General features: G+C 36.6%; 1 protein-coding gene and 1 non-coding gene across 2 annotated transcripts; one reads left to right on the plus strand and one right to left on the minus strand.

The window, feature by feature from the left end:
* Positions 1-24,778: 24,778 nt before the first annotated feature.
* LOC143538225 (scarecrow-like protein 18) lies at positions 24,779-26,125 on the minus strand. Its single transcript, XM_077031830.1, has one exon. The coding sequence runs from the start codon at positions 26,003-26,005 to the stop codon at positions 24,779-24,781; it is 1,227 nt and encodes a 408-aa protein (XP_076887945.1). The 5' UTR covers positions 26,006-26,125.
* A 3,018-nt stretch (positions 26,126-29,143) lies between these two features.
* Positions 29,144-29,214, plus strand: TRNAG-GCC (transfer RNA glycine (anticodon GCC)). The gene has a single exon. It is a non-coding gene; the product is annotated as a tRNA-Gly (tRNA).
* The last annotated feature ends 42,875 nt before the right edge of the window (positions 29,215-72,089 follow it).

The raw sequence follows: 72,089 nt of genomic DNA on the forward strand, positions 1-72,089 counted from the left end.
TACGAAAACCCTAAAAATAAGCTGTTTTCATATTATTTATTAAATCGAGTAAAAACGAACCATCCGAAAATAATTCGGATGATTTGGGTAATTTTTATAAGGATTAATAGTTTCCGGTACGTTAAAAACGGATACGGATCCCGTAGCTAATCGGGACATCGAAACTCTGTTCTGTTTTCATAACCTTAATCAGTTTATCAGTCAACAACTATTTTCGAGTCGTGTGTGACCATACTCATTTTCGAAACGTAAAAACGGACAACTGTGCTAGGCACGCAAAAGGGGAAAACGGGCCGATAGTGATTTTGACTATCGGACATTATATGACATCACAATCTGAGTCCAGAAACCTATTTTTGGGTTAACACTGCTCCCAGAATGGTTATATTACTGGGGTAACGGTGTTCCCCGAGTGACCGAATGATACGGTTAAAGATTATATAAACAATAATTGTATAATAACGATCGTAGGGATCATATTACAGATTGGACGTGTTAACTGATAATGACTGTTGTTACCTGCTTGCATGTGCTAAGGTGAGTTTCACGAGCCCCTTTTTCTGAATTGTTTTTAAATATTTTCTCGGGGCGGAAAGCATGTTACTATTAAAATGTTTAAGTACATACTGAACGCATGGATTTGCGTGTATTTATATATATTTTATTGTACGGGAATCGTACGGAAATGTACTAAGATGGTGATTGTCTGAGTTGCTAACATTGTAAGGCCCCGCAACACGAGTGATTAGCTAAAAGCCGGTAGAGTGTGAATAGTACTATTGGTCTGACAAACCCAACTGGTCCGGCGTGGATTTGCTGATGTTTCCCAGCCAGTTGCACATGTCTATTTTGTTGTTATTTAATTTGCTATGTAATGTTAGGCATAGCGGTTTGGGGCAGGTTCGTGGGCGGAGTATGCCACGGGGTCGTATGTGGATAGTCAGAGGTTTCACTTGTGGGCTCAGGATAATTACATCGATAATATTATATTATGATATTGATTTATCATGGTTTACTCGAATTGTGAAACTCACCAACTATTCGTAGTTGACCCGTTTTCTCACATGCTTTTCAGGTACGATTAAGATGAAGTGATTGCTTACGTTCTAAGTGCTTGATGTGTGTAAGATTTGCGTGCGGGATGTTACGATACATTATATTAAATAGAATTATGTATCGTATTGTATGATGTGTGTATCACCTAGACGATAATGAAATATGAGATAATGTAATTTGAAGTATATTAATGTATTCAGTTTTCTTTATAAACAATGTGGTTGATATCAGAGGTGTCTGTGGCGCCCCGGTTAGGTTTCCGCTGCGGTTGCGGGGTGTTACACTAATTCAACTGAATTTGCTCCTGGTTTTCAGCTTTCAACTTCTCAATCTCAGACTTCTACTGGTGGATCTCGATCCTTAGACATGATTCAATGTTGTTTGAGGATCCAAGATCATTCTACAAAGAGGAAACCCTGAACTCGAGTCTTTTAAACTCTGCAATTCATTCAGCAATAGACAAAGCATGGTTATTTAAAAAGATTTGTTGGTTTTCCAATCTTTGCTGCTGGGTTGCAATTAAGGCCTCATGTCTTGCTATTTTGGCTTCACCATCAACCTTCTCTTTCTCCAATCTTTCCATCCTTTTTCTATCAACTACCCTCTCCTTCTCAAACTCCTCCACCTTTTCTTTATGTTTCTTACTAAACTCCATCATCACCTTCTCCTACTCCGCCCATTTCTTGTTGGATTTTTCCAATGCCACGATCCTCTCGAGGACAGGATGAGGACATGATCGGTGAACACCGGAGACTTTCTGTAGTTGCCTCTGGACTGAGGGGTCGGGGTTAGGATATTTGGTCGGGTAGTTGAAGGAGAGGTGTAGGATGGGGTAGTTTGGGTGGTTTATTGGATAGGCATTGTTATGGTTTGGGTTAGATGGGAAGTGGTTTGGGCTAAAGGAAAGGTTTAGGTTTGGGTAGTTCTAAGGATAGGAATGGTAAATGGTAGGGATATGGGTGATGAAGTGAATGCGGATGTCATTGGGGAGGTTTTGGGTTGGTTGGGTAAGAATGAGAAATGGAAAGGTGAGGTTTCTATGTGTCAGGATTTGTGTTGTGGGGAAGATGGTGAGCTAGGTGTCGGGGAGTTGTGAAACTTAAGCTTGGATGGTTTTGATTTGGGTTTTGGTCGGGGAGCATGAACTTGTTTTCCTTTTAGCTTGGCTAATTCTCGTTTTACGGCAGTGCGAGAGGTAGTGTGTGGGTCCTTTCGGGTAGTAGTGGGTGGTGGTGTAGATACCTCTAACCCCGGGACATTGGACAACCTTATTACTAATGAAGGGGCTTTCTTGGATTCTCCAACCTTCTTCAATATATTCAACGGTCGATCGTGCGACTCTTCTTTTTTGTACTCTTGTTAGGAAGACTTACGAGAAGCCTTCCACTTCTTCTTTTCAGCTTTAACACCTCTCGTCACAGGCTTTCTAACTTCATCCTCTGACTCTGTTTCCACATCATCTTACTCCTCAGAACTTTGCTCTTCATCACTTGACCCTCATTAACTGGTTCAGTCTCCTTAAACAATCCAAACGTCTCCCATGGTACCCTCCCCAAGTATTGGTAAGTCCTCGAGGAGCCTTTTCTTAACATGGAGCCAAAAACAGTCTCCTTCACCATACCTGCATGGTGAGGCTCAAAGGGTGATATCGGTTCACCTCCATCATCATACTCTACCTCATACTCTGGCCTAAGAACTTTAGGAATCTTGTCATGTAATAGCAATTGTATAAATCTTGGATACAACATCCATGAGTTCTCTGTGGTGGCATTGGCATGCGTGCATAGAAAGATGAATCTTGAATAGCTGAACTGCACTTTGTTGATCAAGCATGTCATAAAACCAACCCAGGCAGTCCTCAGACTACAAAAGCCTCCTCTTAGATCTGACAGGCAATGGACAATTATGTTGAACATGTACTTCCAATAAGTTGGAATATACCTTTTGTAAAAAATTTTCCACTTTGTATCATATCTAATCTTCTCAACATTATCCATCAATTCCTCCTTCTTGAATTTCTTGTAAAAGTGATCAGGAGCATCCTTAATATTCAGTACCCTTCATATGTCATCTTCATCAATCATCATTTTCCTTTCAGCCACTTTGCTTGTAATACCTAACTTTCTGTTCTTGTCCTTTACCCCTTTGGCACTCCCCTAAATTCCTCTACCTACCAAGTGTGTTTCTCAGGATCAACAGCTATGGGATGTAAAAGGGTAGATTCCCTTAGACCCTTGATCATTGAGGTAAACACCTTATGTTTCTTGTCGGTGGGAAGGTCCAATGGAGCAAACATGTTATAAAATTAAAAGAAAACAAAAGAAATTTAAACAGAAATAAAAATAAAAATTCTAAAATTTGAAAATTTCTAAGTGTTAGGAATCGCATTTGCATAAGGATGGAATCGCATTCGCATAATAATGTGAATCACATTCGCATAATAATTGTGAATCACATTCGCATAATAAATGTGAATCGCATTCTCATAATCAATGCGATTACGATTTGGTCAATATGCGATTCTGAAAGACATGCGATGTGATTCAACTGAATGCGATTCAGATGTTCATGCGATTGTGATTTGAAAAGTTTAAGTTTTGTTAAAACTCAATTCCTTCCAAATCTAAAATCGTAATCCCATGAAATCACTTCTGAACTTGTTTTATCCACAAACGCAACCATCAAGAGCTCTAATCACACAGAATAGGTTCCGATAGGCCTTAGAAACCTAAAAACCTAACAAATCTATACAAAATCTAAACTAAATCAGTATAAAGGTTAGATATGATATCAATAAAGAGGATTTATGGTTGATTATAACAACCAACATGAGATTGTCTTATTGATCCTTTTAATTTTTGGCTATGAACTAACATGCAAGAACCCATCGATTCAATATAAATCGACGCTATACCTTTGGGGAGGAGTCCATGGTGATGATAAACAAATGGAATCAAGTGTGAAAAGCGGATGCGGATCTTTGGTTTTGAGTTTGGAATCGGTTGAAGAGAGAGAGAGAGAGATAGATAGTTGAGCTTTGGAAGTTTGAAAGTGATAAAAGTGAAAGAGAAAATGGGTTCCCCTTTATATAGGGTTATCCTAACTCGCGACAGGGTCAAATCCTCTTGAGTTTTTGAAATATTTTACACTCCCAACCCACGAACTTTGAAAATATTTACCGATTTATACCCGAAAAATATTTAGACATCAAATCCAAATACTCAAAATATATAGAACATATATTTTTTTAGCCCACATGCTTGACAATATTTGCATGAGGGTTCTTGTCGTAAAGCAACAAATACCTAAAAGGTAAAAAGTAGAACAAATAAAATAGAAAACAAGATAAATTAAAAAAATAAAAATAAAAATAAAATTAAAATTAAAAATAAAAATAAAAATAAAATATCCTAAAAATAAGATTTTAAATAAAATTAAAACAAAATAAAACAAACAAACAAAACAATTTTGAAATTTAAAAGAAATTAGAAACATATATTTGGCATGTAACAAATAGTAAATACTTATAACTTTTTGAGAAAGATCACAACATGGAATTACATTGACCGTTAATGTCCTAGATCACATTTCTATTTCAATATTATTATGCCAAAACCCAAAGTCGATTGTAGATATATTTTGTCCACTTTAAACTTAACACGTATTTTGGTATCGTAGTGATATGTTAGGGTTTGGATTAAGCACAAACTTGTGTTATCCAATCCAACAAAATTACAGACTCCATTAGATCTTGCGCTTAATTTGCTTTCACATATTACCGCAACTTCACTTAAACATGTCTTATATGATCACAGTACGCTTATAGACACACTTTATGCACTTTCTGAAAATTTCTAAAAATATTAAAATAAAGCATTAAGTTCAGTGCCATAATAATCAGGTCGAATAATACCACATTTTCATGTAGAGAAAGTCCAAGGCTTGAACGAAAAGAAAGAAAGTCAAACAAAGCAGAAGATTCAGAGTTTTAACAATCAGATCTTGTATGACTATAAACATAGAAAGTCTAAGGCTTGAATCAAAGTAAAAGAAAAAATAAGTTGAAATTTAAAAACCTATGTTTTCCTTTTTCTTTTCCTTTTCATTTTATTTTTTTTTTCTTTTCTCACTCTTTTTCTTACAATATAGTGCAGACACATGACAATATAAGACAACGGTGATCAGATAAAAAGAGACTTGGGTATGACATGTTATTTACATTTATGCCTTCCTAGATTTGACTTTAAGTAGAGACATGAAACCGCTCCATGCATATGCAACAACTAGCATAGGTGGATAATTTAGTTTATATCACACTGGCACTTAGTCATTTATCAAGCTTGTCAACACATCAAGTAATGATCTTTTTGGCTTTTGATATACTATTTTCATGTGCTAGGAACGTTTGGTCAATTTGTTATCACTTTCCAATGGTCAGATCAATTTCTCAAAATTTTAAAATATTTAGCTCCCTCTTAATGGAGTCTCCCTCTAAACATGATAACTTTCTTTTTGAGACATTTTCTAATTTTCTTAAATGAAAGATACAAATTTTTTGTTGAGACAAAAACTCAATTTTTGTTTTTCTTAAAATTAAATATAAAATCTTTTTGGTGAGTTAAATTAACTCATTTCTCCCTCTAAATTAGAGAAATATTTGAAAAATATTTACAAATTTATATACAAAAAGATAGATAGAAAAGTTTAATCAAAGCAGATCATGCCAAGCGATTCTATAAGATATAGAAATCGGGCATGATCAAAGGCTTTAGTGGAAAGGTCCGAAAAGTTGTAATATGTGTGGACCTATTCAATATTGACAAGTTTATGATCATAACAATCACAAATGAAGTGCATTTGGATGTCAATATGTTTTGTCTTTGAGTGTTGTACTGGGTTTTTGACAATACAAACTGCTGCATCGTTATCACACTTGATTGGGGTGTTAAAGAAATTCAAACCGTAGTCCAACAGGTGATGCTGGATCCATACGTTTGTGAATAGCAATTTGAGGTGGCAATCAATTTTGCTTCAGGTTGTGGAGGTGGGTACTGTGACCTGCTTCTTGCATTGCCAAGAGATTAATCGTTCACCTAAGAATTAACATCCTCCTATAGTTGACTTTTGGTCTAAGTTGCATCCCCCCATAATCACTGTCGGTGTAGGCATGCAGAACCAAAGAAGAATCTGTTGGATCCCAAAGACCCAAATGAGACTTTCCCTCGAGATACCGGAAGATACGTTTAATGGCACTTAAATGAGACTCATTCAGATCAGATTGATATTTGGCACACTGAAAAACAGGGAACATGATGTCCTGCCTGCTTGCAGTGAGATACATCAGGAAGCTAATCATGGATCTGTAAAGGTGTTGATCGATTGACTTTTCCGGTGGATCTGGAGTTAACACCGATCTTGTAGCAATCGGAGTGGCGTAAGGAGTAGCATCATTGAACTCGAACTTCTAAACAATTTCATGGATGTATTGCTCTTGATGAATTAAAATCCCATCCGTCTTTGTTCAAATTGTAGGCGCAAGAAGAAAGTCATCTCCCCCAATGAACTCATTTCAAACCGACTCTATATTACCTCTGAAAACTCTCTACACAGATTATCATACATTGAGAAAAAAATAATGTCGTCAACATACACTTAGACCTTGGACCAGGATCAGAACGTTGCTAACCTTCTTGACAAAGAGTGTTTGATCAATTACACTTCTTCTATAGCCGTCCTGTAATAGATGTTATGCTAAAGTAGCATACCAAGCACGAGGTGCTTGATGGAGACCATGGAGAGCTTTGTCAATACGATAAACATAGTTTGGACGATCAGGATCCTCAAAACCTGGTGGTTGCTTAACATAAATCGCTTCTTTTACCATTCCATACATGAAGGCAGTCTTCATATCCATTTGATACACTTTGAAGTTCATGAATGATGCATAGGCTAAGAAGATACGAATAGCCTCATGCCTAGAAACAGGGGCATAGACTTCATCATAATCAAGACCTTCTCGTTTTGAAAACCCTTATACCACCAATCTAGCTTTGTTTATGATAATCACACCCTTATCATCCTTCTTGTTTCTAAACACCGATTTGGTACCAACCGGTCTCTTGTTTTTCGGCTTCTTTACCAGCTTCCACACATTAGCTTCTTGAACTACAGCCACTCTTCTTATAAATCTTCAACCCAGGAGTTCTCCTTGAGAGCGACACGATAATCTTTAGGTTCAACATGAGAAATAAAACAAGCAAAATGACATTTGTTAATAGTTCAAGACTTTCTCCTTGTCTGGATGCTGGCATATGAAGATCCAATGATGTTCTCAATCGGATGTGTCTTGTGTATAGCCATCTGAGGAATAGGATCGACTTGCAACTCAATAGTTAGATTTTTAATGGGATGAAAGATCTTGGTAGCATCGGCCAAAATGTCAGTGGCTGGTTGTATGTTTTTGGGTTGATAAACCACATTTTCAGAAGCAATGGGGTTGCCCCAAAGGTTTTCCAAGAATGGAACAACAATAGCTAGAATTGGAGTAGAATCGGTCGTATTTGAAGCATCAGGGGGAACTTCATTTGCAACTGTTTCTCCAGCAGTGTCAGGTGCCTCATTTTCAACAGGAAAAAGTGTGGCTACAGATTCAACCACACTAGGCTCTAACTTAGGGTCAACTACAAGCTCTGTTGGTGTTGGATCAATGCTGTTTTCAATGTTGTCACCATACGTGCAAGAGGAATCTGAGTTAGAATCTTCTTCATTTAGAACTACATAGGTTATATCTGTTGTTTGAGGAGCTGGATTAACTACAGCTGGTTGACGAGCTATATGCAATACATTTCTGACTTGAGTAGCACTAGACACATTACCATTATCCAAAATTTTATGAGAGCTTGAATTAATACAGATAGTAGCACTGTAGCTATTGCTAGAGCAGCTGCAACTCTAGGGCTAGACATAATACGAAACTGGTTGAAAAAGTAATCATAATCAAACATGCAGTTTAGACCTTTGCTAGCGTCTATTTGATTAAGCTCTTGCCAATCAACATTGAAAGATTCCATAATCACCCCAGCTTGCTTGTTGTAAACTCGATAAGCGGTTTTGTTGGAATCATACTCAACAAAATAACATTCATCTGTCTTTTTAGCAAACATGGGACCTAAATTGGTATTGGTATGAAGCAGAGTGAATGGGCATCCAAAAGTCTTGAAGTAGTTGACCGGAGGCTTGGTTTTGTAGTAGACTTCATATGGAATCTTCTTCAAATGCTTGTTGATCAGCACATGGTTTTGATAAAGCATGTAGTGTTAATTGCTGCACCCCAGAAAAACAAAGGTAGCTTTAAGTATGATAACATTATTCTTGCAGCTCCGATCAGTGTTCTGTTGCGTCTTTCAGCAACCCCATTCTGCTGTTGAGTGTAAGGGGCACTGAAATGATGGTCTATCCCTTTGGAGTGACAAAAATCATTCACTTATTTGTTGCATAATCTGTTACGTTGTCGCTTCGAATGCACTTGATTCTTTCGCTTCGAATGCACTTCGATGCACTTGAATCTAATCGAGAATAGGCCAGTTTCATCCTTAAAACCTAAAAGGAAAATCCAACTAAAACGAGAATAATAATCAGCAACAATAAGACAATAGGCTTTTCTGCCTATTACCAAAGGATGAATGGTCCCTACAAGCACGTGTGACAACTGAATAATGGAATCTATAGAATTAACAGTTTTGGGCATGTGAGAGACTTTGTTTTGTTTACATTTGGAACAAGAAATACATTTTTCAATATTGGAAAACGTTTTAATAGACAAACCCCTCACATGCTCACTTTCGACAAGTCTGTTCAAATTCTTAAAGTTGACATGACCAAGACGTTGACGCCAAAGTGATGAATCGTTCTCCGAAACCTTGGATATCAAACATGAGGCGCTACGATGTGAATACGAACTTCTCATATCCAATATATAAGAATCATTATGTCTCGGAGAATGCATCAGCATCCATTCCTCAGAGACTTTAAAACCTGGTTTCAAGATGAAGCATTCATTCTTAATAAACAGGGTTAAGTGTTTCTTATCACATATTTGTGAGATGCTGAGCAGATTATGATTGAGTTGTTCGACAAGATTTATAACCTCAAAAGTCAAAGTTCTGTGTGAGACTTTTCCTCTTTTAGTTATATTCCCGCCTATGTCATCAACGAAAGAAACGGATCCACCTTCGAACGGTTGAACGCCAAAAAGCAAGGATTAATCTCCCATCATATGTCGGGTACAGCCACTGTCAAAGTACCAAATACTATTGACAAGCTTTCTTGACTGACCTACATGCATAATCAATTAATTGGACATGGGTTCCTGAGACAAAGTTGTCTTAGAAAGGTTAACCAAAAAGTCTTAAATTTTATTTTATATCTTAAATACGTTTTGATATTCGGTGAATCATCAGATGAGAAATAGTCCTTAGGAACCCAAAACATGTTCTTTGTTTTTAAACGGTTAGGACTTCGTTTTCATTATTTTCAAAATAAAATCCTCAGATTTCTTAACCTTTCTTTTCTTTTGTTGTAAGCAAGCTTTTGGTGGATTCTTAGACTTTTTAGTCTTTGAATCCATTTTAGCTCTCCTCATTTTTGGTTATCCAAAAAGGCCTTTTATTTTTCTTGGTCTTATCGATCTTGGATCTCATGTCCATTTCACTGGTATCACTTTCAGTTTGATCAGTCCATGACCCAGAACTGCTAGCAGTTGAGGATCTGGACTGATTAAAATGCTTTTGCGTATCCTATTGCTGTCTATGCCAGCTCTTGCAATGCTTTCAAGTTGAGACGAATTTCTACATACAAAACAACATTTCCTACTATAAGCCCCATAAACTCATCAAAACTATAAGATTGGTGATAGATCAGATTAGGTGATTCCTGGAAGAATGTGTCATGATTGTGCTTGCTTTCTGATTTATGATCACGATCATCACATGTATTTGTGTAAAAAGACTCAACATTATTTTGTTTTGTATAACATAGTAGTTGTTATTAGTGAAGTTATAAGATTGAGGACTTCTTTTATGGTTAGTTGTTTAGGAAAAAGATCTTTTGCTGGGTGGAACATATTTACTTGATGTAGTAGCCTGATTATCATTCTCAAATACTTTGTTTTTAGTTGTTTTATCCTCATTCTCAGAACTTGAATGTGAACAACTTGGTATGTCTATGTCAATGTTATCATTCAAATTTTCACAATTTTCAACACATGAATCATTTGACACATATTAACATTTTCAACCAAAATATCATGAGCAATGCCAGCATCAACATCGTCACAATCAACATTAGCATCCACATAAGAGTTTAATGTATTTTGTATGGAAACAAAATTATTATCAGTACAGACAGAGTTGACACTAGATTTTGAATTCACATCACACTCAAAAAGTGAATTTAAAGCATCATTTATTTATCACAACTCATGTTATTTTTGAATGACTCATTTTCTTCTACCCCACCTGATGAACAAGATGAGCTACCATTAGAGCTAACTAGTTCAAAAATTCGATCAATAGTCTTAGAAACTTCAGGGACGAATATCTTAGGCTTTAGCACATGACCAATTCCACATATCATTTCATCCTCTGGGGGGGGGGGGTTGAAACTAAAGTGGGGTAGTGATGTATAGTTATTAAAAGGTGGTGGAACTGCAACAAAATCATATCCAATACTTGTATTTTATTTCACTTACATTTGTGAACCAATAAAACCATTTAACTTATCAGAAGCCATCCCGAACTTATCGACAGTTATTTTTCTCTTAGAAAGATTAGGCTCAAGTTCCTCAACTTTAGCTTTTAAAACAGTTATTCATTTTTTTATGATAATCAACTTTGCAAATTTGCTTCAAATAACTTTCGATGTAAGCTTGCCATGTTATCATGATGAGTCTTAATTCTAGTGGTAAATATCTTTTCAGCTTTCTTATACTCATCATTTAGGTATTTAATGCCAATGTTTTCTCTTAACAAACTAGCATTATGGGTTCTATAGTTTTCAACTTTATCAATACATAATTGGGAGCATAAGTGTGTGTACCTCGGGAATGATGTGGCTTTCTTGACTATTTCCACTTGCAGCACTTGTTGAAGCTTCATTCCCGTTCACAAATGCTATCCCAATAAAGTTCATCGGCAGCATCAGCTCGCCCATTTTATTTATCCAGTCGGGATCAGATGAATCCTCCGATTGAGTAAGCATAGCTTTACCATCTACTTTTGTGTTTCCTTGGCCAGTTATTGGAACACCCGACTTGATGAGCTGCTCTACCCGATCCCTTTTCCCTTGGCTCTAGAACCATTTCCCTTTCCTTCATTAGACACATCCACAACTTAACTTCTCCAACAAGTTTTCTTAGATTTTTCCATTCTCTTGCAAAATGCTCCATTTCGTTACAGTTGTAACAACCGAGTTGTTTTTGTCAAACCCAATGTTGTTGTCATTAGCATCTCGGAAGCTGTTCTTTCCTTATTTCTTCATGAAGTTTGTGGCCTTGTGAACAGTCACGACCATTTGATACTTGATACCCATCTTCTCAAGGTCTTGCTCATTGATTTCTGGAAGATCTCCTTGATTTAAGGATGGAGGAAGTAGCTTTCCTTTCAATAGTTCTTCATGACTGTCCATAAAGGTATGGAATATGAAACGTTAGAGTCATCAACATGCTTGTGGAGTGGCTTGAACTGCCTGAGTAGCTGCTTGAAGTTGGTTGATGCCATGAGACTTTAGAGCTTGACTAACAGCTTGGTTTACCAATTCCTGAACAGAGTTTGATGTTGAAAAATTTGATGCACTTACAGATGATATGAAAGCTTTGTTCTGATCAGCTTGGATTGTATATTGAGCCCCATTCACCCCATTAACTCATGAACCTGTAGAAACACCTACACGATTTAGGGAACTGGCGTGGTTGCTCATTTGGAGCTTATCATCCATCTCCAATGATCTGATGGTGGAGGTTAACTGCATAAGAGTTGTGTTTAGATTCGAGGTTCTTTTGATGGTAGTTACACTACTATTCCATGTGGAAGGTAATGAGTTCAACAACTTCTTATTGATTTCAGACATGTCCCAAAAGATACCAGCACTTCTCATTTTGGCGTTCAGGGCTTCAAATCTGTTAAGGAGTGATGAAACTATTTTCCCTTGAACATGATTGAACATATTGATTTATTCAAGTTTCTTTCAAATTTCTCCACCAAGGCATCCCAAAGTGCCGTTGCAGTAGCACATTTTTTCATATGTTTAGTAATTTTAGTGGAGAGTCACATACTGAGATAGCCATATGCCTTTTCATCTATAAGCATTAATTGCTTATCAACATCAGAGAGACTTTCAGGAGGAACATCAATTGGGCCATCAGCAGTCATTGTTACTGGTCTATGAGGTTCATTTTCTATCGATCTTATCATTGCAAAATCATTTGCTCTTATGAAGTTCTTGAACCTCCATTTCCAGTGCTCAAGTTGCTTTCAAAGTTAAGAAGTCTAGGAGGTTTGTTGGCAGTCCCGGCTTCATTTTCAAGTATAATGAAGCTCTTTAACAGTTCTGGATCATAAGACATCTTTGTGAACTGATCAATAAAACACCAAATCAAAACAGTCTTGAAAACAACAGAAATCCGTGAAAAATTCTAAGTGCAGGGAATCGCAATCGCACGATCTGATGCGAATGCGAGTGGGTTCTGGAATGTGATGCAATTGAGATCTCCAAATGCGATGCGATTGAGATAGCCAAATGCGATCCGATTGGGAATTCCAAATGCGATACGATTTAGATCTCTAAATGCTATGCGATTCAGATATCAAACGCGAATGCGATCGTCTATCTGACAGTACAAAATCATAAAACATGTTGTTTCATACGAATTTTCACAGGGACACTTCTTTAGCCAATTTTGAAGCCTTTGTCAGCCCGAATAACCCGTAGTACGCTTAAACACACTTGTCAAACACGAAAACAAGACCAAAATCCAAGTTTGTGACCCAAGAACCACAACTAGTAGAGCCAAAAGCTCTGATACCAATTGTAGGTCCCTAGAATGGATCTCACAACTTGTTCTTGAATCAATCTCGATTGTAACTAGCGGAAATCATTTACAACTTAAGCAAGATCTCAGATCTTGTCTGTGTTTGGTTATTTGCTAAAATATGGAAAGTGAGAGAGTTGGTGAGGAGATAAGGTAGAGATAGAGTTGATTTTTCCAAAAGGTTATTTGTGCATAAGAAGCTTGCACTATTTATAGTGCATGTCTCATGCACTTCATATTATTTACTTCGGCCCAAATGGGCTTGTTTATATGACCTTGGGCCCAAACATATAAAATAAAGACACAAAAGCATAAATTACAACCGACAATTATGCTAATAAATACAAAAGACTTAATACATCAAAATGGGCTCTACAAAAATGAATACGAATTGTCGTTTGTATTGTTAGGATTGAACCCATCGGTACACAACCCAAGACGAATATTGCATGTCTCTTGTGCAAAATCAGGATAAACATAGTCAAAATGATGCCAATTCGGACCTACACTATAATGACTCAACTCTCCTGTTGTCTATGATGATCTACATGCCAAGTCAAGTGTTGGGCCATCTTCTTTGAATAGAATAGTCTTTGAAGTCTTGGTTCGACAGGCATGTAGTGCATCACCAACTTAGGCACCTTTTCCCCTCTTTCCTAGTACCTGTCTTCATTGCATACTATACAATGATCCAAATAAATATATTATCCATTGAATAATGAAATGGTTTTGGCACACATGGATCTTTTGTGATGGCAACTCTATTTTCTTAGTCTCATAAAAGTTCCTAGGTAGTTTGTCACCATCAGGTAGAATGCCTTTGACGAACGGAAGTAGTTTATCAAATGCTGACCAGACCCATAAAGGCTCATTGGCTTGCCTTAACATGGTATAGAATGACTCAGCTGTTTATTTGTATCATGTTGTTCTTATTGAGAATAAGGATATTGCTTTTGGTACACGCTTTCCATAACCATTTCAACGTATCCAGTATATTCACCAATATAATCATCAACTTCATGATCCGCTTGTGGAGATGGAACAAGGTTTGAACATTGGCCCACGTTTTGTATAGGATATGATTCACCATGTGGATACCATATTTATAATCTTTCATGAATCCTTTGGTCATTAGATGCCGGTCTACCTTCTTTCTCGTCTTGTAATAAAGATTTGTGCAGTCCCTACACAGACATCTAATTAATTTTTCTTCGACCCCTTTTATAGCTTGTGTTTGAATGTTCTTTGCATTGTTATAGGCATAGACCAAAAAATAGGAGACTACTTGTTTAAATTGCGGATTGAAGGTGCCATTACTAGTGATTCTCATCGTGTATATCCATTCTCTATTCGGCAACATTTTTATCTATCGATTGAAAAAACGGTCAAGTATGCGTAAAGAAAGTGATACAACAAATCCGACAATAAAGTTTAATAAACTATAGTTTGATCAAATTTAATTATCTAAAATTCAAATTCACACGAACTTATCAAGTTAAACGGTCATGTCAATTTTGAACTTTGAACTAACATCTACCTTAAATCTTTTCAACTACAGTTTGAAAACTCTACAACGCATCAATAGCATACACAATTGCTGGTGGACCTAGGACAAAAATCCAGATTAATTTTTCATTTAACGAGTGCCCCAACAAACATTACAAAAATTAGGATAAAAACTTTCATAGGCATTTTATCAAACATGTGCATCCATTTAATCAGTAACCTAACACCATAAACACAACTCATTTTGAGAAAAAGCTACAAGCTTTTACAATTGAATTTACAATTTTGGTACTTCAACTTTCATCAACTTTTATTAATTTATATAATAGTTACAAAATTTACCCTTATTCAAAACTAACTACCCCATGACTCTTTAAAAGTCCATAACTTTTTCACACGTTAATATTTTTTTAAACACGTTACATCATAAAAAAGAGCATTTTATTCTCTTTAATTTGAGTATGATATTTGATATACTTCTTTACCGGTTATGATTGGTAACAAGTCGAGTCAGACGAGCTCGGGTCATGTGTAAGACCAAATTAGGGTCGGAACGAGTCGATAAAAAATGGTTAATTTACTTCGGTTCATGTCGGTACGATTTTGAGTCGAAAGGAGCCAGGTCAAAACATGTTTCAGATTAAAACGGTGTCGGTTCGGAAAGGATTTCAGATCAAAAGAGGTTGGTTTAAAAAATTATCTATATGAAATTACTGTATATTTTAGCTTTATTTCTTGATTTTCTCCACCGATTACACGCTTACTGTCTTTGCACGAAGTACACGTTTGCATTCGGGTTATGCGTGCACTAATATCAAGTGAATCACATACCGAGACTAATTATCCGGTTGATGTCAGGTTGCGCGCGCACTCCGCCGTACCGCGCTGGCACCCAATTAGTTTTATTAAAAGCTCCAGTTATTCTGTCAAATACCTAAATATACATCTAAAAGCTCCAGCTACTCTGCCAAACACCTAAATATATCTAAAAAGCTACAGCTAATAACTACCAGCTACCACCTAACAGCCACCAGCTAGTTATGCCAAACATACCCTAAAACAAAAGTTCAATGCATTTATAAGCAAAGCTTAAAGAATTAAGCATATTATCATATTGAAGAACATATTAATGCAATGTAAAATTAGGATAAAACTTTCATAGGATAACACATTGAATAACATATTAATGCAATGTAAAATTAGGATTAAAAACTTTCATAGCGCATAAGAATAACATATTAATGCAATGTAAAATTAGGATAAAAACTTTCATAGGCATTTTATCAAACATGTGCATCACATTTAATCAGTATTCAGTAACCTAACACCATAAACACAACTCATGTTACTTTAAAACAAAAGTTCAATGCATTTATAAGCAAATCTTAAAGAATTAAACACATTATCATATTGAATAACATATTAATGCAATGTACAATTAGGATAAAAACTTTCATAGGATAACACATTGAATAACATATTAATCAATGTAAAATTAGGATGAAAAACTTTCATAGGCGTATAAGCTTATTGAATAACACATTGAATAACATATTAATGCAATGTAAAATTAGGATAAAAACTTTCGTAGACATTTTATCAAACACGTGCATCATGTTTAATCAGTAATCAGTAACCTAACACCATAAACACAACTCATGTTACTTTAAAACAAAAGTTCAATGCATTTATAAGCAAAGCTTAAAGAATTAAGCACATAAGCATATTGACATATTAATGCAATGTAAAATAGTTTTTTCAACTATTATAAGGACAAATTAACAAAAATACAGAGTGCAAATAAAAGAACTTCAGTATGGCATGACATATAACGATTAAACTATTGAAACTAACAGTTTTCTGTTTTAGAAGAAACTATTATACAGAAATTCTCTAAATATCAACAATACAAGGTCATATTCTCTATATCAGACAAAAGAGCATAGTCCTTTATAACAACTCATAATCAGATCAAGTAAATACTAGACCTATATTCCAAACATTACACGCGCTTGTTCGGATCACTTTTAGGCAATACTGATAGTGTATACACAGTAGAAAACAGACTTAATACCATAAATAAGCTCTGTTAATGGCTCAAAGCATCTTCATCATAGTGATTTTAGTTGAGATCCAAAAGCACAAATGAACATATCTAAGTGCTTAGATGATGAAGGATAATACGGTTCATACAAGTGTAACACCCCGGCTAAAGCGGAATACGCCCGGGTGTAACGTACAGATCACTCATAAGCTCGTAACACTATTAAAGCGATAACAGTTATATTTATTTCATTTCATTAAATCACAAATACACAATTTGACATTAATCAAATAACAAGACAATAATTTTGAGTTTCATTATGATATGTTTCTAATAACCTAATGGTCCAACTATCTAGTCTTCAATCCTTACATTAAACTTCAACCTGCAGCACGTTTAAAATAATATATTTTCTCAACAATAATGTTGGTGAGAATTCATAAAGTTTTGCATATGTATATAATACGAAAAGTGTAAAATTCACAAGTCAAGATGTAATGCTTCAATCGTAAAGTGAAAGAAAAGTAAATACATGATATTCCCGTTCTCTTGACATAAGTTAAATCTACTAAGGAATCCCAGTTTGCCTAGCTACTTGGAGTATAGATAATGATAATGATACCGCCATTTTTAACAAAAGTTGAAAAAATGGGCAACGCAGATACGTCCCTTCGGACCCTTCCACTTTGCCTTTGAGTATGTGTATGAGTCTCTTCCACCAACAAAAACAATAAACAACTAGTACATAATCACATAATTTACAAGTAATATGATACGAAATAAATACATACAAGACACGCGTGTTAGTTTACAACATAAAACATGAAATAACAAATAAAAGTTTGGAACGTGCTACACCCCAAAACGTGTAAAAGTAAAAAGGGGTTATGAAAAATTCACCTTTGAAATAGATGATAAACGAGAAACGAAATCCCAAAGCAACTGAAAGTGCGTTTAAGGCACTCGGAGCGATTAAACTTCTCGAACTATAAAAATAAATACGAAAATTTAAAGACTGACTAACCGGATTATATGAGTTAATTATATAGTTTTAAAAGATGTTGCGTTATTTTATTATCTTAAGGCGTGAATTATTCTAATATTCTTCTAAGTCTTAATGGAATTATAACTTAATTTTAATCGTTTAACGAATTACAAGCTAACGAAACTAATTATTAAAGTTAATGAACTATTTCATTTAAATATTATTTCGATTAATAATTTGTTATTAATAAGAGAATTTTTATTATATCTACGAAGCATCAGTTTCAACGATATAATTATTATCCTGAAAATAATTATTTTAGTGTGTTATAAAGTTAAAAAAAGGTAAAAAAAAATATAATATTAATCGGTTTTGAGAAAACGAAAACATGGGTTGGTTTTTAGGTGAGAAATGCCAATATGATTTATAATTAATTTTACTTAACTTAAAAATAATTTTATTCTGGTTATATTGATTTTTAATATTTTATTTGATAAATATATAATAAGAATTGGTTCTAAAAAAATGAAATATCAAAATTGCTATGACCCAGGTCGGGTCCTTACGGTTACGCACGCGAGACTTAACCACCGGACCGAGTTGGTTTGTTGGTTTAAAGATAGAAACAGATGTCTAAGTATATTAATTAAACAGATCATCATCTTCCCAAGAAAAACCCTAGAATCCAATTCCATTCATCTGCTTATTGATCGTTCAATTCGTTATAGGGGTTATGTTTGACGATCAAAAACTAACACGAAACATATAATAATTACCTGTGATCTGACTTGTTTGATGTTAGACGAAGGCTCGCCGGAAAAGTTACTTTGAAGATCAATTAACGTTTACAGAGGATAGGAGAGTGTGTTATATGATTGTGAGCGAGTTTAGCTTAAGGTCTAGATCCTTTTTATACTAGAAATTGCAACGTAAAGGTGTTAATTAGACGTTAATGGGTTGGCCGATTTTCCGGCGGGTTTAATCGCCATTAAGAGCCGGTATAACGTAGTATGGACGATGATTTGGGTGCATTAACTTAGTCTAATGCCGTTAAAATTCGTTAATTGAGTTGCTACGTGTGATTGGCGGCGTTTTAAGGCTGGCTGGAGTCGCGATGTCGTCGCCGGCGACTGTGGCCGGAAATCCGGGGTTCAGGGACGGGGATTGGGGTTGATTACTTTTAATATTATTATAAAATTTAAATATATTTACAATATGGTCCCTACACTCTAAAGCTGCTCTAAGAATTAATTTAAAGTATAGTTGCAATTTAAACCTCGCACTTTGAAATGTTATAAAATGAAAAAGAAATTATAGAACTTGGATAGTTTTCGTAATTAATATAAAATTGATGAACAGTAGCTACGAATACATTGAAACGACGAAACGGTCGGTTTAACGAATACGAATACGAATAAAAATGACGAATGTCACATAAAATACGTGCAACGTAAATTAATAACATTATTATATATATATGTTAAACAAAACCGAAAATTCGAAATGGATCGGGTTTTCGGGTTTATAATAATGTTACAATAAGTATGAATGTATGAATATATATAAATATCTACCTAACCAATAACCTAGTTGATCTAAGAAATCTTACCAAAATAAGCATGGATCAATGATTTGCAATAATAAACTAGAACATACCAAAACCTTTTATAGAAGCACGTCTACAAACTTAAATTAACATATTAAGAACTATAATTAGAGAACTAAAAGTTTTAAATACGGACAAAATTAGGTTTAATTTGTGATAAACAGAGCATAAATCCACAAAAACTAAACATTACGAAACAAATCAATCAGAAGAGAGTAGTTACTGTTTTTTGGCGAACGGTGATGGCGGAGATCGGCGACTGACGCGGTTGACAGCGGAGCTTCGTTGATCGGACAAAATTAGTTTTAATACGAACGGCGATGGCGGCTTCGTGTGAGACAAGCATTATGATGTTTGTGAATTGTGATGGCGGCTTTGTGTGGAGCTTTGTAATGACGAACGGTGATGGCAGTTTCTTTGATGGAATTTTGATTGTTTAAATAAAAAAGGAGCTAATAGATATCACTGATTTAGAGCTCTGTTCAATCTGATTTGGCATTTTAATGGTGTTTAAATAAAATAATTAAAAAAAGATGTAATTAACATTTTATTTGTTGGAAAAGTATCAACAATTTTCCTACAAAATAATACATATCACTAATTTGTTGCAATATTGTAGCAAAATTAGAGCTTGCTTTTTTTTCCCGAAAACTTATTGAAAATTGTTGCAATTACTTGTAGTAGGAAACTTGTAGGAAAATTTTGTAGGAATATAACTTATAGTAGTGTCTATTTTGGCAAACTTTTTTTAAATTACTCATTTCAACCCGACTTCATTTCGACCAAAACCAATTTGGACCTGAACATAAATACTATTTTTATAAGCAGCACATTTTAACCTAAACTATTTTTCTCGAAACCCATTTTGACTTGAACTGTTCTGACCAAATGTAGGTCTAATATTCTATATAATTATATGGATTGTGTATGTCTTTCTATTTGCTTACTATTGGTGTATTATGTATTAAGTATGCTTATTGTACGGTAAAAGTCCATTGGGCAAGCCCACTTGCGTCATGAAATGAAAACCTTTGAGAAATATGGCCCTATAAAAGGGTCAATTTCACCCATTTCTCCGTATATAACTTCTTATAAAAACTATCTTTTTCTCTCTTTGTGTGTTTGCAAACTAAGATCTGAGATCCGATTGTTGTTAGTGATTTCCGCTGACTAACAACACAGATTGATCCGAGTAAGTTGAAAGATCCATTATCTAGGACCTACACCAAACCTGTTTGGTCGACCCGCCTAGTTTATCATAATTAAAAAAATGTGTTGTTTGTATATTTCTTTGTATGAGTTCATGTGAAGTTCCGATGGGCAAAAGGAAGCTGAAAAAAATAGAAAATAGAAGGTGAAAGATTGAGTTGCATGGATATATGCATAGACAAAAGACACATCACACATGGGTGTGTGTAAGTGTAAGCATGTGAATGACAGGGCCTTGCGTGCGGGATCTTACATTTGCAAGTAAACCAACATATCATTTGTCAGTAAACTACCATGCCCCACACCCCTATCTACATTCAATCATGCAACCTATGTCTTTCTTTCGTAAATCAATTATACACACATGTGTTTGTATTAATACACATAGTACCTTTTTTAGAAGGACGAAATATGTTTTTTATTAAAAAGATACTTCCAGCCAGAGCAAGAGCCAAACAGCTAGGCTAAATCTTTCAACTTGCTAAAGAAAAAAGGAAGTTAACATTAAAAGGACATCTGTGTGTATATTAATACACATAGCTCTATTTTTCCAAAACGTGTTAATGGTCTTGATTTTCTTCTAAGATCGATCTTTAAAACTTGTTGCAATTTGTTGTTGAAAAGTTTATCACTCTCTAGATGACATGTTAAGAAAACATGTAGAGTTTTGAGTTGTTCAGAATATACTTTTGTTTGTAAATTCTGATATCTCTGTCACTGAGCTAACTAGCACTTTTGTTAATTAATCAAACCCGTCTTTGCCAAATCACATGTAGCTAAAAAATGATCAATTGTCTAGTGCTGTCTCACAGCTAACACATAGATTAAAGTTTACAACTACAATTCTGAGTTACCATCCAATAGGATCCATTTCAACCAATAATATAAATAGTTGTTTTGTTTATACCCGAAACTTTAAAACTCCATTGCAATTCACCTGAAGCGTCTAATGCATTGTATCAACAACTTTTAGCTGATTTAATATGTTACACTGTTAGGACTAGCTATATGTATTTTTGGTCATCTTGCGGTTTTACACCTATGGCATGCATGAACCAATAAAAATGCAACACAGGACCAAACGTATTTAGTTTTCGTTTTTGATGTAATTTATTAGGGCAAGTGCCTGATTAGTCCACACTGTTGGTGTAAATTTTACTATTTTCATGAAAAGATGACATTTTTAGAGCGTTTAACATCAATGCTTATAAAAAAAATAACATAAAATCTAATTTAGTGTTTATTTGTGTAATTACTTGGTAAACCTTAGCATGGACCTTTCTTGCGGGTGATATGGAGTTCACAAGACAAATACAAAATTTTAGATGGTGTATAACATTTAACTTTTAATAGGATTTGTTAAACATATCGGAAGCTCAATATTGATCTCATTTTTTAGATTACTGGCCGGTTTAATGATATTATATTTGTGTAGATTAAAATTACTGAATAATGAATAAATATAAATATTATATTTATTTAGAAAAAATCGAACAACTGAATATTGAATACAAGTAACATCAATGAGACACGATTAGCGAGAGATCCCATGGCGAAGCATCACGAAAGGGACGGGAGCAAAGCAAAGAAGCCCCAATTTTCATGGTCTTGTTTAGGAGACAAGAGGCGTAAATTTAGGCCATCAACAAGCCAACATTCAATAATTTATTTATTATTATTATTCCAAACCACACAAACAACATTATTCTCGTATTAATTTATCATATCTAAAAGAATTATACAACACAGTTTACACGGATTTGTGTTTTTTAAACTACATAACCGGTATAATGGTATGTTGCATGTATATGTGACCGTGAAAGATGGTTGCAAAATTAGCGATCGACGCATTCAAATCGAATAGAAAACCTGTGACACATTTAAACCTGTTGTGTCACTATGTGTGATCGTTTTTGTCACAAAAATATGATAAATAAATCAGGGAAAACTACAATCAAAGAGTCACAAAAAGATAATGAAAACTGTAAAACATTAAGCATGTAATAATACTATTGAATGCAAAATTTAAACACGTCTATTCTCGGAAATAAAAATGAAAACTTGTCCAGTTCTTTACATGTACACACTTAGGTATTTGTTACTACGTAAGTTGATTTCATTTTTTTTTTCTCTCACAATTCTTGCAAAAAGGCTAAAATAAAACTTGTAAGGATGTTCATACTTATAAAACCATAGAAAGTAACAATTTATATCGTATTATTGTAAGTCTATGTATAGAATTAAATTGAGGTTTTCTAAAGAATATAATAAATGCAAATGTTCTTAGGGTATCTATGCATCTACTTGATTTACCCTGCCCCTCTAATCTCATACAATATCATTAATCATTAATGAGTATTATTCTTATCCGAGTAGATCACACGTTGGCTAATTAATTTACACTAGTTACAGATAATTTAAGGTATGTCACCTAATTAAATTCTAACTATATATAAAGTCATTCGAATTTAAATATTATTTCATTACATATTGTTAAATATTTCATAAATACTAAAGTTAATTAAATAAAATAGAATTGACATGAAACTTGTTCCACGTATGTGATGCATTTCCCACACAATTTGGCGTCACATAACTCATATCAATTTTTTAATAAGTTTAATTACTCGTGTTATATTATAAATTTAGTTAGCATTTTATAATTAACTAGTGGGTAGTACCTGCGCGTTGGGCGGAGGTGCCATACATAACCGAAGACTTTAATAATGTTCAAGCGTTACCACGAAATCGTTCGTTGATTAACATAACGAACAAAATCGGCCAAGAAATTAGCATGGTGAATAAAATCGATGCTCATATGAACCGAGGCCCATTATAATAGCCCTGAAGACCCGAAAACGATAGTGCTTACATTCATTAGCAATGAAAAAACCATTGAGTTCATATCCAAACACCTCTCAGATGATCGTACGTTCTCCATCATTGAGATAACAACCAAAATCCCAAGGCCCTACACTGTTCCGAACACATAGTCATTGGGAAAAATTTAAGCACATACAACCGCCACCACCATTAAACCGCCACCTTGGGTTCTGAACCATAACTCAACAACGATAAACAACCGAAAATTTCCCACCACAATAGACATATGTCATCACCACCTACGGTTCCAAATCCAAACCCGACAACGATAGACTACCGACAATCATGTGATTCATGTTGATACAAATAAAATGCCATAGATTCTCCCAAATCCGATAAGGACATTCACAAATCAAGAAATATACATATTACAATTTGCAAGTTTGGGTTGTATTACGTGGGATACAAATCAAATGTATAAGGAAATTGAAATAGTTGGGTTGAAGCGGGGTACAAGAAATAAAGCATTGGGTACAACTATATATGCACAACAAAGTTACAAATTGTATATATATATATATATATATAATATGATGGTATAACGGCTGTAAACGAACCAAACATATGGAGAACTCTTCAGCGAGTAGTTTATTTATGTTCATTCCTTTTAATAATGAATGACTATTAACAAGAAATTAATTATGCTCGATTAAGTAAATAAACAAATACATACAGAGGTTGTGTTCGCTCAACTATATATGTTCTTAAACGTTCGACAATGTGTTCATTACATCCTTTTATATTCTCTAATAGTTGTTTGCTTATCAAAAGTTTTTAATATTTATAATGGCTTTTACATTTAAACAAAACTATTAACTATAAAACAAAGAATACATGTGTATCAGATGATTAATTTATATGTAATATTAATATATGAATATGAACAATATAAAAAATCAACATAAACTTGGTAGCCATATCAAACCTTTAACATTGACCAGCCTTTGTTCGATTCGATTCAATTCGTTAATAGCTTTAGTTAATATATATTCGTATTTTTTTTCCTTTAAAACGATATTGTATCCCACTTATTTAAGTCCACTTCCCTGTTGAAAATGGTCACGTAGTAGATTAGGTTTTACCCAATCTCTCCTACTTATATATACACACTATAAACACCTCCCTAGTACGTGTTTGTCACTCTACACACAAATAACTCACTATTTTCAACTCCGAAAAACAATGATATGAGAAGGCCAAGTTCAAAAGACATGTTTCAAGTTTGTGTTTCATGCAAACAACATAGTACGGTGAGTTAACTAGGGTTGTTTGATAATTAGGGTTTCCTCATATAGAACAAATTATGCACATAGTTTACTGTGTATCAGTGTATGTATAGGTAGGTATGGTGTAGGCAAGCATGTAATATAAGATTATATTATTACAAATGATCATATATAATATTTAATGCCAAGAAGATACAGAAAAAAGGGGTTGATTCTGCCAACCCAAAAAGAAACAATCATTTACAACCTCAAGATTATAACCTTGAGATGGATAATGAAGTCTCAACAACAGTTTAGCTTGCGTAAGTGCAAACGGACTTAACCGAACATTTTGGAATCCCGCGATTCTCATCATCATCTCCCACGACAAAAACCGCTCGTGTCTCGCTCTCCGGTGTTCGCCTTCGGCCGCCACAATATCCGCAATCTCCCTCCCGAACCACACCTGCTCTACCTCCGCCCGTTCCCGGCTGTTCGGTGGCAGCGTTGCTTCAAGCGAGTCGAACACGGCCGTGTAATAGTTCAAAGCTTCGTTGAACCTTGAAATAAAGATTGAATTGTTGTGGTTGGCTTCGTTTTCGGCTAATGTGACAACTTTCGGGTTCATGGATTTGATCTTTCTTAATAATAAGCAGAGTTTATCTCGGTTAACCAGAAACCGGTGGAGGTAGAGTACGCAATTAACCGCGAGGGTTTCGTTAGGGAGGATGAGGACCGCAGATAGGCGGTTGATGATGGCATTAACGGTTTCGGCTTCATCATTCATATTATCATTATTGTTGTTGGTGTGAGGAAGTAAAAGTGGAAAGAACCGGAATGTGAGACCGAGCGAGTGTGCGAATTTGGCGAGACGGTCTCCGGTGATTCGGAGGTGGTTAATATTAGTTCCGGTGGCGGTGATGCGGAGGGTGGGAGGCGGATGGCGGTCGGCGATTGCTTGCATTAATGGCGGCCATTGGAAGCCGTGCATGATGTCAAAATCCAGTATGTGAATATTATTATGATGGGATTGATCAATTGCTTCCAAGATTGCCTGATTAGCAGTGAGGTGACTGAATCTTATAAATGGGGTTACTTGGTTTAAAGACAAATATGATGCGTGTAGAATTGCATCATCGTTTTCTGTAATAATATTATTATTATTTGGTGATGGTGGGTGTAGGCGGAGGGATAAGGCTTTGGTGAAAGAGTGGATTAACCTTTCCGATGAGTCGCCGGAAGGTGAAGAATTGGCGGAAAGGATGGTGGCGATACGGTGGGCGGCGGTGAAGTTAGTCTGAGATATGTACCGTGCACAGGTTAAGAGCAGTTGGTGGTGTTGCAACTCTCCGGCCACCGGTGGATCTGACTGTAAATGGATTAATTCTTGACTTTGTTGTTGCGAACAAGAGGTTGAACCCAACATTTAAAGATACTTTGTAAACTTGATCTTGAATCTTGGAGTTAGGGTTTTAACCTAGAGTAGAAACCCTAAAACCTGCATATTGCAGATCTGGCATAACAGTGGAAGGAGATGAGTGGAAGCTGAAGGAATATATACCTTCTTCACAGATCGATATACATATAATAATGACATTTATATGAACACAAAATCTAAGTTGGAGAGAACTGGTGACAATTTGTGGCTACACTATGCTCTTTCTTCTCACCGAATATCTACAGTTGCAATAATTTCTCTGTAGATTTAGACTATATGCGTGTATAATAAAATACTTACATGTTTTTGTACGTATATATGCACATGCAAAACAAGAAAATCGATTAGCTACTTTATTTTAATGTATGATAATAATTGAAGTCTCCTTTCAAAAAGATAGGATCTATAAAAAATAAGTGTGTGTGTAGTATTTTACGAAAAGAAGTAAAGGAATCTCTGTCGATGTTCTTTACATTAGTTGACCTAGGGTTGACTTTAGGGTTAATTGAACTCCTTTTCCTATGGTCATATGTCCAACAATGTTTCATGTGTTTTTATGAGATATTGCAAACGAAACATCATTACCTATATCATAGTGAAATTTGTTAAATAAAGAGCTCAACAAGAAATAACATATACACATATAGCCTTTCATAATTCAAATAATAGTATGAATCATAATCAGGGCTGGTTCCGAGAAAGCAAAAAAAAAAAATTTGGGCCAAGAACGAAAATTTTTGTGGGCATTAAGTAAAAAAAGTATCTTGTTGAGTTTAAACAATTTAATTTTGATATGAGCTTACTTGGTTATAATTTAGGTTGTACAAAAAACTTTTCTATAAAAATAACATTAAACATGTCTCAAATGACCAAGCTAGACCAAGCTAATGGTATGTAATTGAGTTTAAATACTAAATATACATATTATTTTAATAAAAATACATATAATTTAATTAAAAAATATTCAGATGTAGCATGGTGTCGGGCTTGTGGTCGTCGACCACCCAACCATACCCTAAGGGCGGCCCTGAACATGATTGACCACACTTTTCATTTTTCAATATTTGATCTCGTTACGTAGTAGGGTTATTGTTTGGAAATAGTCCGGATATATTTTCAAATTGTGTACTGAGACTTTCTAAAGAAAGATATTATTGTACTCTTCAATAGATAAAATGACAAAAGACGTCCTTTACGTTTGACCTGATTTTCATTAGGCGTCCTTTAATGAAAGAAATAGCAAAATGAATACATCATGTTTCAAATTCCTTTTATGTTACGTCCTTTGACACTGACCCAGCTAATTTTTTTTTGTTAGATCTGGTCATGCGCCTTGCACATGAGGGTAGAATTGTAATTTTACTATGTATTTAATAATTAAAACTAAAAAATATATAAACCCCTCTCTTTCTCTTCCTCTCTAATTCTCTCTCTCTCTCTCCCCCTCCCTTCTACAATAATCCACCGCCACCACCCACCCCAAAACAACCACCGCCACCATCACCAACTAAACAACCATCTCCGGTCACTTGTTGCCGAACAGCGCCACCACTGTAGCCGCCACCGCCGCCACCTGGAACACCAAATTTCAACTTCTTTTATGCTACCATTTAACGCCCCCAAATTATAAACCCTAGAAACCATTCAAATAAATCCGTGTTCGTTAACAAAGAGTTACGATTAAAATTTTATGGCTTCTGTTTAGAATTAAAAGACAAGTAGAATGGTGCAATTAGATTACCTCTATTTGATTAATTGGTGACAATATGATGATGGAGGCGGATCCATGAACGACGGTATGCTCTCCGGCGGAGGACGATCTTGCACCCTGTACAGCCGGACCAAAGTCGATGCCACGACCACCACCACTTAGGAATATCTTAAACTGCTTGTTAGCAGGTGAGTTCGATGCCTGTGTTGGTGGTTATTGACCCGTGCTCGTTTAAGGGGTTGGTGGTTATTGGCCCCTCGCCGGAAAACCGGTTTTGGTGGTGAAAGGGTTGGATGGTGATGAAGATAATGGGGATTGGAAAACCGGTTATTGACCCCTGCTCGTTTTGATGGTGAACGACGATCTTGCCCCCTTCTCGTTTAAGGTGTTGGTGGTTACTCACCGGAAAACCGGTTTTGGTGGTGAAAGGGTTGGATGTTAATGAAGATAATGGGGATTGGATGGTGATGATGATGATAAATGGTTTTCTATATTTTTTATTTTATTGAAAAATAAAAGAATTTTTTTAAAAGGCCAACTCTTTAGTCTAATTACATAAATAGTCCTTAAAGGGGTAGAATGGCCACATTGTCCTCATGTGCAAGACACATGACCAGATTTAACAAAAAAAATTAAATGAGTTAGTGCCAAAGGACGTAACGTGAAAGGAATTTAAAACATGATGTATGCATTTTGCTATTTCTTTCATTAAAGCATGTCTAATGAAAATAGGGTCAAACTAAAAGGCGTCTTTTGCCATTTTGTCCTTCATATATATTATATCAGATAATTTAAATAAACACGTACCGTATTCGTATAACAACATTATATAAAACATACCAAATACCTTTCTCACATATACAAGGAACCATTGCATTGCATTGCATTAGTTGGTGGTTAAAATAGTAGGTAGCTATTTTGGTACATCTAAAGAAAAATCATTATTAGAAACTTCATGAGTAATAGCGTGGTTAACCCTTTAGAAGTAACTCGGTTAGAAGTAACTCGGTTACCGCCAATAACCCAAATGACCATTGATGCAACTCGGTTAGAAGTAACTCGGTTACCGCCAATAACCCAAATGACCATTGATGCAACTAGCTGTTAATAGCATTTATTACTTCTTGTATCGTAATTGTCACTTATGGATCAGGTTATTGATGATCACATTACACTTTTTATATATTAAAAATCAAAAATCTCCACTCATAAATTCACTATTCATCATATATATAAGTTTTTTAAAGCATGTGACCTGTTACACTTATTATAAATTAAAAGGCAAGTTATAAGGTTTGATTTCTCAAACTTTTGCCACAAACTTTTAACGTGTTGTAATTGTGACACCATAGTTTATGGTTTTATGCAATTTCTTCTTAGTCATTATTTTACATTTTTAAATTGCGAAAAAAAATGCGGATATAGTCGAATGGTAAAATTTCTCTTTGCCAAGGAGAAGATGCGGGTTCGATTCCCGCTATCCGCCTAAAATGAAGTCATTTATTTCATATTCATATCTAAAATTATAAATGAAAATGATAAAAGATTTGATCTAGTTAGTCGTTATAGTGTAGTGATTCTATCATTCCCCTATTTGCCTTCTACCCCAAAAGAAAAAAACTTTTCCATTTTCTACTTTTGTCACCAAATACTTTTGTGACGGTATTGTAACGAACCAAACTGATAACGACCGACTTCCCCCCGCTACGTGTCGTCTTATATCAACTACAAAGACACGGTTTTGATTATTTCGGTTTTCCAGTGAATCAGCAAAGGCGTTAAGGTTCATTTGAGAAACAAGTTCTAGCCGCTGCAACGCGCAGGGCGTCCAAGTTGTTTACTATTAATGGCCAGATACTACTCATACTCGAAGCAATCGGGATGATCGATTAGTTGATTTTCAACAATATAGCGAACAAACTTGTTGAACTTCTCAACTATTCGATCGATGTTTGGCCGACCAGGATCTTCAAGTGTATGCTGTGGAGACTCATACAACTTCTTGATGTCTGCATCATCAAATCCCATCAACTCGTGTTCATCAAAGAGATGACATATTTGATGCATCTACTAGCAGTGGATAACCACTTCACCCGTCTCACCATCAAAATGCCACAAATAAAGCCTGAAAGTGTGTTGAGTATAAAAGATCCTCCATGATAGACTTCTCGGCCATCCTTTAGCATTTTGTACCGCCACACCTTCCTTCTCTTCCTCATTGTTGGATCAATTTTTGTTGGATGTTTGTAGGTCCTTCTCATATTGAGTCTGAAATTTGGGAAGCCATCCCTTGCTTCTTTAGTACGAACCTCTTGAACCAACCCTTTAGCCCCTTTAACCAAGACCATCACCTCCCGCTCTTACAAAATAGTTCATGTTGAGATGGGGCAGCATATGCATTTTGGTGTAATTCATGTAAGTGAGGTCCCCATTTTCGCGCCGAATAGCCCAACTTTCACTATCCACGTGCCATTTACAGTACAAAATGAGTGATTCATCATGATATGGGTAGTTCTTGCATCGGACACTGGCACGTTTATTAACACAGTACCACTTTCTTTTTCTTGGTACAAGGACTTGAGTAGCATTAGCAATATAAGCAGCAACATCGACTGCAGCAGTTGAGACAGGATCATCAACAGTAGTAGGATCACTGATATCTGTATTGGATGAGTAGTTGAGGTGGGAATCCTCATAATTAGAATCAAGCTTCGTTTCCTTCACCTGAGATTCAGTACCTGCAAGAACATTAGGACCAAAGATAGAATTAAAGTCATCATCTAGCTGAGCATCTCGATCCTTATTTCCTTCGCCGCATCTCCGGGAGAAGGATCATCATGTACCACATCATCATGTGAGCAGACTGATCTTCTGCTCCACCACCACCAATACCATCACCGTCATTACCATCGTCATCACCATCATTATTCTCATCACCACACATGAACTTGAACTTGGAGCTATAATTTTCGCATTGAAATTATGGCGACATTATTTATATGGTATAAAATTTACCGTCTATACTGATCATAAAAGTTTGAAGCATATATTTGATCAGAAAGAGTTGAACATGAGACAGAGGCGATGGATAGAAACACTTAATGACTATGATTGTGAAATTGTTTATCATGAAGGTAAAGCTAACGTGGTGGCCGACGCTTTAAGTAGAAAAGAACATGAAAAGCCAAAGAGAGTACGAGCTTTGAGGTTAGAACTCAAAATTGATCAATTAACCAAAATTAAGGAAGCTCAGAAGATGGCACTAGAACAAGAAAATATAAAGGCCGAGAAAGAGAATGGTACGATAGATCAGCTGATAAAAGGCGATGATGAAATACTCAGATTAGGGAAAAGAATCTGGGTGCCGATGGTTGGAAATTTATGAGAGAAATATTAGAAGAAGCTCACAAATCCAAGTATATGATGCATCCAGGAAGTGACAAGATGTATCATAATCTTAAGGATGATTATTAGTGGATTGGAATGAAGAAAGAGATTGCTCTGTATGTGGCAAACTGCTTAACATGTTCAAAGGTAAAGGCCGAGCATCAAAAGCCATTAGGGTTGCTGACACAACCTGAGATCCCGATACAGAAATAGGACATGATTACCATGGATTTTATCATGAAGTTACCTAAGACATCAAGACAAAATGATGCTATCTGCGTCATTGTTGATAGACTGACCAAATCAGCTCATTTTATTCCTATTCAAGAAACGTTTAGCATGGACAAGTTGGCACAATTATATGTAGAAAACATTGTATCATTGCACGGTGTGCCATTGTCAATCATATCCGTTAAAGATAGTCGTTTCACTTCCAACTTCTGGAGAAGTTCTCAAAAGACGATGGGTACGCGTTTAAATTTAAGTACTGCTTATCACCCACAGACAGATGGACAAAGCGAAAGAACAATTTAGACTTTAGAAGATATGCTTCGCGCTTGTGTTATATATCTAGGTGGTAGTTGGGATACTCACCTATCTTTAATGGAGTTTTCATATAACAATAATTATCACACAAGCATACAAATGGCTCCATACGAAGCACTATATGGACAGAAATGTAGAACACCTGTATGTTGGTCTAAAATTGGTGATAATTAGTTATCAGGTCCCGATATTGTTCAACGAACAACCGATCAAGTGATTTAAATTCGAGAAAGATTGAAAGAAGCACGTGACAGACAGAAGAGTTATACTGACGTAAGACGAAAACCGCTGGAATTCAAAGAAGGAAATAAAGTGTTGCTCAAAGTATCACCTTGGAAAGGTGTGGTTCATTTTGAAAAGAAAGGGAAGTTAAGTCCGCGTTTTGTTGGACCATTCAAGATTGTTGAAAGAATAGGTCCTGTAGTTTATCGCCTTAAGTTACCCGAAGAAATGCAAGGAATCCATGACGTGTTTCATGTATCGAATCTAAGAAAATGTTTTGCTGATGAAACACTCACTATGCCTCTAAAAGACGTACAAGTGAATGAGAAACTCAAATTTGTAGAGGAACTGATACGGATTGAAGATAGTCAAACCAAGTTCCTGAAACGTAAAAGATTGAAGTTGCAAAAAGTTAAATGGAATTCGCGAAGAGGTCCGGAATTTACTTGGGAACTTGAGTCCGAGATGAAACGAAAATATCCACATCTCTTTACATGAATCTCGAGGATGAAATTTCTCTAAAGGTGGGGAGGATCTAACACCATGAAAATACCCCATCTAATTTTGGGCTAAAAGTGCAAATTTTAAAAGTTAAAGGACTAAAAATGAAAATTTTGAGTTTTGAGACCCATCGCGCTACGCGATGATCTCCTGGTAACACCATCGCCCTACACGATTATCCAAATCACACAATTCAAGAAAAGTGGGACGCCGCGCTACGCGACGGTCAACCCACCAAGGGCATTGCGCTACGCGATACCCTGTTAAGTAATCATCCATGTGGCCAACCACGTGTCAACGCGTGGCATCTCTAGATTAATTGCGCCGTCGCGCTACGCGATGGCCTTTGAGAAAAGGCCATCACGCTACGCGATGGTCTGCAAAACTCAACTATAAAAGGGCAGCTACGGGTTCAGCCCGATTCATCCCAATTACACTTTCATTTCACACACATAACCTAGGAAATTGTGCCAAGGGCGTTCAGAGGTGCCGAGGGCTGTTTTCACAAAGAAACGAGGTGTCTTTATGTTGTTTAACGAGCTGCTGATCTCGTAAACGAAGTACAAGCCGAATCGCTGCTGATTTCTTAAGTTCTTAAGTTCCGCCTAGCCATTAAGGTAGGATTAAGGTTAAGTTACTTTACTAGTTACTTTAAATACATAGTTATAACTTAGTTAAGGGTATAGTCGTTAAACTGTTAATATTTTCCAAGTAATGTTTTATAAAACAAAGACGTTGCTTCCACGTGAAGTAATGTTACCAAAACTAGTATTTTGACGAGCACGTAGTAACTTGAAGGGGGATATCATTAGTAGACTCTTCTTGCCTAAGGAAAGCAATTCGTATACACCCCAATCAACCGCGGGACCTGTTTGCTTACCTGGAGAAGTTTGTCAACGTGATATCCTTTATTAGGCCAAAGCGTGCTATTCCAAACGTCATATGTAAATCTAAATTATTATCATAAACGACTATAACTATACTAAGATTAGGTCAGACCTAAGAGTCTGCTGTTCAGACCTCGAGTCTACTGAACTGAATCGGACTTCAAGTCTGCTGATCAGACCTCGAGTCTGCTGAACTGGAACAGACTTAAAGTTTGCTGAATATTACCGACTAGGTACTTATGCGAACCTATTATGATATATAGGTTGATAGCATACTGAAGCTAAGGATATTGATATTCCGACTGATAATATAAGGTGAACACGTTAACCTTTTACTGTCTGAACTGATTTAACTCTTGTAATAGACAGGTTGTTTATTACAAAGAGTATGATAAATGTTTGCATGAGATATAATATCTAAAATCGTTATAATACAAAATAGATAATAAAAATCAACTCAGACCAAATACACATGTGTCTGGATCCAAACATAATTGATAATTGGCATACAAAACCAAGTTAGTCATAACCAGTTCTCCATAAGGGTTACATGGCCTAGGGGAAGGTTGTCTCCAAACAGGGGCTATGTTCTCAGGGAACCTTTGAATTGTGTGTGTAGGGCAGTGGTACAAATCCCAGGAATGGCAGGCGTTCCTGCTGAGATTGTGAACAGAAAACTATATTTGTATTTAACGACTGTTATAAACTATTTTATCGGGTCAATGTTTCACCAGCACATAGCTGACGTGTTTTTCCCACCCTTGCAGGTAATTAGATGACTATAGATGGGCTACAAGGATTGGAGTCATAGAAGACCGCTAGTGATGGCTCATTTTTGAATACTTATAAATCCTTGTATTATTAATATCACTGTTTGTAAACTGAAACTCGAGTGTTTAATTCCCGAGTAAGTTTTGATAATGTAAATTAATATTTTAATATTTAAAGACTTCCGCTAAAATGAACCCGCTACTCTGATATATTTACAAAACAGGTACCAACTGACGGTCACACTCCTAGGCTCTGGATCGGGGTGTGACAGTTTTTCTAATCTTTGTTGCTGGGTTGCAATCAAGACCTCATGTCTTGCCATTTTGGCTTCACCATCAGCTTTCTCTTTCTCCAATCTTTCCATCCTTTCTCTATCAACTTCCCTCTCTTTCTCAAACTCCTTAATCTGTTCTTTATGTTTCTTACTAAACTACATCATCACCTTCTCTTGATCAACCCTCTTCCTATTAGATTCTTCCAATGCCACAATCCTCTCGAGGACAGGATCTGTTAACACCAGAGACTTTCTGTACTTGCCACTGGATAGAGGGTTGGGTTAGGATATATGGTCGGTAGTTAAGAGAGAGGTGTTGGATGGGGTAATTTGGGTGGTTTATTGGATAGGCATTGTTATGGTTTGGGTTAGACAGGAAGTGGTTTGGGCTAGAGGCAAGATTTGGGTTGTTGTAAGGATAGGAATGGTAACTGGTAGGGATATGGGTGAGGAAGTGAATGTGGATTTAAGTGGAAAGGTGTGAAAGGATGGTGACTTAAAGGTTTATGAACTAGGTGATTTGTGTTGGATAGAGGTTTGTGTTTGGTCAGGAGAGACTGGGAAGACTAAGGGTGAGGTTATGAGTTAGTTGGGTGAGAATGAGGAATGGAAAGGTGAGGTTTCTATGGGTGAGGATTGGGGTTGTGGGGAAGATGGTGGGCTAAGCATTAGAGATTCAAGAAGCTTAAGCTTGGAGGGTTTTTATTTGGGTTTTGGTCGGGGAACATGAACTATTTTCCCATTAACTAGGCTAGTTTGCGCTTAAGGGTAGTGGGAGAGGCTATGTGTGGGTCCTTATGGGTAGTGGTGGGTGGTCGTGTGGGTACCTCTATCCCAGGGCTCTTGGATAACCTTATTACTAAGGAGGAGGGCTTTTTGACGTCCCCCACTTTCTTTAACCTCTTCAACGGTCTCTCGGACAACTCTTCCTTTTCTTCCTCTTGTTGGGAAGACTTACCAGCAGGAGGTTTACTATCAGTCTTCCTCTTCTTCTTTTCAGCTTTCACAGCCTTCATCACCGGTTTTCTAACCTCAACCTCAAATTCGGTTTCCTCATTATAGGAAGATTACACTCCCTTGCAAAGTGTCTAGGTTACTGGTAGTTATAACAGATGGCTTTTGACTTGTCAAATTCAATTCTATCACTAGGACCATAGAAAGTTGATCTCCCTATCCTGTTATAAAGCCTCTTGCTTCTCACAGCCAGCATGGCAGCTTGCAACTTCAAGTCCATGACTTTAAGATCATCAGCATCTATCTGTTCAAGGTCTTCTTAAACCACACTTGTATGAATCAAGTTTTTTGCCATAAAAGCATTATATGACTCAGTAAACATTGAGAATAATGTCTGATAATCAATTCCATGGCCTGAGTTGTTTTGAGCATATGGAGGATGTCCACTAGCAGTTGATACATTGTCATTATCTTCCAGCATCTGCACATTAAATCTTTGTTGACTTGATCCAGAAGCATTTCCATACACCCTTGGTGTCTCTGAAGCTACTGAGGTGAAGTCTGAAGGTTCTTCAACTATAGAATGTTGCTGTTGAGACCTTGTGGAGAGATTGCTCATTGGTGCAATCAAAGCATTTGACACTAGGAAGCTTGGTCTCTCTTCCTTGATCATGTTGTGTTCGATCATCTCATGTTCAACAGCTTGTAGGAATGAGATGACATCATCAAGTTTGAAATTTGGGAGTTCACTTTCTCCCTGATGAACTTGCTTGCAGTGTACCACTCCCTCGACAATGAAGATAATAACTTCATTTTTAGATCAAAGTCAGTGATCCGAAGATCTGTAGTCCTTATTTCATTTACTATAGCAAAGAATCTTTGCAGCACTGACTTCAGTCTTTCTCCTTCTTTGAACTTGAAGCGATCTAGTTGTTGCTTCAACTTCAACCTATCCTTCTTAATGTCTATCAGCTCCATGTTTCCTTCAAACATTTCAACAACAGCATCATACATAGCCTTAGCATTAGTATGATGATTCACACTGGTCAAAATCTCTCATGATAATCCTAACTTTAGCACAGAGATAGCCTTATCATCTCTGCTCTACATTTGTCTTTCCAGCACCAGATTGGCATTAGGAGCATCTGATGGTACGTAAGGACCATCTTTAATCGAAGCCCAGAGCTCCGTGTCATTATAGTTTACAGCGGCCTCAAATAGCACCTTCCATTTTATGTAATTCTCTTGCCCTAGGAATCTCGGGATCTTGTTTGTAGACACCTCTTGATCATCCATAATCTTGACTACCTTAGACCTTGATGCAAAAAACTCTGACAATCACAAAGTTTCCAACACATTGGTCTTCAAAGAGCGTACAAAGATCTGATACCACTTGTCAGGACCGGTTTCTCGTGTTACACGTAAAACAATTTGACAAGAACACACACGAAATCTAAATATGAAGACCCAGTGATTATATCCGGCGGAATTAGTTATAATCAGGGTGTTGGACTAGTTATATGATCGTATAGAAACACTCATAATATACTCAAAAGATTCCAATAAATTAATATAAATCGCTCAAGAACAATGGAAGTGTTTATAGGGTTTTCATGGAACGTCTAGGGTTTTGGTATTCAGTGACGGCCGTATTAGGTTAGCATAAATGAGGTCTTAGTCTCTCATTAATCGTTTATGCACCCGTGTCTATGATGTAAACCTAGTATTCTTTTTATAGGCCCATAGACGTTCCTTCTAAAAGCCCTAATAATTACATTATACATTGGAAATAAATACAAGTGTAAAATATGTCTTCGAGTATGATATAACCTTGTCGAGCAGACCTTGTAACACTGAGTATGCTCGAAACATGTCTTCGAGCAAACCTTTACTTAGAATATTTTCCTTCGAAAATATTCTATTCCAGCAGACTTCAATATTCATGACTTATTCTAACTTTGCTTGAATAAATCCCGTAAGCAAACATATTCTTCTAGACCTCTTTAATCTTCCTTTAGGTTTATTGAGAACAACTCTAGTATACTCGGGTACTGGAACTTTCTCGAGATTGAATCATGCTCAAAGCTTTACTTAGAACATATTAAGATCATCCTTTATTGTATGCATGCTCGACCCACCAAAATGCTTATAGACTTTGGTTTAAGCTGGATAGATCAAGTGTTTGCTCGGATAGCAAACTGTGCTTGATGAAGAGCATCCTTATTCGACGAAGTGTAGCTTGCTCGAAGCTTTCAACACTTAGAAGTATTCCAGAAGATAATCTTACACGAGTAAGATATCATGCTTGAGGTAGTAAATGTCGTGCTCGAAGGTCCAAGCTTGCTCGAGTTCCATACTTAGCCATATTCTGAGGAAGTTGAGAAGATTACAATCTTCCTTGTTAATTTTCCGACCCAACAGGTTCTTCATCAAGGTAAGAAAGCTCAAGTTATTATAGTATTGACACTTTTGTTATGGTGTTTAGAGTTATGTTATCTGATTGCGTAAAGGTTCTTATATTCACAAGTGTTTTTGGTTAGTTTTCTGAAATTTTTTTGATGACCATATCATCATGATTCGGAAACCGAGGTCTCATGCATTTTGATAACTTTTGGTTTTTGGATTAACCGAAATTGTTTGTGGTTAACCAGAAAAATTATCTGATCTAGTTTGTATGTTATTATGGTGCAGATGAGGTTATGGATGATTCATTTAGGAAACAAAGTGAAGAAAAGGCAGCATCAATAGGAACTGAAGTTATTATTTTGTGGAGTTTCCAAAAGCGCAATGAAAAGACAAGCAAAAATAAGTGACTCTAAGAAGACAATAGGTTCAGGATCATATTTTGATGAATATGAAGGTGTTAAATTTGTGAATCTTGAAGAAATTGAAGATTCTGATGTGGATCTTCCAATGTAATGCGCATATGACCATGGAATTCAAATGGATACGACGGCGAGCTCGTTTCAGTCTGCTACTAAAAATGATTGAGATGAGTTATTTAGCTCTAGTGAAAGTGAGAGTGATGACTTGGATGATGGACCTGGATTGGGTTCAAAGAAAACTATGTAGTGATTTATTCAATCTTCAGAAGTTTAAGAACAAAAGGTTGGATTTTAGTTGACGAGACCTGAAAAGAAAAGCAATAAACCATGGGGGAGATTGTTAGGATATATTTTGTGGTGTATTCTTTGTATTGTGTTTTCGGTTTTGTTTTTAATAGATTTCGGTGAGCTTGATGGTGGGCTTGGGCTTAGCCTATTTGGCTTGTACTAGCATATATAAGCTTAATGTTTATCATTTGTGTAAGACGCTAGCAAGATGCTAGTAATTAATTCTCTCTAAGGTGTAACCGATTTTGTATTACAGGTTTAAGTACCCGACATTTATAATAAATGTGTGCTTTGAATCCTATGTTTATGTTCTTGTTATTCGTTTTTTGATTAATCACATATTTGGATTCTGCTCAATCATGTGTTAAGTTGATATTGCATTTTAGTGATCCAGATTCGGGACTTACAACAAGGATTTGCAGACACTCGAAGTCGGGATGGGTATTTCCACTACTGGAGGAGGAAGTTCTTTATCTTTTTGTGGCCATTATCAAAGAAGAAAGAAAGAAACACTAGAAAGAGAAGAGAAAAGGATTACCTGGAAACGGAAGGGAGATAAAATTATAAGTAAGCCATGAATAATTATAGGGGTTTTATCGGGATTAAAGGAATGGCGGTTAGCATATCTCAGAAGTTGCACCGAGTCTTATCAAGTCTCCTCAAGCCGTAAAAATTCAAAATTGTGATTAAGTGGAAAAATATGACAGCTGTGGATTAATTATTGGCAGTTGTAATATTTTTTGGGGGACAATTGTTAGAGGTCATTTTATCCCTACTGTGATCCTGATGATTATCTTGATAGCTCGGACTCCCAGCTCTATAGGATACTGAACTAACCGAATATACATTTTTTATTTTAGTTATACTTGCAGGTTACGACCAGCTGAAATGCACCAAGGATTGGAGAACAAGTCTTAAAACGGTCATGGCGGCTAGGGTTCCCAGAATTATAGGACTTTTAGTTTTTTTTTCATTTAGAAATATAATGGGGCTGTTGAGAACATTTTAGGAACACTCTCTACATTCGCAACACCTGCAATTGTACTTAGCTTTCGTTCTCATTCAGTTCTCGAACTGTAACCTACTTTTTCATATTAATAAATCAAGGCAACGGATAGTTTTCCCCTCCCGAGGTTTTTTTCAAAAATCCTCACCAGGATCCTAGGCTTTTCCTCACTATATCACTGTGTCAACCCTTTACTTTTATCGCAATTACTTACCACATTGTTGAAGAACACTCTACCTCACTTAACGAATTTGTTCAATAAGTGCTTCGGTGATTTTTGACCAAAACAATTATTATTAAAAGGGGTGGAACTGCAGTAAAATCATATCCGATACCCGTCTTTTCTTTCACCCTCACTTGTGAACCAATAATACCATTTAACTTATCAAAAGCCATCTCAAACTAATCGACAGTTATTTTTCTCTTAGAAAGATCAAGCTCAACTTCCTCAATTTTAGCGTTTAAAACATTTATTCGTTTTTTATGAGAATCAACTTGGCATTAAGATACTTCCTCAATTTCCATGTCATCATGATGAGTCTTAATTCTAGTGGTAAGTATCTTTTTAGCTTTCTTATACACATCATTTAGGTACTTAATGCCAATGTTTTCTCTTAACAAACAAGCATTATGGGTTCTATAGTTTTCAACTTTATCAATGCATAATTGTGAGCATAATGTGTACCTCAGGAATGATGGGACTTGCTTGACTGCTTCCACTTTTAGCACTTGTTGAAGCTTCACTCCCATTCACAAACGCCATCCCATCAAAGTTCATCGGCAACATCAACTCACCCATTTGATTTATCTAGTCGGGATCAGATGATTCCTCCGATTGAGCAAGCATAGCCTTACCATTTGCTTTTGTATTTCCTTGACCAATTCTTGGAACACCCCGACTTGATGAGCTGCTCTGCCCAACCCCTTTTCCCTTGGCTCCAATACCAGACACATCCGCAATCTTCACTTCTCCGGCAGTTTTTCTTGGATTTGTGCATTTTCTTGCAAAGTGCCTCATATCGTTACAGTTGTAACAACAGAGCTTGTCTTTTTCAAACACAATGTTGTTGCTATTTGCATCCCGGAAGTTGTTTTTTTCCATATTTCATCATGAAGTATGGGTCCCTGTGAACAGTCGTGGCCATTTGATACTGGATATCCATCTTCTCGAGGTCTTTTTCATTGATCTCCGAAAGATCCCCTTGATTGAAGGATGGAGGAAGTAGCTTTCCAATGGCCATAAAGGAATGGAATAGTGAAATGTTGGAGTCATCAACCAGCGTGGTGGAGTGGCTTACACTGCCTGAGTTTCTGCTTAAAGACTGGATGATGCCATGAGCCTTTAGAGATTGAATCGTTGCATGGTTTACCAATTCCTGAACTGAGTTTGATGTTGGCGATCCTGATGCGCTAACAGATGATATGAAAGCTTTGTTCTGATCAGCTTGAACTGTAGATTGAACCCCTTTTACCTCATCAGCTGCATGAACGGTAGGATGTACCTGACTCAGAAAAGCTGATCCAACTCCTGAACCTGTAGAAACACCTGCATGATTTAGAGAACTGACGTGGTTGTTCATTTGGAGCTTGTTATTCGTCTCTAATGATCTGATGGTTAACGTTAACTACATAGGAGTTGTGTTCAGATTTGTGGTTCTTTTAATGGTAGTTACACTACTGTTCCGCATGTTAGGTTATGAGTTTAACAATTTCTTTTTTATTTCAGACACATCCCAAAAGATACCAGCACTTCTCATTTTAGCGTACATGGCTTCAAATCTTTTAAGGAGTGATGAAATTGTTTCCCCTTGAACATGATTGAATATATTGAATTCACCCTTCAACATTTCTTTTCTTCTTTCCCTCATATCCACTTTCCCTTAAATTTCTCCACCAAGGCATCCCAAAGTGCCTTTGTAGTAGCACATTCTCTTATGCTTTCAGTGATTTCAGTTGAGAGACAAATAATGAGATAGCCATATGCCTTTTCATCTAATAAGCATTAGTTGCTTGTCAATATCATAAAGACTTTCAGGAGGAACATCAAATGGACCATCAACAGTCATTGTTGCAGGTCTATGAGGTCAATTTTCTATCGATCTTATCATTGCAAGGTCATTTGCTCTTATGAAGTTTTTGAACCTCCATTCCAGTGCTCAAAGTTGCTCTCAAAGTTCAGAAGTCTAGGTGGTTTGTTAACGGTCCCAGCTTCATTTTCAAGTATCATAAAGCTCTTTAGCAATTATGGATCGTAAGACATCTATTTAAAGTGCTCAATAAAACATCAGGCCAAAATAGTCTCAAAATCAGCAACAATCTTTGAAAATTCTAACTACTGGGAATCGCAATGCACGATCTGATGCGAATGTGATTGGGTTATGGAATGCGAATGCGATTGGGGATATCAAAATGCGATGCGATTGAGATATTCAAATGTGATGCGATTGGGAAATCCAAATGCGATGCGATTCAGATATCATATGCGAATGCGATCGTCTATCTGATAGAGAATCTCAAAACACGTTGTTTTGTACGAATCTTCACACAAACACTTCTTTAGCCAAATCTGAAGCTTTATACAACCTGAATAACCCGTGATACTCTTAAACACACTCTTCAAACACCAAAGCAGGACCAAAATCCAATGTTGTGACCAAAGAACCTCAACTAGTAGAGCTGAAAGCCCTGTTACCAATTGTAGGTCCTTAGAATGGATCTCACAACGTGTTCGTGAATCAATCTCGGTTGTAAACTAGCGAAAATCGTTTAAAACTTAAACTAAGATCTCGGATCTTGTTTGTGTTTCGATTATTTCCAAAAGTAGAAAGGTGGAGAGGATTAGAGAGAGAGTTGATGGAGTAGATTTTTCAAAAGACTTGTGTATGCATGATCATACCTCTACTTAGTAGTAGAGGGTATGCCATGCAACCCTTCTATTATTGTTTACAGTACATCGGGCCCAAACATACATAAACTAAGAAATGAAAGCATAATATATAACCGATAACAAAACAAAATAATACCAAATACTAAACAACATAATTAGGTCATACACAAGTACTTCTCACTTCATAACTACTTGTATCATTGTTTGTCGTGATTCAACTTTGGTATTAAGTAAATCTTATTAATTAAAATAACATGATCACACTAAAATCATGTATACTCCTCACCCAAATTAGTGTCATTTTTTATTCATCTAATTTAATTTAGTTATAACTAAAAACACAAACTCATAAAAACACAAACATCTTGAAGATTCAATTTTCTTCTAGTATATTACGCATTCCAAATATTCAAATATCTAGGATTATGTTGAATTAATTTCAATTTATTTGAATACATAAAATAGTATACACATAAGTTCAACATAATTTTGTTACGTGACACTATTTTATAGCCTTGTTTCCTTATCCTCTGATGAGTACTGATATAATGCTAAATATATATTAATCCCTTATATATTTTAATTAATATTTTAATCGTTTATGTTCTGTTTTTATTAGGATTTGTATACTACAAACTTATTTGAATAATGTAGGTTTCGTTTTAATTCTGGTGAAAAGAGGGCGAAAACGAGCAAAACCAAGCCGAACCGGAGAACCGACGCATCAGGAAACGAACCGGACCGAACCAGGATTGAACCGGACCAGACGAGGTGGACCAGCCCCCCCCCCCCCCCCAGGCTGGAGCGCCGCCGTGGCCAAGAGGGAGAGGGTCATCGCGGGCTATGCTTCCAGATTCTTCCGTTCGTTGGCCAACTTAACCTATTTCTGGACCCCTGTTGCCTATATAAAGACCCCTAAACTCACCATTAATCATACCCTGAAGTTCCAGACGAATTTGGTGAGTTCCGAGGCGTCCGAGGTCAGTTTCTGGCAGGTTTGGAGTCGAGGAATCAGCCGGCGAAGTGCTTAAATATTCAAGGACGAAGACTCCGGGTTTTGTCGCCTTTATTCTTTCGTTCTTATTTATTGTCACCATGATTTCGTGTATTATTGTTTTGTTTGATTTTAAGATGCTAGGCTAAACATTATAGACTGCCTAGGCTTATGATGAACCTATTTTGATGTTTGATTTTGACTTGGGATTTATTTATCGTTATTGTTTTATGAACTAGTAAAAGGTTTACTTATATTAAGTTGATGCATATGGATATTTAGGATTGTTTGATTAATTATTATTATTCCAAAGTTGTGTTGATTATTGTTTGTCATTATGATAGGTTACTATTAGGTCGATTACTTTGTGTTTTTGATTATTTTATGATTGATGTGCACTAAGATCATAGGAATAATAATTGTTAATTGAATAAACCTAAGTGTGTTGCTAACCTAAATAGCTGTAAGGTGCTAGGTTATTGATAGGTCTTTGTTGATCATGATTGCTAGATTTAGTTCTTCTTAAGGAGTCCGTCTATGTTTGATCGGTTAACTTTTTCTATCAAGTCAATTGAATATATTAGACTGCCTTTGATTTCCACGCTGTAAGGTAGGATTTCGTATAAAGTAACTAGTTTGTAATTAATTAGGTGACCGTAAGCGAACTTGATTTTAAATACTGGTGTGCGTTAAAGCTTGTTAGAAATCCATAGGTTTCTCTTGAGAAGGGTCAGGGGTCCTGTTCAGGTTTTCTTATAAGTGTCTATTTTACGATCCCAGTTCCATAACTAAGTATTATTCCGGGTTAATTGATAACTGAAATTTAGGGGATTCTAGCCTAGGTAGTTATCTTGTCATCATTTGAATTAAGTCCAGGGTTAAGTCGTTTTTAAGTCTTAGTGATTAAGTTAATATTAGTTTTAAGTAAAAACCCCCCAATAATAAATAGTCGTGTCTGTAGTTGAGTCTAATTTAGCTGGTTTACGTAATTTAAAGAGTCTCGTGGGTTCGATATCCAGACTTACTTAGCTGTACTAGAGTCGATTGGTTCACTTGCCGGTTAGTAGTTTAGTTAAGAAGTCTAGAATTTATTACTTAGTGTCTAGATTAGCGTGTTTTTATTAAACTACTTCAAGCACATCAAGTACTTATAAAACAAGTCTAAGCTTCTTAAAGCGACGAAACTTCTTACTCACGTAGGTAGTTATTTGAGTCTTACCAGTATATAAACAATTTCTCAAAAGCATTATTAAGAATCAATCTTACTATTTTTAGAACTGAACGCATACATAATTCTATATCTAAACACTTTCGTTGAGTGGACTACCTATCAATAAGATTAAGGTAAATGATCTCGAAATCAAAGTCGGGTCACAAAATTGGGTAACACTTCAACTGAAAAATGTTGATCGACTACCAAAGAATCATTTAATACGCACCTCAATCATGTAACGATCAGCTCGTAAAATACTTCTCAAACAAAAGTGACAACAATTTATGTTGTACCAGCTTACTTTATTGAAATCCAATTATGATTCTTTTTCATAAAGTGTTAGAAATTTGTTTTTATCTTTTACTTTATGGTGATATGAATGCATAGGGGGAAAGAGGATCGCTTTACCAAAAGATAACCCCAAATACACGAAAGGCAATAAATGTAACATATATCTATTCAATATTCATAATTTAAACGCATTGATTTCTATCAATTCATTTCACAAATAATCAAACAAACTCAAAAGTTTTACTACTGACTTTAAATAAAGATAATTAAATAACTAAAAATTAAATTTCCTTATCTTTTAATTTGAAAATAAAATTAACAAGATGCTTGATACAGTGTGAGTTGGGTATAGGCTAATCCCAAATATAAAAAATTACAGCATAAATTCCACTCTAAAACAGTAAAACTTATTATATTGGATATCCGTATGCTATAAACTCTTTCGCTTGTAAGCTTTTGCTATTGAAGATATTATCATTCGTTGTTTGTATACACGCCACAAGGATGCCAAACAAATCGCCTCTGTAACATATAACTTTGTAAGTTAAAGATATGCTACTGTCTTTTTTTTTTTCATATGAGAATCACTTTAGCCTTAGTTGATCGATTTTTTTTATTTAGCCTTAGTTGATCGATTTTTTTATCGAAGGTTGTGAACACTTCTCTTTAACACCATAAAGTGGAATTGCCCGTGTCTACACAAGACTATTTACATATTGATGACAAAATCTAAAAATGAGATTGAAGTGATTGCATTACATTAACCAACCAAATACAATTTTCTTTATTTCCTAAAATGACCAATTCCATTCCGCTTGTGTTTCATATATACAAAACACTATAATATTTTATGAAACATGTTATGCAAAGCAATGTGCCCGGTTCATGGGCCGCTTATTTGCTCGACAGAGCATCAGTTTCGCATAACACATAGCACGTTTCGTTTGAAATTGAATTATTACATAACATGATATGAGTTTGGTTGAAATTAATTCAGGTACTTTGAGAATCTTGCACCAAAAGAATTTTGAAAACCAAAGGCTTTCTACTAAATGAAAAAAAAAAAGTTTCAATTTATTATCTACTATCCACTCGCTGGATCACACGTACTATCTGTTTCAATTTCAAGTGAGAAAGGGAGATTGAAGAGTGCCCAAGACTTTGAAAAGACTCTTGTACAAATAAATGTAACGAAAATTATTTTATTAATCCGTTGATTTAATGTAATAATAATTTAAGTATTCTAAGTGTTGATGTTAGGTTCTTTTTTTATCAGCGGTGGTTCGTGGGACAACGAAAACAAGTTAGGGCTTTAAACCCACACTTAATTAAGGCCTTCAAATCCAAAAAAACATTATATATAGATATATTATAATGGGTAAAGTAAACTCAAAGTAATGTATTGGTATTGTTTGGTTGTTACTAAAGTATAAGTTACGAGTTCAAAACTTTTAATAAGCAATTTTTTTCTTAACAATTGTCATGAAAATACTCCAAAATCGTGTAAGTGACACGTTAACTTTATTCACTTTGATGCCTTTGATACCTCCACATTCATTAAGCCGGCCCTGTTTTTTATCACTGTGCAAGTGACACGTTAACTTTATTCACTTTGTGATTATAGGTTTAGCACGTGTCCTCATATCGGTTATGTTGTGCTTTTATACATGCACCAAGCTTTAACTCTTAAAAACGTACTTTTTTTGGTTTTACAATAAAAAATTATGTTTATTGCCCACATAGTTATTAATCATACGTTTGCTATTGCTTTCTCTTAATATTTTGGGTATGTGCATTTATGCTTAGATATATTAAACCCTTCATTGTGCATTTTTCAATCACAAAGGCAAACAAAACAATGACGTTTTCGAGTCCACTACGAACATCTAGCATGATCCAATGACGTTTTGTACTTCGAACCATACACCAGACAAACTTAATAATTTAAGACCTTTATTAACAAAACAATGCAACTTTGACATCGCAAAAGCTCTTATTTTAACATAGTATAACCCCCCCCCCCCCCCCCCCCCTCCCTTTTCCCAGAAAAAGTTCCTTGAGTTGTGCTAACGTCATAAGATAAGTTTAAAATGGAACAACACTCGCACACGAAAGGTTGTGGCTTGATAGATGGAGCGAGCAGCACCCTCCTCCCTAGTAACGAAGAAAACAGTTGATACACTATTACAACAGTGCGTATATTAAATTTTTTCAGTTAATTACTGAAGCAAAGCGATAGATTGAAGTATTTTCGTGGTCAGAAATCTAATATACAAGTATTGTATGAGCGAAATGAAAAAAAAAACATAAAAATAGCAATAACAAAATGTGATTATCTCAATGACAAAATAATCACGACAAATATCAACTCAAAAGTGAGAGAATGATGGTGGAATGTCATGCTTCTCGTTTCTCAATATTTATCATTTGGAGTGCAAGCATAGAAAAGCTGATTTGCTTCTTCTCCCATATTCACCAACTTTCTGCCTTTCTCTGATGTGACCTGCTCGTGTTTAAATTCCACCATTTTCCAGTTTTAAGAGAATCTTCCGTCTCTTTTACTTGTCTTCATATATCTTTAATATTTAAATACCTGGAAAAAAAATCAGAATCAGTTATACTTTTAATTTGGAAAAATTCCTAAAATAGGTATTTATGAAAACAAAATATTAGTTTTATGTATGATTTTTAAGAAATTCAAAAAATAGGTATTATAAACTAGTCGTGATGAGTAAATTATTTTAATACACGAGTAGTTTGCAGATTCAATCAAAACATGCCGTGTGGCCATAAACTAATCGTGACGAGTAAGTTAACTAACCATCTAGTCGTCACGACTAAAGTAGTTGCATGCATCGTAATCAACAACCACAAGTACTGCATAAATGTTTTAGCTGTGATGAGTAGATTACAACTTTTCGAGACACGAGTAGTTTACTAAACTAACCATAACGAGTTGTTTTGTTTACCAATTTCATCGAATCGGTTAGTTTTACAAAAAACTAAGTAGACCGGTTAGTTTGAAATCTCAAATAGTAACTACAAGTAGTTCTTCCTTATATATTCCCAATACGAGTAGTTCTTCCGTAAATATATCCAATACTAGTAGTTTGTTATCAGTTAACCCGTCACGACTAGTTTGACCTTATAATCTACTCATGACTACTCATTTTAGTGTTAATACCATTTAATTATAAAATATTCTAAAAGATTACTCGCCGTGGTACGGATATGTAGTTCGGAGATAAAAGACTCTAAGCGGTTGATTATTACCTAACGGTGTTTTTTTTTAATTCATAAATACGATTTGTGGTATGGTGATGCCAATCAGAAAACCCTCCAATTTAATTATAAAATATTCTAAAAGATTACTCGCCGCGGCTTGAAGATGTGGGTTCCGATAAAGTAGACGCATCGTTCATGCATTGGCAAACGGTAATTACATGACTACAATTAATTGCACCGCGACGAGTAATCTTTTAGAATATTTTATAATTAAATCGTATTAACGCTAAAATGAGTAGCCACGATTAGATTATAAGGTCAAAGTAGTCGCAACGGGTTAACTAGTAACAAACTACTAGTATTGGATATGTTTACGGAAGAACTACTCGTATTGAGAATGCATAAGAAAGAACTACTCGTAGTTAATATTTGAGATTGGGAAAATTCCTAAAATAAGTATTTATGAAAACAAATTTCTAGTTTTAGGAACCATTTGCAAGAAATTCTAGAAATAGGTATTGTAAACTAGTCGTGACGAGTAGTTTGTAGAACCAATTAGAACTTGCCACCTGCCCTTAAACTAACCGTAACGAGCACGTTCACTAATATTTACTCGTCACGACTAAATAAGTTCCATGCCTCATAACTCACGAGTAATTAATAATTCCTTTAGTCGCAATGAGTAAATTATAAGGTTAAACAAGTCGCGAAGAGTAGATTATAAGATTAAACTAGTCGCGACGAGTTAACTACTAATAAACTACTCGTGTAAGGAATGTAAACCGGATAAACTAATCGTCGCGACTAAAGGACTTATGAATTACTCGTGGGCGTTGATTACGAGGTATGAAACTTATTTAGTCGTGACGAGTAAATGATTAATGAGCGTGCTCGTTACGGTTAGTTTAAGGACACGTGGCAAGTTCTAATTGGTTTCTACAAACTATTCGTCACGACTTGTTTATAATACCTATTTCTGGAATTTCTTACAAATGATACCTAAAATTAGAGTTTTTTTTTTATAAATGCTTATTTTGAGAATTTTCCCTTTGAGATTTCAAACTAACCGGTCCAGTTAGTTTCTTGTAAAACTAACCGGTTTGATGAATTAGGTAAACAAAACAACTCTTTATGGTTAGTTTAGTAAATACTCATTTCTCGAAAAGTTGTAATATACTCGTCACGACTAAAACATCTATGCAGTACTCGTGGTTGTTGATTACGATGTATGCAACTACTTTAGTCGTGACGACTAGATGGTTAGTTAACTTACTCGTCATGGTTAGTTTATGGTCACGTGCCATGTTTTGATTGGATCTGCAAACTACTCATGTACTAAAATAATCTACTCGTCACAACTAGTTTATAATACCTATTTTTGGAATTATTTGAAAAACATACCTTAAACTAAAATTTTGTTTTAATAAATACCTATTTTGGGAATTTTCCCTTTTAATTTTGTTTATAAACGTTCTCTTTTTAAAATATTGTTTGTTTTATAAAAAAAGATATTTAAAATACTTTTGATGAATTTTTTTTAAACAAGTATATATTCAAATTCAAGATACTAACGTCTAAAGTTTTAGTAAGTTACTCAAGACTCAAGAGTGAGTGTGTTTCGGCATTATTCTTTAGAGCATCCATAATTGTTGGTCTTTGAAACGTTGTCACGCAACCAGTTGTTCGTTCCTTTTACAACCCTCAAACCAGACAAAAACATTTTTTTCTCATCTCTCGTCTCTCTCAACCCTTCATTCCACAAGCCCGTTTGAGGGCTTTCTTCAACAAAGCTGACACTCCTCCGTTCACATTGTGCACTCTCTTCTATATTTCAGATCCTCTCTCCTTAAAAACATCACACTCATTTGGAGAAGCTCTTATTGATTCATTGTTATTCGTATCTATTGTAAAGGGTTTCTTTACAAATAATGACACTTAATCATTTCTGTTTCGTCTCTATTGTATACTATGATAGAGCCCGTGTGATACATGGGTGGTTAAAAAACAACAAAAAAATATTAAATTAAATTTAGTAATATAGATAATAACATGTGTTATAAATTTATAAGATATTAATAATGATAAACAAAATTTGACAATTCATAAATCTCTAAAAGCCTCTTTGAATACAACATTGGATGTTAACCTAACTGTTTAATAATTTTCTAGTATTAATTATAAGTTAATTAACAATATATCATTTATAAAGAAATTCAACACAATAACTACTTAAGTGGAGTTGGTAAGCATCTTTAGTTTGAAACATGCATGAGGTCTTCGGTTCGAGACTTGTATCACACAATAATTTATTTTTCAAAATTTTACAAAATATTATCTTAATATGAAGATGATTGTATTTGAAGAGAAACCGGGTCACGGGTTATAACATAACTAAATGGGTTCATGCTCCATATTGTGTTTGGAAAAAGAGATGATAAAATAGGCAACTGCTCACATGGCATCTATGTGGCATTCTATATGGAAGCCCTAGAATGATACCATATGGAAAATCATGTTGTTTTAATACATAGTTAGATTATATTAGATGGTTTCTTTATTGTTTCATTAAAATTAAAATCATTTGATTCTTTAACTAGATTAAATCACTTAAGTTTCAATGTTGTTTCATTATCATAAATTTTAAAATAAACAAGATTTTTAACCCGCGCGATGCGGCGGGCAGGCTTTAAGCTGATATACAAAATGAACTTAGGCGAAGTTCCAAACAGTAACCATAAAGCATAACATATTTTATATGGGATTTGAAACCTCTGTATACTGGGTTTCTCTGTTAGGGTTTCATCACCGCCATGCCGCCGTAGCAACCAAGGGTTCGAATTGGAATATGGCAACTGAATACACATGCGATTTAGAATTCCTACAACGACGACGAAGCTGGCGTCGGCCAAAGAACCACCACGTCGCCGCCAGAAACCACCACTCCGTTGCCAGCAAGGCCAAGTCCGAACCCGGCAACGACGGACGGTGTCGCGAACATATGGCTTTAGACCGTCTAATGAGAATAAAGGAGAGAGAGAGAGAGAGAAGATGAAGATGGATGAATGAGTGAGAGAGGAGAGAATGACTGAATAGTGAATACATACGTTTGTGATACTTGTGGTGTGTGGCTGAGAATAGTGAAGTAAAATTTAAGAGTGTGGCTGAGAATGAATAATTTCATGAATAGTAATTTAGAGAGACTGACAGGATGTTAATTATATATATATATATATATATATATATATATTTGTTATGATTAATTGATCTAAATTCATGAAAATTGATTACTATTAAAAAAGATAATCATTTAAAATTTACCTAAGGTATATAAATGAAAAGGGATAAAACAACTAATAGTGAAATTTCATAATTGTTCTGTACATCTCATTCACTTGAATAGTTTTTACATACCGGAAAAAGATTAACAGTTTTTGTGAAATAATATTGAAATTTAGTTTTTACATACATGAAAAAGATTAACTAGTTTTTGTGAAATAATATTGAAATTTATTATTATTTTTTTTAACGGTGATTTTTTTTTTAATTCTTGTCGTTTGTAGGACTTGAATCCAAGAGGCCAGACCTCTCAAGCCCAAGATATTTAAACTTTAAACGTTTAGCCTTTACCAGTGGACCACCTACCTCATTCTTATTCGTTATTGAAAATTTAGTTATAATTTTATAATTTACACTTTGATAAAAATAAATAAGAAAATGAAAAGATCCCAAACATGTTATATTTGTCGCTAGGCAATTAGTATGATTGTGACACTTCATAAGTGAAATTATATTCCCAGAAGAAATCAGAAATCCTCGAAGTTGCTGAACTTTTATTAATAGTCTAAATTGTGTGTAAAACATGAGGTTTTATTATACGAATTCCCACATATCTCAAAGCCCAATATAGGCCCTTAAGGCCTTAACAATCATCGAATGAGGTAGGGTCTGCTTACACACCCCACACCCAATATACCGCCACGGATAATGTTATTCGTAGCGGTATACGATCGCTGACAATGATTGATATTGATTTTATCTTCGCATGAGGTTGTTGACTAAATTAGCCATGGATAGGTCACGCCTAGAGCTAACCGTGGTTGATTAGGTAAACGAAAACATGCCAAGATCAAATCAACTGTTAAGTCGTACCTATATGCCACTGATAGATCTATACGTAGCCGATACTGTTAAAGTTGAATTATTGAGCCAAGAGCTCCCCCTCTCCCTATTGTAATATATATTATATATATATAACCATGTATACATGCAAAAATACACATACAAGTTCAAACACACACACGACCATTCTCAAGAAAAAAATCCCAAGGCAAAAATATGTCGTGATTGTGGAACGAGGGGTTATTTCCAGGGACGAATGAGGAGTCAAATATTCCAGATTTGAACCTGGCAACAGGGTTTGCATATTATGATGAGGAGGCAGCGTTACCAAATTTGAACCAAATATCCTCGTATGTTTATTTAGTTTAACTGCCGTTAGTCATTTTTGAAATTAGATATATTAAACATATTTTTTGTTAGGAATATTTTGTACATGACCGTCCGCCTTCGGATGTGGCGGGAAGCAGCAGCTCTTACTAGTCACAACCTGAACAGGCCTATGGTCAGCCGTTATACAAATTATCAGAAAACCAGTATTACGTTGCCCAACCTTCGTACAAGTTTCATGTTGAATAGCCGTATTCTGGGAGTCAACATTCTAACCCTTTACAAGTAGAAGAGTTATATCGGTCACAAGCAGAACCAGACCACGTTCATGATACCGCTCAAGAGACTGTCACAACAAGTATGCCGGACATCTTTCTGGGAACGATGATGATGATGATGATGAGGATGATGACATATGCGAGGCGACGGTGTCGTATAAAACGGATAATGTATGAAACCATACGTTTTGTTAAAATATGATAGCTATTATTATTAGTATTTTGAACGTGTATTAAATATGGCGTTATCACTGTTTCAGTTTTTGGTTCCCGTGAGGAGTTGGAGGAATGAGCAAAGAAAAGAGGACGGGAGCATGGGTGTGTTGTTGTTGTCCAACGGTTCAGGACAAACGCTATGGATCTTGGATACAATCGCGGTTGGGAACCCAAACTCACAACAACAGTCAGACGCACATGTAGTATAAAGAAGGGTTGTCCATTTATGCTAAAAGGAATGTACGACTGGGGAGGTGATTATTGGAAGCTTCAGGTAGTAACGAGACGCACAATCACGATCCATTCCTCTTTAAGGAGGGGCACGCGTGTCTCAGGAGAATGGCCAACGAGGAGGTTGATATAGCTGCAAGGTTACACATGGAGGGCGTGAAGCCGCAAATTTTGTCTCACTCTTACGTAAAAGGGTTTCCGAAAGATGCTGTATTGAGAAGGACATACACAATTTTACAGAGAAGTTGAAAAAAGAAAATAAAGTTGGCAATACCCCCATGCAGGTTCACGTTCTAATTTGACTTCTTAAAGCGAATGCTTAAAAAAATTTATTAACGTCCTATTAAACCGGATGCAGGTATTAGAAAACTTCATGCATAATAATGGGTTCGTGCATTACACACGGGAGAACCCTTCAACCAACCGCATGGAGGATGTTTTTGTCTGTCATGAGAGGTCGTTTAAAATATGGCGTGCGTTCCCCCATTTGTTGTTGATTATTACGACATACAACACCAACATGTATAATTGGCCGTTTGTTCAGTATGTTGGTGTGGCGTCGACGTCGAAGTCGTTCTGTTTCTCGCATGCGGCTATATCTAAGGAACACCAAATGGGCTTCACATGGGCCCTTGAGCGGATCAAAGGTATGCTCGGGGATTCTATTGAGCCGTGTAACACCTCGGCTAAAGCGGAAACGCCTGAGTGTGACGTACAGATTGCTTAAACACACGTGACACTATTAGGTGACCATAATAACATTAATTCATTTAAATCTTCATGTAACACAAGTTTATCAAATAATACAAGTTGTAACAAATGATAAGTTGTTCTTTGAATATCCTATAGGCATGCTATGTGTCTTCTAACTTTCATCCTCGTATCTTTACACCTGTAACATATGTATAAAATAAAGTTAGCTATGAACATAGCTGGTGAGATTCCCGCAGTTTGATTTAATACGTAAAAATCATACAATTCCATGAAACTTGTGAAATAAGCACATAAGGGTTCTTTACACTTGATGCAATGGACCCGAGTGTAAAGAACAAACGAAGTTCCTTTCCAGTTGGGGCTACCAACGTACTCGGATATGAGGTCCCTTTTCCACTCGATACAAATGGACTTGAGTGCAAAGGGGGGCGTATGATCATACTTATTGAGAAAACCACTTGAAATCCACGTATATAACAAATAAGCAAGTAAGCACACAAGTCCATGATATGAATTGTAGTATGTAAGCAAAAATTGTAAATCTTGAAGTTTGATAACAAATACATATACCACCCCAAAATACGAAAACGTTTAAAAATGGGTTGTTAGAAACTCACATTGAAATTGAAGATAAACATTGCAATGAAAACAGAAAGCATGATAACGAAACCAAAGCAAACGAAAGTGCGTTAAAGAATCCAAAACGATTGAGCTTCTCGAACTATAATTAAAACACAACAAAATCTAACTATTGGGATTGAAAATTTTTTATAGATTTGGTTAACAGGATATTAATATATTTTATTAGCATTTTATGGCATTATAATATTTTATTATCCTTAAGTTTTAACGGATTTTGTATGGTAATCACATATCAAATACTATTTATGTTAACGAATTAAGGTTAAAGAAATTAAAAGCCAACAAAGCACAAAGCTATTTTCAATGGTTTAATGGATTATAAGCTAATGAAATAATGTTTAACGAATTAACGAATTAATATTACCGAAATAAAGTTTAATGGGCGAATTAATTTTAATGAGTTTTAAAGTTATGACGATTTATTTTAATGACCAAAGTAATGAGGTTTATACTCTGTATTAGATACGGTTTGAACGATATAAACTTATTCTCGCATTTATAAAGTTAACTAAAAGTTAAATAATATAAAGTTAACCGGGTTTTAACGAAATAAGTAAATTAACTAAACTTTATTAACGGATTAAGATTAACGAATGATTTAAAATTAACGAGTAATTATTATGAAAATTTTGGCTTTTCTATGGAGAAAGGTAGATTTTAATTTATATTTAATTTATAAAATTTTTATTTGGTTTAAAAATAATTTTATTTAAATTATTATGATTTTTAATTAATTTATTTAGTTAATATAATAAAGGGAAAAGATTTTATAAAATATGAAATAATAATGGCCTGACCCGGGTTGGAACCCGTGTCCTTTCATTCACACTCAAACGCATTACCCACCAGACCATTTTGTTTATTTGATGTTATAACAAAAACAGTTTTTTATATAAACAAATCATCAAGTTCATCTTCATACTTCAAAACTCTAGATTATCAATTCTCTGAAATGGTTCCATGTACGTTTAAATTAGATTAGGGGTTTTTTTTAGATGTTAATCGCGAATCAAAACCATATATGTATTACCTCTAATGATGCCGGAATGGAGGAGAATGAACCTGGCCGGAAAAACGATCGGAAACTTCATAGTCATTACTGAGTGTATTATGATGCTAATTGGTGTTTGGTGTGAGATTATGCTCACTGGAGTGTCCTATTTATACTATTAATTGGGTCAATAACGAGTTAATTTCGACGATTTGATCACGGCTAATAATTCGGCGAGAATTACAGTGATTCTGGTGATTGTGAGACGTTAAAACCAAATTAATATATTGATTACGAGTTAAAGTTGAAGGTTATGGTCGTTGATATAAACAAAATGGTCAAACGGCAAAGTGAGGGGGCTTTTTGGACTTCGCCGGAGACGAATTCCGGTGTCCGGAATCATTGACCGGAAAAACGAGGTACGGGGGAGGGGGGCTGGGTTAATTATAATATTTTAAAATGTTACACAATCAGTCCCTGAAGTTTAAGATTTCTTTAAAACATATATTAATCTATAATTACATAATGATCCTTGAACTGTTGAATGTTTTAAATCTTGTTAAGGATATATATATTTTTGGATTATTTACATGTTATGTCCGAATAATGCACCTCGTATAAATAGAAACTTTGAATCCCGTAGATTCATTATTTGAACAAAATGAACAATAAACGAACGACAATAAACATAAATCGAATGACACGTAAAATATATGAATCGAACTTGAGATATAAAATAATATTTGTATATTTATAAACGAAAACCGAAAATTCGAAACGGGTTGGGTTTTCGGGTTTGAAAAGTAACGAATGTTACGGGATTCACAACTTTTGAGAATTTCATCCCGAAACTAAAATAAAAATAAATTTTACAAGAAAACAACTAATATGAGGAGTTGTTTAAAAGTTTAACGATTTTTTTTACATATTTAAATAAAAACAATAACGTCGATCTTTGAATGACCCGAAAGACGCCACAAATGAGAATATGGTAAGGACACTTATATATAGGATGTACCAGCGGCGTATCCACCATGCCCTTATATCATACTGCATTTGTCTCGTCTCTCAAAATCGTTCCAGGTTTTGAGTTATTGCACGCAACTGGACTTATTATGTCTTCCATGCCAGGACTTGGATAATTACGTGTCGACCCGTAATTACCTTTATCGTCGGATGGTCCACATAATCCGTCCTATTGTGTGGGTTTAAAAATATAATAATTCCTTATGTGAAAAATTTGGAATTCAAGAACGATGAACTAGCAGGTCAAAATTTAACAAAATATAGAAACCAATCCTTAAGGTCAAGGATAAGAGAGAATATGAAAACATTGAAGTTTTAAAGACACAAACGATGTTTACCAAACAAAATGCGGGAAACTCTTGAATAGTATGAAATAATTAAAATAACGGATGACATCAATTGAAATCATGAACATGAAATAATAACGTTGAAAATAACATGTTAAGTAAACGTAGCATTGAGCTGCAAAATGTAAACACACAAATCGATACGCATTGGGTCCGAGAATAATAACGAAACTTTAATAAAAGAATCAGGTAAGTTCTTGGAGTCAATAATGACTCAATAAAAAAATGAAAATATCAACGTGAATAAGGGCATCATTTGGATTAATAACAAAGTAAATCATTGCAACTTCGAGATCAAAGTAAAACGTTTGTTTCCAATTTATAAAACATCGAGAACAAAATCATCGAACTTCAAGATCGAATTAAGACATTAGTCTTCAATTGGTAAAACATTGAGATCAAAGTAACAAAATGATTAGAATAAAACATCGAGAGAAAATAGAACACGACCATTAAAACGATTCATGTAATAATAAACATGTACATGGTCCCAATTTCCACTAAATGAATGGAGAATCGGTTATAGATCGCGAAATTGAGATAACTAATTAAATCGATTCAATAATGCAATTATGAATGATGTATGAAAGGAGCTCATAAATCATTGAATAACCAAGCTTAGTATAAACTTCGAAAGAACTTGACACATAAAACTATTTCGACAAAGTCTAAACAGGACAATGTATATACGTAAAGAAGAAAGAAGAGAAAAACAAAAGGGTAGTTTGTGATGCTTGTCTTCTCGAAGGTGGGCTTTGCGGCATGAAAGTTATTATGGGGGCGGTGGTATGATTTACTCACTCGAGACTCGTTGGCGTTGACGAAGAAGGGAGAAGAAATGATTGTTAAATTCGTTTAAGTTTGTGAAAATTGATTGTAAAAACATGATGTTTTCCTTTATAACTCAATAATAACTTGCATGATAAAATATCCTTAGCTAATGCTAAAGTGTAACGCCCATAAAATGTCGTTGAGAAAAGAAAATGATGCTTATGCATTGTATGATTCTAATTTTGTTACCGGGACTCGTCTTGAATCTTCGGGGGGCCTCCTAGACAAGCCCATAAGTGGAATTACTTAAGTTCTATTCAAGTGTCACAACCTTTAACTTGGAAGGACCAGAACGTAACATTTTATATTATAATCAAAAATCAAAACCCTAGCCCTCCTAAGCATATCCGATCGGCAGCAGCTAGTCCCCCAAACCATCCGATTTTTCTTTTTGCAGCAGTAGTTAGGCCGTAAAAATCCAATTCAAGGTTAGTCCCAAGTCCCCTCTAGTCTTTTACGCCTTAAACCATCGTTATACATTGCGTATTGGTCGTTAAGGTTGAGTCTTGATGATAACAGTTTGCTGACAGATTCGTATACGTTTATTGTAGGGTCTGTAAATCGATGAAAATATATTGTTTTTGATCGATTCTTGTTTCTATGATATTCTAATTTGAGTCTAGTTTCCAGAAAGGTATAATACGTAATTTTTGGACAAGATTTGAATGGTTTTTATGAATTTATAAAATCGAGTGTCAAAGCTGATGCGGGATGACGGATTCTGGTCTGTCTTCCCGACGTCATAACTTTTTTTGACAGGTCCAAATAGGTTGGTTACACTTCTGGAAGTTATTATTTTGAGTTAGGAACCAAACCCAATTGGAATCGTTTAATTTGGTTCGGTAATGAATTTTATAAAAATAAGACCATTTTGTTGCGCACTGAACTAGCTGCACTTACCTTGCTGTGTTGGAGGAATTTTTATAATTTTTGGGTCCAATAGAAAAATATAATAGAAATATTTTTATAAACCTAAGACATTTATCAAAGTCTGGTAAAAATTTAATAATTTATTTCAAAGGTTATCCTATGTAATTAAATGCATCTTCGCATGCTAAAATCTACACGTTTTACTCGTTATTAATCGATAAGTTCGTTTTAGGCTTAACTGGTGGATTGGGTTAGTTGAAAGATTTTAGGGGCTGAGGTAAGGTTGTTGGGCCGTGGGCCAAATGTTGGGCCTTGGGCCAAGTATTGGGCCTTGGCCAAGTGGTTGGGCCTTGGGCCAAGTGTTGGGCCTTGGGCCAAGTGGTTGGGCCTTGGGCCAAGTGTTGGGCCTTGGGCCAAGTTCTTGGGCCTTGGGCCAAGTGGTTGGGCCTTGGCCCAAGTGTTGGGCCTTGGGCCTAGTTGTTGGGTCTTGGGCCGGTGTGTTGGGCCTGGACGGCCCATTAGGCTAGAGAGTTCTTACAGTCTAGTTTGGTAACGCGTTGTGTATAATTTACAGGCCCTTGCTTGTGATTGTGCACTTAGAGATTTCCTAGCTCGTTGCAGGCGTTCGATTGATTCAGGTGAGTTCATGATGCCCTTTTTACTCTTTTACGTTTTGGGCTAGCATACACACCGAAATACAATTTTAAACGATTTTACTCGTTACAATGATTTGAATAGTTTTACATGGTCTCACTTGTGATGGTGCATTTTGAAAGCTATATTTGAATTATTTTATATGCCTTAGGATATTTTAGACTCGTTCATGGTCTTGTGTCCTTAAGGTTACATACATTATTGATGGTCTAGACTCGAGGATGTTAGTAGACTTGGCAGTAATTGAATATGAGTAGACCTATCTACTTAGTTCCCGTGTGGGATGATATATATATATATATATATGTGGGTATATATATGTATGTATATATGGAGGTATGTGTGTACGTATGAGGATGTGTTACCTTATAGCCTACGATTGTGTAATGATATTTAGTTCTTCGTGACTAAGAATGATGTGTGTAGGCTTATTGATGTGTGTGTGCATGGTGATTCACGGCCGGGTCAAATATATTACTCGGGTTGTACCCGTGGTGGAGAGGCCCGTGTGACGTGATCATCATTTTGGCGGGTCAAATATATTACATGGGTTTTAAAATCCCGTGGTGAAGAGGCCCGTTGGATGTTTGTAAGGCCCCGAACCCCGGGAACCCCACAGTTGGTAATCATTCAAACACTCGTAAAATTTAATAAACTTAAGAACCGTTTCTTCCATTAAAACAAACGTATCAGAGTATAAATTTTGCGGAAAACATGAAAAATGAAATAAGTTCCCGAAACCCGGGAATTTTGCCGAAGAACCAAAATAAGTATAACTTTTATAAGTTTTCTTGAAATAAAATATTCATAAACAATTCTTCCTTCTAGTATGCCCTTCACCATCCAAGTAGCTACGTGCACGTCCAAGCGATAAGGCATCCTCTTCCAAATCCCGAAACTTACACTAACATGCACACAAAGTCAGCTTGAGCTGATTGAGTTCAAGTTTTAAGTAAAAGATATCAGTAGTAAAATCATGATAGCCATACCAAAGGTTTTCTAAAAGTAAAAGGGTACATCCATCTAATCATCATTATCGTACTTAAACATCCTCATACATACGTATACAAATGTATATGTAAACATCCATTCAATAACATCCCTATATACATAACAGTATATATATATAACATCCACGTATAACATCAGGGTCGAGCAAACGTACAACCCAAACACGTAACATCAGTGCATGCAAACATGAAGTAGGCATACACAACATCAGTAGTTGAAACGACAACAACATCGCCAAATAGAGGCCAAGAAATAATGTATATACATATATATATATATTTAACATCCCAAGGCTTACCATATGAGGGTCAATTAACGTGAAAAAGACTTGGGGAATCATAGTACATACCTTGAATTGAAGTTCTAAGGCTTAGAATGGGCTGCACAAGAAAAAAAAACGTGGGTCTTGGTCTTGAAGAAGCTGCCGATCGCACAGCTATAGGTGGCAAGGGTTCTCTTTTTTTTTTTTGTTATAACTTAATATATTACACCCTAGTCCTTCTAGATTTAAGTGTAAGGCAAAATGGAAGGAATGGTTAGGTTCTTTAATGTACCGGGGCGACATAAAGGCTTTCGAGAAACGTCGGATAAATCCCGAGAATTATACATACTCTACACTCTTTAACCCTTGAATTCGGAATTAACGGGTGTTACAAGTCCACCCCCCTTACAATGGGATTCGTCCCCAAATCCCTATGCGACAGGAACAACTGCGGATATTGCTTAACCATCTCGTCTTCGGAATCCCAAGTAGCCTCGGAACCCCTACGGTGTATCCATTGCACCTTTACCTGCCTAACCACCTTGTTCCTCAGTCGTCTCTCCTGACGGTCAAGGATTAGCAATCGGTTGCTCGACGTAGTTCAGCTTACCATCGAGCTCAATATCGTCAACAGGCACATGGGCCTCCTCATCCGCTAAGCATTTCCTCAGATGAGACACATGAAAAGTAGGATGAATCCCCGCGAGCTCCTCGGGTAAATCCAGTCTATAAGCTACCTCGCCAACTCGGGCCAAAATACGGAATAGGCCAATAAACCTCGGACTGAGCTTCCCCCTCTTACGAAAACGAATAATGCCCTTCCAGGGAGAAACTTTTAACATAACCCTATCCCCAACCTCAAACACGATAGGCCTTCGCCTTTTATCTGCATAAGACTTCTGACGATCCTGCGCGGCCTTCATAAATGCTTTAATCTTGTCGAGTTTCTCAGTCGTAGCCTCGACCACCTCTAAACTACCTAACTGATTTTGACCAATGGAACCCCAATAGACAGGATTCCTACACCTCCTACCATACAACATCTCAAACGGTGGCATCCCAATCGTGGCGTGATAACTGTTATTATACAAAAACTCCACCAACGGTAAGTGACGGTCCCAACTACCACCAAAGTTGATAACACAAGCCCGCAACATATCCTCTAGAGTCTGAATGGTCCTCTCGGACTGACCATCCGTCTGCGGGTGATAGGCAGTACTGATGAGGAGTTTGGTGCCCATCTCCTCGTGAAACCCTTTCCAAAACATGGAGGTGAAACGTGTATCCTTATCCAAAACAATAGACACCGGCACCCCGTGCCTAGAGACGATCTCACGAATAAACACATCAGCCAGCTACTCAGAGTTAAAAGTCTCTCGAATCGGCAAGAAATGAGCGCTCTTGGTCAGACTATCCACGATTACCCAAATGGTGTCATAATTGCCCCTAGGAGTACGAGGTAGTTTAGTCAAGAAATCCATGGTAAGATGTTCCCATTTCCACTCAGGTATTTCCAACGGCTAAAGTTTCCCAAATGGCTTTTGATGCTCAGCCTTAACCTGTAGACACGTCAAACACTTACTCACGTACTGAGCCACCTCAAATTTCATTGCAGGCCACCAATAATTTTTCTTCAAGTCTTGGTACATCTTGGTCGCGCCCGGGTGAATAGAATAGCGCGACTTGTGTGCCTCATCCAAAATTTTATCTCTGAATCCTCCATACCTCGGTACCCATAAACGACCATCCTTATATTTCACCCCATCACCTACGTCTTCCAACAACTTTTCCTGACCCCAAATACGCTCTGACATAATCCATTCCACCTGCAATGCTTCATTCTGTGCGTTGGCTATTTGTTTCAAAATGTCGGGTTTGAGAATAAGCTGGTAGGATTTCACACGAATAGGTTTTGGTCTCTCCTTCCGGCTTAACGCGTCGGCTACCACGTTAGCCTTACCCGGATGGTACATGATCTCCAGATCGTAGTCCTTAATCAACTCCAACCATCGACGCTGCCGCATATTCAGTTCCTTTTGCTCGAAGAAATACTTTAAGCTCTTATGATCGGTATAAATAACGCAAGGAACACCGTACAAATAGTGCCTCCACAACTTAAACGCAAACACAACCGCTGCCAATTCTAAATCGTGGGTAGGATAATTCGCCTCGTGGGGCTTCAACTGTCGTGAGGCATAAGCGATGACTCGACCTCGCTGCATCAAAACACACCCAAGCCCCTGATAAGAGGCATCAGAATACACCACCAAATCGTCGGTGCCATCAGGTAAAGATAAGATCGGGGCATGCGTCAATCTGTTCTTCAGCTCGAGAAAAGCCTCCTCCTGTTCCGTACCCCAAATGAACTTAACACTTTTCTTAGTTAGCTTGGTTAGTGAAGAAGCAATTTTCGAAAAATCGGGAATAAAGCGGCAGTAATACCCCGTCAAACCCAGAAAACTACGGATTTCGGTTGGAGACTTAGGAGACTCCCATTCATTCACGGCTTCCACCTTTGCAGGGTCAACCAGAATACCACTCGGGTTAATGACATGGCCCAAGAATTGAACCTCACGTAACCAGAAGGAACACTTAGAAAATTTCGCATACAATTTGTTCTTTCGCAGAGCCTCCAACACTTCCCTGAGATGACCGGCGTGATCGGATTCACTTTTAGAGTACACAAGAATATCATCGATGAACACAATAACCGAGCGATCGAGCATCGGTCTACACACCCGGTTCATAAGATCCATGAACGCAGCCGGTGCGTTGGTCAAACCGAAAGACATCACCAGAAATTCGTAATGTCCATAACGAGTGCAGAAGGCAATCTTAGGAATATCTTCCTCCCGAATCTTCAGCTGATGATACCCGGACCTAAGTTCGATCTTCGAGAACCAACTAGCTCCTTGGAGCTGATCAAATAAATCGTCAATCCTTGGGTGAGGGTACCAATTTTTGACAGTGAGCTAGTTTAATTCACGATAGTCAATACACATCTGCATGCTACCGTCCTTCATTTTAACGAACAGGACCGGGGCACCCCAAGGTGAGATGCTCGGTCGAATAAAGCTCTTATCGAGTAAGTCTTCCAACTGAGCCATAAGCTCCTTCATTTCATTCGGGGCTAGGCGGTAGGGAGCTCGGGCAACGGGTTTGGCGCCCGGTACAAGGTCTATCTGGAACTCGACCTCGCGATCTGGCGGCACATGTGACAAATCATCTGGAAATACATCCGGGAAATTCCAAACAATAGGAACATCACCGACGGTAGCCACCTCGGTATTCACATTCATAGCATACGCCAGATACGCCCCGCACTCCCGCTGCATCAACTTCCCTGCCTTAATCATGGATATGATATGTGGCGTCGCAACATTCTGATCACCGAAGACCGTAATCCGAGTCCCATCCGGGGCCCTTAGACGAACGAGTTTCTGACCACAAATGATCTGAGCATCAACATTCGCGAGCCAATCCATCTCGAGCACCACATCGAAACAACCAAGTGGCATCAAGTACAGTCGCACCGGAAACCTATAACCAGACAACTCAATGGAACAACCCTGAAGAGCACTAGACACGGAAACGGATTTTCCTACGGCAACCTCAACCTCAAACCCATCGACTACGCGCTCGGGTGATTTATTCAATAAGGAACAGAAAGTGGTAGCCACAAAACTCCTACTGGCGCCCGAATCAAATAAAACTGACGCCTGTAATTCATCAAGTAGAAAGGTACCTAGGACAATATTATACTACTGCTTAGCTACACGATCAACACATACGAATTCAAAGGAATAAGAAATTATAACGGTGGAATGAAAGCTAAATAAGGAAAAAGTACCTGAAACGACATCCGCATCCTCTTTCTCTTCCTTCTTGGAGATGTTGAAGGCCCTCACCCTGGCCTTCGGCTTCTCATCTATTTTCCCCCTCGAGGAAGTCCCCTGCCCGGACCCCCCCCCCCCCCACCTTAATGGAAGGACAATTTGATGCCAAGTGACCCGAACCCTTACAGCGGAAACAGGTCAATGTCGGGCACTCGAAATGGGGGTGTCCCACCTTATCACAACGAAAACAAGTGCCAGACCCCATCCTACACTCCCCTTGTGCGGCTTTCCGCACTTCTTGCAATTACCAGACGCTGCATCCCTTTTAAACTCAGAAGTCTCAGTCTTTACCCTTTTCCCGGACGAGTTAAAATTGTTCCCCCTGGCCGCTTACCGTACGAATTTGAGTTCCATGCCCTCCTATTCTCGGTAGGCGGTAATTTCTCCCTCTGATCATAAAGCGTACCTGCTAAAGTGACTACCGAGTGAAAAGAGTTCATGTCGGTAGTTAACACACCCCTACGAATATCCACCGGAAGCCCCTTCACGTACTTCTTAATCCTCTTGGCTTTGGGAGTAACCAAGTCGGGACATAAACGAGCCATCTTGTTAAACTTGGTGGTATACTCCCGATGCGACATAGTACCAGCCTCCAAGGTCAAGAATTCCTGTTCTATCTTATCCAATTCATGCGGAGGAAAAAACTGATTGAGAACCAATTTCTTCAACTCATCTCACGTCATCCTCCTAATCGTACGATCACCCATAGCTTGCGCCAAATTATCCCACCAACATAGTGCCTCAGAACGAAATGAGGCAGTAGCATAAGTCACCATGTCATCCCCCTTGCATTTACTAACCCTCAGAACAGACTCCATCTCCCTCACCCATTGATGTGCTGCCAATGCATCTTTAGTACCATCGAAAGAAGGGGGTCGCACTTCTTAAAGTCACCATACGAGCAACCCCGGGTCGATACACTAATGGTCCGCACCTCATCTTTGTCCCCACTCGGCACATAAACTTCCTCTTCCTCTTCGACCTGTACCTCCTTACTCTTCCTTCCCCTATCCGAACCCTTACCAGCTAGTGATTCTTCCATGACCCTGACGGACTCAGCAACGATCTCTGGAATGGCGCTATGGAGCACCTGGTAGACCTCATTATCGATAGCCGCGCGTAAAGAAGGATCTAAGGCGGGGTTACCCCCTCCTCATGAATCGGAGTTTCCTGCTGGGGAGTAGGAATCTCATTCTCGGCTTCGGCACGTGGCCTACGACTACGACCACGACCACGACCACTAGAACCACCTCTCCTGTTTGTTCGAGTATTAACCATGACTTATCCCTACAAAGACAGAGTTTTAATATGATTAAGTACAAGTGGCATTTAGAACATGTAAGGTAAGGGTAAACTACTAATGACGTTGATCAAGTGTGATTAGTCGTTTACTTTACCCGCCCTTCCAAATCACCCCCGGCCCCTAACCATATTAGCACTCTATCTAACACTTAATAGTTAATCACATAAGGGAAATCTTAAATGTAAAGGAATGACTAAATAATTTAAAGTTACATTTTGGCGTGCAGCTACTCACGATGGGCATACTGGTTTCCTTTCTTACAGTTCGAGTCCAAGCATTCGGGGATGCTCGGATCCCTCGAACCAAGGATCTGATACCAACTTGTAAGGCCCCGAACCCACCCCGGGAACCCCACAGTTGGTAATCATTCAAACACTCGTAAAATTTAATAAACTTAAGAACCGTTTCTTCCATTAAAACAAACTTATCAGAGTATAAATTTTGCGAAAACATGAAAAATGAAATAAGTTCCCGAAACCCGGGAATTTTGCCCAAGAACCAAAATAAGTATAACTTTTATAAGTTTCCTTGAAATAAAATATTCATAAACAATTCTTCCTTCCAGTATGCTCTTCACCATCCAAGTAGCTCCGTGCACATCCAAGCGATAAGGCATCCTCTTCCAAATCCTGAAACTTACACTAACATGCACACAAAGTCAGCTTGAGCTGAGTGAGTTCAAGTTTTAAGTAAAAGATATCAGTAGTAAAATCATGATAGCCATACCAAAGGTTTTCTAAAAGTAAAAGGGTATATCCATCTAATCATCATTATCGAACTTAAACATCCTCATACATACGTATACAAATTTATATGTAAACATCCATTCAATAACATCCCTATATACATAACAGTATATATATAACATCCACGTATAACATCAGGGTCGAGCAAACGTACAACCCAAACACGTAACATCAGTGAATGCAAACACGAAGTAGGCATACACAACATCAGTAGTCGAAACGACTACAACATCGCCAAATAGAGGCCAAGAAATAATATATATACATATATATATATTTAACATCCCAAGGCTTACCATATACTAGCAAGCCTATATAAAATCATTTTAAAAACATTTCATCAAGTAAGAAAACATTTAGGTGCGCATGCTAGCCCAAAAGTAAAATGAGTAAAAGGGGCATCATGAACTCACCTGAGATCGATCGAATACTTGCAACGAGCTAGGAAGTTCCTAAGGGCAAAATCACAAGCAAGGGCCTGTAAATTATACATAACGCGTTACTAAACTAAACTGTAGGAACACTCTAGCCTAATGGGCCGTACAAGCCCAACACTTTGGCCCAAGGCCCAATAATTTGGCCCAAGGCCCAACACTTGTCACTTGGCCCAAGGCCCAACAACTTGGCCCAAGGCCCAATACTTGGCCCAAGGCCCAAAGATAGTCAAATCGGGTCGAATGCGCGTGAAATAATCCTTAAAACCATTTGTTAACCGAATCAGCCCCGAATGGACCAAATTCCATCTTAACTCTTTTCATTCATCATAATTATGTCACCCGAGTTGATAGGGTTGACGGTTCCTTTTTACAACACTTACTTTAACATTTAAACGAAACTTCACGCACCGCCGACTCGATTGACGAAGCACTAACCACGACAGCCCCGAGCACCAAAAAAATAATTTTTCCATAGCCCTTAAACCTCCCTAGGGCTGCACAAACTGAATCGGTCGGTCACCCGATCAACTAACGCATCAAACTCAACAATTTGCAATTCTACACCCGATAAACCCTAGTTTTCGAACTAAAATCGATTGACCGACTTAAACACCTCCAATGACCATGAAATTTTAATATGATGTACATGTCATACCTAGTGGGATTTTGATGTGAAAACCTCACTCAAAACAGCCCCGGAAACGCTCAATTGGGCAGCCACCCGGTTAGCCTACAACAAGACGTTTTTTGATCAATACGCGCAATATGAGGGTCAATTAACGTGAAAAAGACTTGGGGAATCGTAGTACATACCTTGAATTGAAGTTCTAAGGCTTAGAATTGGCTGCACAAGAAAAAAAAACGTGGGTCTTGGTCTTGAAGAAGCAGCCGATCGCACAGCTATAGGTGGCTAGGGTTTTATTTTTTTTTGTTATAACATAAGATATTACACCCTAGTCCTTCTAGATTCAAGTGTAAGGCAAAATGGAAGGAATGGTTAGGTTCTTTAACGTACCGGGGTGACATAAAGGCTTCCGAGAAACGTCGGATAAATCCCGAGAATTATACATACTCTACACTCTTTAACCCTTGAATTCGGAATTAACGGGTGTTACAATGTTGAGCCGTGATCGGGTCAAATATATTACTCGGCTTTTACCCGTGGTGAAGAGGCCCGTATCACGTGCTTGGATGTATGAGCCAAGATCGGGTCAAATATATTACTCGGGTTGTACCCGTGGTGGAGAGGCCTGTATCTCGTGCTAGGATGTATAAGCTGTGACCGAGTCAAATATATTACTCGGGTTTTGACTCGTGGTGGGGAGGCTTGTGTCACATGCTTAGGTCTTACTGTGTCCGGGTCAAATATATTACTCGAGTCTTGACTCATGGTGGAGAGGCCCGTGTACGTGTGTTCGACGATGATTGTATTACTTGGTGAATTATATTATTTATTTTATTTTATCCTCTCTATTGTTTATAACTATAATCTTGAAAGCAAGTATGAATTATGGTTTATGAAAACTTAACTCACTCAGCTCAAGCTGACTTTGTGTGTTTGTTAGATTGACTTTCAGGTCAAGAAGTGGATGCTACCGCTTGGACGTGTTGGATGCTAGTTGGGAGGTTGAAGGCATTTCTGGTCGAGGAATTCAAATAAAACAAACATTTTCTTTACATTTGATTTTGGACACCTGTATCCGTGTTTGGGATTTTTTTTTAAATACTTACACTTTTTCCGCTGTTCTTTACTCTGAACTAGTTTTAAATAAAATGAATTGTTTGGTTTTAAATTTTTGTGAAATTGTGGATGTGATTACCAACTGTAGGATTCCCGGGATTCGAGACCTTACATAAATATTAGAAAACTTTGTAAAACTTTTAATGTAAGGGATTTTCTATTGGGCGGCGCCCTATGAAAAACATTATGAGGAAATCGTCAATTAAGTGACTCGTTAAAGATAAAAATTTTGTAGTGACGATATAATAGTCATACGGCTTAAGCGAAAAATCTTGCTTTATTTTATTTTAAAGATCTTTTTGGAAAAAAAATAATAATATTAATAAGAATATTATCAGTAATATTAACAAATAATAATAATGGCAATAGTATTTATCGGTGTAATAAAACTAATAATAATATTAATAATAATGGTATTAATAATACTAATAATAATGGTAATGATGATGATGATGATGATGATGATGATGATAATAAGGTATTGATAGTAATGGTAATAGTAGTAGTAATAATAATAATGGTAATAAAAGTGAACCATTTGAATTTTCGTAAAGTTCTTTTGATGCAAATACTACATTAATATATTTCGTATAACAGAATATATACTTATTAATGATCTATTTATAATAATATAGATTTGAAATTTCACCAAAAAAACAAAAAGAGAATGTTTGTAAAAGAACTAAATGTGAAAAAAAAAAACAATCGGTCATCCGATCGTTTAACGCATCAAACTCAACAATTGCCAATCCTACACCCGATAAACCCTAGTTTTCGAACTAAAATCGATTGACCGACCTAAACACCTCCATTGGCCATGAAATTTTAGTATATTGTAAGTGACATACCTAAGAATATGACGGAGTACGAACTTCAATTATAACAGCCCCGAAAGATGCGAGAAAGGGCAGCCATCGGTTAAGCCTAAAACGAACTTATTGATTAATACGAATATAACATGCAGATTTTAGCATGCAAAGATGTATTTTATTACATAGGAAAACCATGGAATTAAATTATTAAATTTTTACCAATGTTACATAAATATCTTAAGTTTAAAAAAATATTTTTATTATATTTTTCTAGTGGACACAAAAATCATAAAAATTCTTCTAACACAGAAAGGTATGTGCAGCTATTTCAGCTGCGCAACAAAATGGTTTTATTTTTATAAAATTCATTACCCAGCCAAATTAAACGATTACAATTGGGTTTGGTTCCTAACTCAAAATATTAACTTCCAGAAATGGAACCAACCAATTTAGACTTGTCGAAAAAAGGTTATGATGTCGGGAAGACGGACCAGAATCCGTTGTCCAGCATCAGGTTTGACACTCGATTTTATAAAATCATAAAAACTATTCAAATCTCGTCCAAAAATTACGTATTATACCTTTCTGGAAACTAGACTCAAAGTAGAACATCATGGAATCAAGAATCGATCAAAAACAGTGGATTAACATCGCGTTAAAGACCCTATACGAATCTGTCAGCAAGCTGTTATCATCAAAACTCAATCTTAACGACCAATAAGTGCGTTCATATGATCAATGTAAAAGACATGGGGAATCATAAAACCGACCTTGAATTGAAGTTTTCACGGCTGAAACTTGGCTGGGCAGAAGAAAAACGAGCAGGGGGGGTCCAGGTCCGACGGCTGCAAATAGGTTTAGGGTTTGAGTTTTCTTTTGGTTTATGATATAAAATAGTTACATCCAAGTCCCTCTAAATTGAAGTATGTAGCAACTTGGGTGGAAAGTTAAGTGAGAACGTTTACCAGGTTTGCAAGGAGCTCCCGGGAGAATGCCGGGTCAAGCCCGAAAGGTGTACATAACACTACAAGATTAAACCTTTTGTCGGAAATTAACGGGCGTTACAAGTCCACCCTCCTTACAATGGGATTCGTCCCCGAATCCCGTTGCAACAGGAACGGATGCGGATGGAGACGAAACCTAATCATATAATCGCATAAGAGGATGATAGCGACAAAACCTTTACTAGCGCCTGAGTCAAACAGAAACGAAGCTTAAAGCTCAACAAGTAGTAAGGAAACCTAGAGTGATAGTATGCTACGCCTCAGCTAAACCATTACGCGCAAAGCGTTCGAGAGGATGGGAAACGAACGAGAGAATTTAAGGAACGAGAGGAACTTTAACGCTAATGACACGAGCATTAGCCATATCCTATCCCTACAAAGACAGAACCCTAACACAGTCAAGCACAGGTAGTGTTTAGAACATGGTAGGTAACGGTAAACTGCTAATAACGTTGATCAAGTATTATTAATTGTTTACTTTACCCGCCTATCCTAAGCACCCTTGCCCCTAACCATATTAGCATACTATCTAACACATAGTCAATTATAAACATAATGAAATTCTAAAACTTATAAGAATGACTAAACAATTAAAATTACCTCTTGACGTGCAGCTACTCGCGGTTGGCATTTCTAGTCTTTTCTTTTACATTTCGAGTCCACGCATTCGGGAATGCTCGGATCCCTCGAACCATGGCTCTGATACCAACTTGTAAGACCCCAAATCCCGGGAATCCTACAGTTGGTAATCACGTCCACAAATTCACAAAAATTTAAAACCAAACGATTCTTTGTATTTAAAACAAGTTCAGAGTAAATAACAGCGGAAAAGTTTAAGTATCAAAAATCCCAAAACACGGGTACAGGTGTCCAAAATCAATTGTAAATAAAATATTCGTTTTATTTGAAATCTTCATCTCATTAAAATCATTTCAGAGTAGTAAACAGCGGAATAGATAACATCAAAATTCCCAAAACCCGGGAAGGTGACCAAAATCCAAAATTTAAATACTTATGGTAATAATTTAAAAGAAACAGTTTGCGTTATTAATTCTTCGAATAGATGTGCCTTCAACCGTCCGAGTAGTCTCTAGCACGTCCAAGCGGAAATCTCTAATCCTCAACCTGAAAGTCAATCTAACATACACACAAAGTCAGCTTGAGCTGAGTGAGTTCAAGTTTTCATAAACAATAATTCATACTTTATTTCAAAGCTATAGTTATACACAATAGAGAATGTATAAATAAAATAAATTATATATAATTCATCAAGTAATACAATCATCGTCGAACACACGTACATCCGCCTCCCCACCGCGAGTCAAGACTCGAGTAATATATTTGACCCGGACGCGGTAAGACCTAAGCATGTGACACGAGCCTCCCCACCACGAGTTAAACCCGAGTAATATATTTGACTCGGTCACAGCTTATACATCCAAGCACGAGATACGGGCCTCCTCACCCCAGGTCTTCCCCAAGTAATATATTTGACCCGATCCCGGCTCTTACATCCAAGCACGTGATACGGGCCTCCTCACCCCGGGTCTTCCCCAAGTAATATATTTGACCCGATCACGGCTCAACATCAGGGTCGAGCAAACGTACAACCCAAACACGTAACATTAGTGC

This window comes from Bidens hawaiensis, unplaced genomic scaffold (genome assembly GCF_021521415.1).
Source record: "Bidens hawaiensis isolate Kalapana, Puna unplaced genomic scaffold, B.hawaiensis_p1.1 tig00011511_1, whole genome shotgun sequence".
Taxonomy (NCBI): domain Eukaryota; kingdom Viridiplantae; phylum Streptophyta; class Magnoliopsida; order Asterales; family Asteraceae; genus Bidens; species Bidens hawaiensis.

Excerpts from the sequence above, each read along its gene's own strand:
- LOC143538225 (XM_077031830.1), bottom strand. The coding sequence starts at position 26,005 with ATGTTGGGTTCAACCTCTTGTTCGCAACAACAAAGTCAAGAATTAATC.